Genomic DNA, 72,089 nt, shown 5'->3' with positions numbered 1-72,089 from the left:
GAAAACATTGAATCTCCACACAGATAGTCACCTGAGGCTGGAACCAAATTTGGGCCCTGGCCCTGAGAGGCAGCAGTGCTAATCACTGAGCCACTGTGCTGTTATATGTTACTATATAACTATGGGAAGGGGTGCAGGCATTTGGAGGAGGGTGGGGTCTTGTGTGTAATGTAAAGTATCCCTGCCTCTGAGACAGAAACTCAGGCATAATTGGCTAACAAAGGTGTTTTGATAATGTAGCCAAACAGGCCAAGAATCTACCTGCAAATCTTTCCAACATGGCAATGGCAGCTGACAAGAATAGGAAAGGTTTCTGGTCAGCCAACGATGAAAGAAAGTTGGAGCTTCGACCATCACTATCCATTGCCCAGAATGCAACATGCATGTAAAAGTGTATGTTACCATAGCGAATTAGACTCCCAAGTGATCTGTAACATACACCCCACCATATAACTAGATGAACAATGGCAGAATCTGGGTAGTAACAATAGTATTAATTGTAACCTGAACCTTGTCTTTTGTTTGTGTTTTTCAAGGGCTCCAAAAACAGATTATGTTAACATTGGATAAGATGAAGTTTCATTTGAATTTTAAGCTGTTTTATGCCATAGTAAAATGATAAGTACAATATGAGTTTCAATCTATTCAGTCAGAATACATATTTATGTAATAATTAAAATGAAAGAATGCTCGACACTAACTCAAATTTATTGAATAAAATAGAATAATCCTTCTGCCCTCACTGTGGCCAAGGGAAGAACCATTCTTCCCGGAGTCTCCTGCTTTTAATAGTCTTTTCTTGTCTACCTGTCTTCCTATCAATGCAGTATCTATTTCCACTATATGATGGTAATACAATAGGAATTTGGCTTGTCTAGTATTTTAGAAGCCTAGACTAATGATCTAACCATGGGTTCAAATCCCACTCTGGCCATTTCTAAAGTTTAAATTCAATTAATAATTCTGGAATTGAATGTGTCTAAGTAATGTTGACCATGATGAGATCATCGAGTGCTGTAAAATCCCATCTGGTTCACGAATGTCCTTTAAAGAAAGAAATCTTACACACATCTACACGCAACTCTAGAACGGCAGAAACATACTTAAAAAGTTTAACTGCTCTTTGGCAATGGTCCAGCATGCCATTCAGTTCAAGGACAAATTAAGAATGGCAACAAAGGTTGGCTTTGCTTGCAATGTCAAGCAAGCATTAATAAAAGACTTGCTCAGAGGACTTTGAGGATAAAAAGTGTGATCAGGTTCTTGGAAAGGGATTTAAACTTTAATCATAAAGTTTTGGAACATCTACACTTATTTCCCTCTCCATTTGACAAATCCATAACTTTGGTTAAAATAGAGTATTTGTAAATTCATTAACACTAATGCACACAAGAAGGACTTGCTCTGATGACCACATCAATCCATTTACTCCCAAATCATAGAGCGACTTAATGCATCTTGGTTAGGTATGAGATGTGCATCTTCCAGGAAGAGAGGGTGGCAAAGTGCACCATCATATTAATGTTATATTGCTGAATTTCAATCGTGAGCATTGGTTCTACAATATAAGGTTGTAGAGGTAGTGAATACTAAAGCAGGAATGTAATACCACAGCTAGGACACTGGTTAGGCCACAGCAGGATTTTTATATACAGTTCTAGACACTCACTACACTTCAAGAGGGACAAATTGCACTCGTGATAATACAAAGGACATTTACAAGAATATTGCCAGGGCTTGAAAATTTCAGCAATAAGTAAAGATTGAATGGACTAAGATTGTTTTCCATAGAATGGAGGAAGCTGAGAGATGATTTAATTGAGGAGTACAAAGTAATGAGGGGCCTGGATAGATTGTACAGGGAAACCTGTTTACCCTAACTTATAGTTCAATTACCAAGAGGTACAGATTTGAGGTGATTAGTAGAAGGATTGGAAGGGACATGAGGAAAATCATTTTCACCCAGAGGGTGGTCAGTGCTCGGATTCACTGAATAGTTTGATGGTTGAACTGGAAACACTGAGGTAACCTAAATCTGCAGCTGAAGTGCTGTAACTTGTCAGGCTATAGACCAAGAGCTGGAAAGTCAGATTAGAATGGGGTAGTTGGTCTATTCAAAATTAGAGTGGTGCTGGAAAAGCACCTCCTGATGAAGGGCTCCTGCCCGAAACATCGATTTTCCTGCTCCTCGGATGCTGCCTGACCTGCTGTGCTTTTCAAGTACCACTCTAATTTTGACTCTAATCTTCAGCATCTGCAGTCCTCACTTTCACCTAGTTAGTCTATTTAGTTAGCACAGACACAATGGGTTGAATGTCCTCTTTCCATGCTGTAACCTTCCTATAAATCTATGGTTCTTTGATAAGTGAGGCAGCTGATCATATTTAAACTGTAGTTTGTGGTATTTTCTTCTCATTCAGTGGCTGGAAATGTTCACACAGGTCCGTGCAGGCTGGCAAACAGAAAAGATTATTGCTAGTCTGGACAGGCAGTCTGAGTCAGGCAGCTCTTCAACAACCAGAAACGGTGGCCCAACCTCTGGCAGCAATGTTGATTTTGTGCTGGTAGTTGCTCACCTGCTAAAGGGGTTATTGGCAGTGACTACCATCTTGGCTTCCACAGGGAGAGCAGAGAGGACCAGAATGGACACCGTTAAGGTGCAATATCGGGTTTAGGGTCGAAGAGGCCACTTGAAGGCATTGTTCAAGGTGGTGGGTCTCTGCATGGGAATGAATAGAAATGAGTTGTCAGGGTAAAATGAAATAAAAGGGAACATTGAAGCTCTGGGAGCACCTGGTGACTAGACAGAGTTCAGTGCTTATAGTAATCACCATGAGTTATGTTCCCTGTCATCACTTGTCATTCTGGGGTTGTGCAATGCACACTAAAATGGCTTGGTCAAAGCCCAACCTGGACAGAGTCAGTGTCAGTTTGATGGGTGAAAGCATAGGGCCCAAGTCTGCTGGACGCTGGGACACTGCCTGGGCAAATACATGAAGAAACCTCATGCAAACTCCAACTCCACTTAATTTGTAAACAATTCTTCACACATACACAGTCTGAAAGAGTTGATGCATCAAATGTTAGTCAAAAGCATATTGCACCATGTCATTGGTGCTTGCTAAACTAACCTTGTCATCTTAATAATTCAGGAGTTAGCAGCAATTACTTAAAAAGAGGTGAATACTGCCCAAAAGCTCCCCATAACTTGTCAAACATCCAAGGGTGCTGTGGGAAGAGGGGCACATTGCTATATCATACATCATGTACGTAGGCTGATAGACTCTACTGAATCCAGTGGGAAATGAAATGGTTGATGTGAGCCTGGACTGGGCTGGCATGGAGATGTGGATATTGTCTTTTGGATGTTACATGTTGATCATTGGGCACCTTCATCAAGTTGGTGCACATACCAGAACCAGGGCTATGGTGTAGTAGATGAGAAGACTGCTGAATGTTAAGATCCACAGTTGGAGTGGTCTGGATGGGATGCTGTAGTTTAGTCCAGACTGATGTGTTTCACCATCCTGATATGCTTGCTCTGCATAATTAGCCCTGATGCTGAGAAACTGGTGGAAGGAAAGCAGTCTTCTGAGGAGAAGTGTGTAGATATTGGGGAAGAATAGGTGATCCTTATGGGTGACAGAGCTCAGCTGCATTAGTCCCTACAAGCCAGACAAGATCTGATTAACACGAAATTCTAGTTATTGATAGCTGGGTGCAGGACTGTCATGGTCAAGATGCCAGCATATGATTTGCATTGTGGATGCGAACTGCAGTCTGCATTCAATTCCACTGTGTTCCCTTTGGACTTGTCCAAATGCTTGCCTGCATGTGATGTTCTACTACTGAATGTAGGTGACCACTGGGAATTGTGGAAAGATATCAGAGAGGGTCTTCTAACAGGTTGTATCTGAGAAAAGGTAAACTGTCTGATGTGGAGGAGGGTGACGAGGGTGAGAGAATGGGGGTTGTGTGTGGAAGGGAATGTCAGCCATTTGCTGTTGGTGACATGACATTGAGGTTGCTGTGTATTATACAGCCTAGGGGAAGGGTAGTGGTGATTGCCAATGCTTGTCTTTGGGCACAGCAGCAAAACAAAAATCAGGCCATAGTGACTGATGAAAGGTTTTGATTAAATTCAAGGCATAATATTGTGGAAAAAGAAGAATTTTGTTTTATATGATGCAGACATTTGCATGCTGTTTTTGAAATCCACTATAATGTCTAAGGCCAGGAGACCTCTCAAAGTGTTGTGAGGGGTGTTCATGAAAGAGCATAAGAGGAGATTGGAACTTGGCATAAGTGTAATGCAAGAACAGATAAATCTGATGTAATTGGCAAATGTGTTGCCGACTTGTGGGTTCCCTGTGTACTGCATTGGGAAAGATCAGTCATAATGTTTACAAACCAAAGAGTGGAAAACATTTCCTGTCTTGGCTTTTGCCAGAATCTGTGCTGGCCCAGCCTATTACAGGATGTAGTCGATAGCACAAAGCTTTATCGGAGCTATTTTAATAACATATTATAAGTTCATTTCCTGAGGACGTTTCAGCTGAAAGGATGAGTTGCTGCCTCCATCTGTAATTCTTCATGAATTGTTTGGGCCCGATTGGCTGGATGTTACCCACCACAATATGCTTAGCATTTGTCATTGCAAGAGGTCAACATGTTAGAAGCAATTGGATTAAAAGAAACATTTACAGCTCTACTCTAAAAAGTCATATTGTGAAGGATGATATTGGAATCAATTTTTACTCAGATGTACCTTTATTCACAAAGTGAACCATTATAGGCATGCACCTTCTAACTACCACAATTTCAATAAATTGATTTTATTGTGGCACATGTCTGGGGCAGGTAGAACATGAACCTGGACTGACTGGCCCAGTGAAAGGAACAATACCCCAAAATCCTAAAGTTCTACCAGAATGGTTCCAGGAATGAGGGTCTTCAAATTTAAATTATTTGTAATAAGAGTGTAACAGGGATTCAGACTTCCAGGTCAGAGGTAGAGACACTACCACTGCACTACCTGAGCTCCTAAATATTCTTTATACATGTTCAAATCAGAGAGAGAGAAAGAAACCCACACTGCTAACTGACATGGCAGCGAATCTGTGCAGTTACTGCTTTTGCTGTTGAATTCATGTATCACTGGGACATCGGAGTGTGTCTGGGAAAATTAACAAACAGTGACATTCACAACCTGGAGGAACCTGTTTGGGAGAGGTCACAGCACAGAAACAGATAAGTGGACAGTTTTAAGTGTGACCTTGCAGTAAGTCTGCACTGGTGAGTAGAGTGGGTTCTTTCTGGATTATATGTTTTATTGAGATATGCCTCTTGATTAAACTTAAAAATATAAGCCATAAGTATTAAGTTAGCCCAGAACAGTGTTTTGTTGAGCAATAAGATGGTGCTATTTTCTGGTTCTGCAGATTGGAAGCAAAAATGGCCCCTAGTAGAGTGATATGCTCTTCTTGTCGGATGTGGGAGATTAGGGAGGGTTTACGTGTTACCGAGGATGATATCTGCAATAAATGCTGTTGGTTGCAAATCCTATCAGGTCAAGTGGATCAGTTGGAGTGACAGTTAAAGCAATGAGGAATTTACAAGAGCAAAGGGGTGTAATGGATGGCAGTTATAAAAAGGGAGAAAAGTCATAGATACTTGTATAGAGATGGGTTAACTCCAGGAAAGATAAGAGAGATAAATAGGTACTACAGCAATCTTCTGTGGCTATCTACATTTTAAACAAGTATGCTGTTTTGGAAAATGTATGGGGTGATGGATTCTCAGGGCAATGTAGCACGAACAGCCAAGTTTCTGGTATCGAGACTGTCTCTATTGCAATGAGGGGTGGGTCGGGTTCCAAGAGATCAATTGGGTTCAGGGACACTGTAGTCCAAGGCACAGACAGATGTTTCTGCGGCCAGCAGCGAAAAATCAGAATGGTGTGTTGCCTCTCTGATGTCAGGATCAAGGATGTCTCACAGAAGGTGCAGAATGTTCTCAAGCGGGAGAGGGGCCAGCAGGAGGTCATTGTACACATTGGAACCAATGAGATAGGAAGGGAAAAGCATGACATTCTGAAGGGAGATTACAGAGAGTTAGGCAGGAATTTAAAAAGGGGCCCCTCAAAAGTAGTAATATCTGGATTACTCCCAGTGCTATAAGCTAGTGAGATAAGGAAAAGGAGGATAGAGCAGATGAATACATAGCTGAGGAGCTGGTATATGGGATAAGAATTCACAATTTTGGATGATTGGAATCTCTTCTGGCGTAGAAGTGACCTGTACAAGATGGATGGATTGTACCTGAACTGGAAGGGGACTAATATACTGACAGGGAGATTTGCTAGTATGGTGGGGGGACCCGTGGGTGGGGGGCGGGGTGGTTTGAGACCAAGGGAGAGATCAATCTGAGACTGGTACAGTTGAATAAAGAATCCAGTCAAAGGAAAACTCAGGGCAGGCAGGGACAAAGCAGAGAAAAAAGGTAGGACTGATAAATTAAACTGCATTTATTTCAATGCAAGAGGCCTAACAGGAAAGTTAGATGAACTCAAGGTATGGCTAGGAACATGGGACTGGGATATCATAGCAATTACAGAAAAGTGGTTCAGGGATGGACAGGACTGGCAACTTAATGCTCCAGGATACAAATGCTACAGGAAGAACAGAAATGGAGGCAAGAGGGGAGGGGAGTGGCATTTTTGATAAGGGATAGCATTACAGCTGTACTTAGGGAGGATATTCCCAGGGAAGTTATTTGAGTGGAACTGAGAAATAAGAAAGGGATGATCACCTTATTGGTATTGTATTATAGACCCCCTAATAGTCAGTGGGAAATTGAGTAAAGAACTTCTAAGGAGATCTCAGCTATCTGTAAAAATAACAGGGTAGTTATGGTAGGGGATTTTAACTTTGCAAACATAGACTGGGACTGCCATAGTGTTAAGGGTTTAGATGGAGAGGAGTTTGTTAAGTGTGTACAAGACAATATTCTGATTCAGTATGTGAATGTACCTGCTAGAGAAGGTGCAAAACATGACCTACTCTTGGGAAATAAGGCAGGGCAGGTGACCAGAATTCTATTGGTTTTAAAATAGTGATGGAAAGGTATAGACCAGATCTAAAAGTTGAAGTTCTAAATTAGAGAAAGGCTAATTTTGACGGTATTAGGCAAGAACTTTTGAAAGCCGTTCGGGTGCAGATGTTCACAGGTAAAGGGATGGCTGGAAAATGGGAAGCTTTCAGAAATGAGATAACGAGAGTGCAGAGACAGTCTATTTCTGTTAGGGTTAAAGGAAAGGTTGGTAGGTATAGGGAATGCTGGTTGATTAAAGAAATTGATGGTTTGATTGAGAAAAAGAAGGAAGCATATGTCAGGTATAGACAGGATAGATCGAATGAATCCTTCGAAGAATATAAAGGCAGTGGGAGTATACTTAAGAGGGAAATCAGGAGGACCAAAAGGGGACATGAGATAGCTTTGGCAAATAGGGTTAAGGAGAATCCAAAGGCTTTTTACAAATACATTAAAGACAAAAGGATAACTAGAGATAGAATAGGGCCCCTCAAAGATCAGCAAGGTGGCCTTTGTGGGGAGTGCAGGAGGTGGAGGATACTAAACCAGTATTTTGCATCAGTGTTTGCTGTGGAAAAGGATGTGGAAGATATAGACTGTAGGGAAATAGATGGTGACATCTTGAAAAATGTCCAGATTACAGAGGAGGAAATGCTGGATGTCTTGAAATGCATAAAAGTGGATAAATCCCCAGGACCTGATCAGGTGTAACCTAGAACTCGGTGGGAAGCTAGAAAAGTGATTGCCGGGCCTCTTACTGAGATATTTGTATCATCAATAGTCACAGGCGAGGTGCCAGAAGACTGGAGGTTGGCTAATGTGGCACCACTATTTAAGAAAGGTGTAAGGAAAAGCCAGGGAATTATAGCCTGGTGAGCCTGACCTCAGTGGTGGGCAAGTTGTTGGAGGGAATCCTGAGGGACAGGGTGTACATGTATTTGGAAAGGCAAAGACTGATTAGGGATGGTCAACATGACTTTGTGCATGGGAAATCATGTCTCACAAACTTGATTGAGTTCCTTGAATAAGTAACAAAGAGGATTGATGAGGGCAGAATGGTAGACGTGATCTATATGACTTCAGTAAGACATTCGATAAGGTTCCCCATGGGAGACCGGTTAGCAAGGTTAGATCTCATGGAATACAGGGAGAACTACCCATTTGGATACAGAATTGGCTCAAAGGTAGAAGACAGAGAGTGGTGATGGAGGGTTGTTTTTCAGACTGGAGGCCGGTGACCAGAGGAGTGCCACAAGGATCGGTGCTGGGTCCTCTACTTTTCGTCATTTATATAAATGATTTAGACATGAGCATAAGAGGTATAGTTAGTAGGGTTTGCAGATGACACCAAAATTGGAGGTGTAGTGGACAGCAAAGAAGGTTACCTTGGATTACAAAGGGATCTTGATCAGATGGGCCAGTGGGCTGAGGACTGGCAGATGGAGTTTAATTTAGATAAATGCAAGGTGTTTCATTTTGGGAAAGCAAATCTTAGTAGGACTTATATACTTAATGGTAAGGTCCTAGGGAGTATTGCTGAACAAAGAGACCTTGGAGTGCAGGTTCCTAGCTCTTTGAAAGTAGAATCATAGGTAGATAGGATAGTGAAGAAGGCACTTGGTATTCTTTCCTTTATTGGTCAAAGTACTGAGTACAGGACTCAGGAAGGCAATCTTTCTATCTCCTGTAAACTTATTAATCAGACCACCTACATTCTCCAGAAAAGCATTTATACAAACAAGTGTTCCAGCTTGCAGAACACCATTGGTCACAGGTCTCCAGTCAGAGGAACACCCTTTCACCGCTAATCTCTACCTTCTAGGATCAAGCCAGTGCTGTTTGCACCTTACCAGCTCACCACAGATCCCATGAGACTTCACCTTCCATATCAGCCTCCATATAGTCCATGATGTCCATCTTGTACCCTACCCCCATCAATCATCATTGTCACTTTCCCAAAAACTTAGTCAAGTTTGTGAGACACGACTGAGCCAGCATAAAACCATGTTGCGTTTCGCTAATATGTCCATACTTTTTCTAAATGTGAGTAAATCCTGCCCCTAAGAATCTTCTTCAATAATTTCCTGAGCACTGATGTCAGAATCCCCAGCCTGTAATTTCCTGGATTATCTTGGTTGCTCTGCGTAAACAAAAGGCATAACATTAGTCACAGGAGAGGTCCCAGAGGACTGGAGGGTAGCCAAAGGTTTTGTACAAGGTTCCAGGAATTTCCTACTTCACCTCCCTCAGCATTCTGGGATAGATCCCATCAGGTCCTGGGGTCTTGTCTACCTTAATGATTTATAAAACACCAAACACTTTTTTTTATATATTTACATGTCCTAGGATATTAACATACCTCTTTCTGGACTCATCATCCATCATGTCCTTCTCCTTTATGAATATCTATGCACCCACTTCCTCCAGCTCCATATATATATTTTTTCCTTTGTCCTTCAGTGAACCTATCCTTTCCCTAGCTACCCAATTGCTCCTTATATATTTATAAAATGCCTTGGGTACTTCCTTAATCCTGTTTGTCAAGGACAATTCTTGGCCCCTTTTAGCCCTCCTAACTCCATGTTTAAGTTCTTTACTTTCTTCAAAGGTCTCTGCCTGCCTTCAGTTTCCTGAACATTCCATATGCCTCCTTTACCTTTGTGACTAAGCTGACAATTTCTCATGACATCCATAATTACCGAATCTTGCTAGCTTTATCCTTCACTTCCACAAGAACATTCTGGTCCTGAACTCTAATCAACTGATCTTTAAGAGATTCCTACATGACAGATGCGGATTTACTTTCAAACAGCCTCCTCCAATTTACATTCCCGGGTTCCTGCCTAATATTGTTGTCGTTGGCCCATTCCTAATTTAGTAAGGACTACTTGTATCAATAAGTAAGGTAAAACTTAGGGGATTATGGTCATTTCCCCCCCCCCCCCATTGAAACTTCGATCACCTGGCCATCACTGGTGATAGAATCATCATTCCTCAATACCAGCTCTAGTATGGCCCCTTCCCTAATTGGATTCTTTACATATTGCTTCAAGAAATCCTCCTGGACACACATAATTTTCCCTCTGTCCAAGCCCTCGGCATTAAAGGAGTCCCAGTTAAAATAGATGAAGTTAAAATCACCGACCAGAACAACGTTTTTTACATTTTTGCATAATATGTCCGCATTTCTGTACATCTATCTTCCGCAGGCTCCTGGGAGGCCTGTAGTACAACCCCATCAATGTGATTGCACCCTTCTTATAATGCGTACTAACATCTATGGACAGGTTAATTTGGAAATAACCAAGATCAATCATTTTAACAGAGAATTCAAATGTACTCTGGTTGTGTCATTAACTCTGCACCAAGAGGCCTGGGTTCAAGTCCCACCTGCTCCAGAGGTATGCAATAACATCTCTGAACAGATTGTTCAGGAAGAAAACTTAAAAATTGGCACGTTTGTCCAGGTTCAAAGTCCCACCTGCTCTAGAGGTGTATAATAAAAACTCCCAGTAGGTTGATTAGAAAACTTCTGCTGTCTTGGCTAGAATTTGGTGGTGTTGAGAAGGAATGTCTTAGTATTGAAAATGGGGGACAAATTAATGTAAGATAATTTAAAATATAATGAACGCAATATGAATTTTTAAAAATGTGTCATTTCTTTATCCTTTATCTCTTACACACATGTTCTTTCCAATCACCAAATCAGCTGTGGTATTTTCTTCCAACTATTAACCACCATAACCTACAGAACATGTTTGGTGACTATGGAGTATGCTATCCTCCAATCTCTCTTTAATGAGCATATATGACAGCATTTAGTTGGGCTACTCTAATAAACAAACTGTGATAGAGAAGGGAAAAGCAAAAGATTATAAAGATGAAGCTGCAAGTGGCAAATGGCAGGTCCAATACATGAATGTTGATCAAATGGACTGGGGGAGTTAAGCAGATTACATTATTAAAACCTTCTCTGTTTGGCTTAATGAGCAAGTGTCAAAAAATAGCTAGCTTCACCATTAAAGAAACACATATTAAAGTACCTCGCAAGATTACAATTCACAATAATCTAATGAGATATATAATTCCATTCTCATCTAACTCCAGGATCTCAGAGAACATTCCACAGTGACTTGGTCAAAAATGTTTTTCAAAGTCAAACTTGTTATTAAAGTTAGTTATAGGTTGTGGTGTTGAATTTGACTTTTGTTTGAAATTATCTTCCGATTCAGGCCTTTTTAAAATGCCACTTTTGAAGCCGCAGTGCCAAATGGGTGCCACATGGCTGCTGGGTTGGAAATCAGCCAGCTCCCAAATTGAGTGGACATGTGTATGGCACCCATGGACAGAGCCAATTTGCAGAGATTGAACATTGGAAGGCAGCAGACCACTGAATATCAGGGTTGAGGGTGATCCACAAACTCCCATTCCCAAATGGTTCTATGTCTTTTCACAGCCACTAGTCCGTTAATTAGCTTGCAGACCAATACGAATGAGTTAATAGATGCCACTCTGTTCATCTCTACCTGAAAACTGTTTTGATGAATTTACAGATTTTACAACATTAAGCCCAGAACAAGCAGGCTGCTTGCACTGTTATAGGTTAGAATTACAATTGCATCAGGTAGTAGCTGGTTCAAAAGCCAGTTTCCTGATTTGAACAGCTAGTCACCTTATTTGTCAGGTTAGTAGCAGGCAGCTAGTTATCGAAAATCCTCCAGCACTCACCCAATATGTGTTACAGCGTCACTACCACTAGAGACCAATGCATGGGTTCAACAAGTTCCTTCTTGGGCTTCCTGATGAATGACCCAAACAGAAGGATCGGAATGATGGACAAAGAAAAATGTACAATCCAAGTTATACAAGTATGGAGAGCTATTGGGATCCGTGATAAAACTGATCTAACAGTTTCTGGTACAAGCACTGTGAGCAGAATACTCTCCTCTTCTGTATAATTCTACAATACCAGGGGCAAAGAAATCAGGATTATAATTATCTGATCTTTGTTATGAGTCTAGAGATGAAATAAATAAATATTATTGAGCTCCTCTTTGAAAGGGAAGACAGGGTGGTGTTTAATAATTCTCAAGTCCCATCCTCCCACACAAGAGGAATTCAGGGAGAGGTGGCTCGATTAATCCCTGGGAACAGGAATGCAGCCCCAGAGATAGGGAGTTTGGAATGGTGGTGGGTGATGGATTTCTACATAACATCAGTCTTAATCAAATCAGGGACCTGACACTGTCTAGATATGTTCCTGATTACCTGGTATTTACTTTTTGCCTCCTGGAGAGAAGTGACATTGGGTTTTCCACCACTTCTCCAAAAGCGTGGTATACCCATAAATTTCTACAGTGTGTCAATTGGATTTAAAAGTGTATTTTAATTTCTGTTCCCACACCCTTCCTGAAACACATCCTCAGTAATTTGTCCTTCCTCCCTCTGTACATTATGATTTATTTACCAACCAAATAAGTGATGAGTGATCAGGTTCCATCCCTCTGCAGTCTCAGCCTTGAATATATTCAATGACCTAATATCCAATGCTCATTGTGGAAAATAATTCCAAACACTAATGACCCTCAGTGAGGAGAAATGCCTCATCTTCGTCACAAATAGGAGATTCCTTAAACAGTAGCCCCTAGATTTCCCATAAGGGGAAAAATCCTCTGAGCATCTACATTGTCAAGGCTCAAAATCTATTATACTTCAATTAGATCACCATTTAATCTTTTAAAATCCAAAAGATGTAGGTCTAACCTGGTCAACTTTTCTCCCACGAATGGGCCTTATGAACCTTTTCGGTACTGCTTCCAACTGAAGTATATTTCTCCACAAGTAGTATAGAGTGATAGTACAGCTGCCTTTTCAGCTCCCATTCTGTCAAGCAATAGTGACATGTGGAAAAATGATTTGTATGCAGCAGGTGGTTAGGATCTGGAATCGCTGCTTGAGATTACAGTGAAGGAAAATTCAATTGAGGCTTTCAAAAGAGAACTGAACAATTATCTATGGAGACAATTCGCAGAGCTATGGGGAATGCATCAGGGAAGTCAGGCAGTAGAACTGCCCTTGCAGAGAAGAGAGGGGCTCTGATGAAGGACTCCTGCCCGAAACGTCGATTCTTCTGCTCCTCGGATGCTGGTTGACCTGCTGTGCTTTTCCAGCACCACATACTTGCTACTTTGAATCTCCAGCATCTGCAGTCCTCACTTTCTCCTTGCCCTTGCAGACAACCAGCATAAACATTACACACTGAATGGTCTCTTTTTGTGTTGTGACTTTTGTGCTATTTCTTTTCTACGATTCTAAGAACAATATTATTCAAACCAAACTATACACTGAAGAATGATGACAAAGCATACTGAAGACAATTTACATTTTATTAATAAATGCAGAAGATGGTTTTAATATTGTTGCACTAGCTTAAAAACAAACAAACATTCTTTGAAACTAAAATAAGTATAAAAATACTGTAATATATTCCTCCCCAAATATTCTAACTTGCATCAAAATAGAACAGCATGTAAATTTGAGACAAAGTACATTTTTTCAAACAGAAGAACACACACTGGAGTAGATAAAACTTCTCACTCTTACCACACCAACAGAAAGTTATACGTTAAACTAAGTGAAGTAAATGCTGGGAAGCAGAAATATAAATAACAAATAAACATAAACACAAAATATGCAAAATTCTCTCTTACCTCTGCATAATCCTGTCTCCTCACTGACTCCTAAATACTCTAAAACGTAACTGGGAAAGCCCATCCTTGGCCTGACAAAATCTATACCTTAACACTGTCCCAACCTGACATTGTTCGCACGCTGTGCCCAGCCTGAAATTGTTCTTAGCTTGTCAGTGTATCCCCCTTCCCCCACTTTCGTCCTTGACATATGTCCATTCAGACCAATCTCCAGCTTGAGATGAAATAAGCACGAAGAAACATATTCACAAGCTGAAAGTATCCCAAATGCCTTCTTAACCACCAAGCTTGTTATTTTCAAGGAACTACGGTCTTGCACTCTGAACTGCTGTACTTCCTAGGCTCCTACCGCTCAACACTACTCCATTGCCTTGTTGGTCCTTCCAAAATGCATCACCACACACTTCTCAGGATTGAATTCTATTTACTAGCTGTTCATTCACTGTATATATTTATGGGTGGCACGATGGCTCGGTGGTTAGCACTGCTGCCTCACAGCACCAGAGACCCGGGTTTGATTCCAGCCTTGGGCAACTGTCTGTGTAGAGTTTGCACATTTTCCCCGTGTCTGTGTGGATTTCCTCTGGGTGCTCCAGCTTCCTCTACAATCCAAAGATGTGCAGGTTAGATGAATTGGCCATGCTAAATTGCCAATAGTGTTCAGGGATGTGTAGGTTAGATACAGGAGGTTATGTAGGGGTATGGGTTTGGGTGGGGTTCTCCTCAGAGAGTCAGTGTGGACCTGTTAGACTGAAGGGCCTGTTTCCACACAGTAGAGATTTTAATTCTTCTAATATTAGTAGCAGTCTATCTTTTTAACATCCAGTGCTTCTTAAAGCTAGGCTTATTGCTTAAATGTAGCCTACAGTTCTTAAAGAAAATGAGATGCTTAGGGACTAAAGCAAATACTACTGGCGGTCACGCAAGAATTGAATCTGAACAGGCATACATAGAAGAATGACACAACACATAAACTGTGCTCAAAATGAAAATTAGGAAAGGTGTCCTGTATCCACAGGGCACCAAGAAACCTTCTAGGCACACACTCAAATGACAGTCAGAGAAGGCAGCTCCTGACGTCAATGCTTGGAGGAAGTGCTGCAATAAGCTCAATGACCTCATAAGAGATGGATTCAGAGATCAAGGTGCAGCCAAAACATGGATGTAGTGCAGGAAAAAGTTTAATGATTTCAAACAAGTGGGCAAGGTCTGTGATTATATCTTCAAATGCTCTATCACATCTATCGTTATTGAACTAACCTCAATTCACCACACCATTCACCTAATAATTCAAATGGATCACAGACATTCAGGATGCTTCACTGGACACACACACAGAACAACAAGCTTCACATTCAAGGCCACAGTCTGTACATTCTACTAATTCTTGAACCATGGCAGCAACATCAGCTAAACATATTGGACCACATAGACTGGCATACTTCCTCTTCTCTTCCAGGACACATCCAGAGACAGCAGGACACACTATCACTTCATTTCACACTCAGAACTACAATTACTGACTGTGCACATTATTTAAGGGACAGCTTACAGACAGCGTCTCCATGGGCAGAGTTTCACATTGCCCATCAGCAGTTTATAGCTGGGAATATGGGGCTAGAAATTCCTCTGACGGCTTTTCCATAAGCCTCCTACCTAATTTGGTCCACCTAAAATTTTCCACAGGGATGCGCAAGGTGTGGCTGGCTGACCTTTAGTCCATTTGTGACTCTTAAGCGTTCAAAAAAATGACCTGATATTTCAGGCTGTCAGGAACATTAAGGAACATGGAGATCAGCATCAGCTTGAAACAGGGTGTTGTGCAGAGCTTTGATCCTATCCTTCCCACCAATGGTTGTCACTAAAGTGGATCCAATGATGTTGCAGTGTCTCTGCTTCCACTGCAGCACAAACAGCTTCCACCAAAAGTTTGAGTTCTGCAGTGGAGACTCACACTGAATACTCATACTCATTACCAGGTAACTGCCATGCAACTCAGACTGTCAGCATCATTGCTGCTGTACCATTGTTAAAAGGGGCTTGCAGAGTGTCATAACATTCACCATCCATTTTGATGCATATACAGTGACAACCCCAGTCATATTGTTGCACCTCTTCATTGATGATTGGCAGCCATCCATTGACATCCAGTTTGTGAGATGTGGGAGGAGCAGCCTGGGAACAGATCACACATAAGCAAGGTAAAAGAAGTCTACCCTAAGATTATGATTGTAACCATTCAATTTTAACCACTTTCAAAATGCAGCACTTGATTTTTTAGTATGATACAAAACTAGTCTGAGAATTGTGAGGTCAGACCAAACTTTCAAAATGGAATTCATTCTTTACTTCTTCCAAACTCAGTTCATTCCATTCATCTCTGTCTTGGGATTTTAACCTGGTCATAAGACGATGAAAGATGAAAGTTGTTTCTCTAACAACATTGTGGGTAAAAGCCAAGACCTTAGCTTGACATCGTGTGCTGCTTACTGGGAGTCTGAAGGCTATCCAAGTGTTCAAGAAGATAGTCAAAGAGTGTTGAGCTGACTGCTGTCTGGTTTCTTTCATAAAATGCTAGCACTGCATGAAGAAGCCTTCCAACCACCCATTCTTCAGCTTCAGCTAGCGCCAACAGAGTCGGGAACTGGAAGAGAGAGAGAGAGAGAGAGAGACTACCGTCATCATTTTATTGTAGAATCACTACAATGTAGAATAAGGCTATTTGACCCAACAATTCCACACTGACTCTCTGAAGAACATCCCACCCAGACTCACCCCACTCAGTGCTAACCACAGAGCCACTGTCATACCCCAAATGGACAACTGTTTTTGAATCAGGGTCCAAGACATCAACTGGAATATTGCAAGTGATCACTACTATCATTGCAGCATCATCAAAATATTATAAAAGTTACATTGTGTATATATTTATTTATTTAAATGGGGTTTATTTGTGATTTTATGACCATCGTTCTTATGGTCTTTCAAAACTGCCCATATCCTTGAAATATTTTTGCACACCTGGCAGTGAACTTCTTTTTATTAATTCATGGCATGTGGGTGTCACTGGCAAGGCCAGCATTTATTGCCCATCCTTAATTGTCCTCAATAAGATGGTAATAAGCCCCTTCCTGAACTACTGCACTCCTAGTTGTGTAAGTTCACCCACAGTGCTGTGAGGAAGGTAAACTAGGATTTTGATATAGTGAGACTGTGTCAAAATGGCGATACATTTCCAAGTCAGGATGGTGTGTGGCTTGGCAGGGAACTTGCAAGTGGTGGGATTCCATATATCGGTTTCCCTTGTCCTTCTAAGTAGGGTAAAGGTTTAGGTTTGGAAGAGACTAGTTTTTTGTGCAATCTGCAAAGGGACTGGTTCAGTGTTATGTAGTCACAAGAAACATTGTATCTTTTAATCATATCATAAATAGGGAGTAAATTGGATAACGGATGACATGGTTCATCGTGACAATAGTACATGATCCGTTTTGGCAAGATTTTCTATTTCTGTTTCTGAGTTTGCAATCTTTGCTGTGTTACTATAAAAGAATCACATGAAATTCAGACATATTGCACAACATGGCAGAAGCGTTATTGTTTTTTTTAAACTCATCTACTTAGAATTTTAGAATCATTAGAGATATACAGCACAGAAACTCGTCGACTCGTCCATGCTAACCAAATATCCTAAATTAATCTAGTCACATTTGCCAGCAATTGGCCCATATTGCTCTAAACCATTCCTATTCACATACCCATCCAGATGCCTTTTAAATGTATCAGCCTCCACAGCTTCCTCTGGCAGCTCATTCCATCCTCTGTGTGAAAAGGTTGCCCCTTAGGCCCCTTCTAAACCTTTCCCCTCTCACCTTAACCTATGCCTGCCCCACCCCAGGGGAAAGACCTTGTCTATTTACTTTTTAAGAAATGAACCAGCTTTGAGTTTTACTTCTACATCAGTTCCACAAGGAATCTAACAACTGTGGAAAAATCAGATATTTGAATATCAGTGGGACTCCATCTCAAAGGGAAAGCTTCAGTATATTATTAAAATACAATTAATAGTCGCTGTAAAAGAGAAAACTGAAGATACAGGGAGAAAGGGAGAGTGCAGCAGAAATGTTGTACCTACATTTCTCTGGCAGATCATTCCATATGTGAACCACCCTGTGTGAGAAAGATGCCCCTCAGATCCCTTTTAAATCTTTCTCCTGTCACTTTAAAATTATACCTTCTAGTTTTGAACTCCCCAATCTTAGGGAAAAAAACTTTGCTATTCACCTTATCTATACCCCTCATGATTTTATAAACCTCTATAAGGTCACCCCTCAACCACCTAATCTCCAGTAAAATATGTCCCAGCCTCTTCTTATAACTCAAACTCTCCAGTACCAGTAACATCTTTGGAATCCTCACCAATTCAATAATATCTTTCCTATAACGGAGCGACCAGAACTGTACACAGTGCTCCAAATGTGCCCTCACCAGTGTCCTGTATGGTGTCCCAACTCCTATATTCAAAGGTCTGAGCAATGAAGGCAAGTCCACTAAACACCTTCTTTACCACCCTATCTCCCTATGATGCAACTTTCAATGAACTATGTACCTAAACTCCAGGTCTCTCTGTTCTACAACACTTACCGTGGCCCTACCATTAGCTAAGTTCTGCCCTTGTTCGTCCTACCAAAATGCAACACCTCATATTTATCTAAATTAAACTCCATCTGCCACACCTTTGCTCATTTGCCCAATTGATCAATGGCCCTTTGTAATCTTAGATAACCTTCTTCACGGTCATTAATTTTGGTGTTACCACAAACTTATTAACCATGCCGCTATATTCTCATCCAAACCGTTTTTATAAATAACAAACAAGAGTGGACCCAGCACCAGTCCCAGCAGAATACCTCTGGTCACAGGCCTCGAGTCTGAAAAACAACCCTGCACCACCACCTTCTGTCTCCTACCATCAAGCCAATGTTCTGTCCAACTGGCAGGCTCTCCCTTAATGCCATGTGATCTAACTTTACTAATCAGTCCATCATGTGGAACCTTGTCAAAGGCTTTACTAAAGTCCACATAGACAACTTCTACTGCACTGCCCTCATCTGTCCTTTATGTCCTAAAAATCCCAATCAAGTTTGAGAGACACGATTTCCCATGCACAAGGACATGCTGACTATTCCTAATCTTGTGTCTCTAGATGCATGTAAATTCTGTCTCTTAGAATTGCTCCAACGTACACACTACTGATGTCAGACATACCGGTCAATATTCATACTCAGACTCCTTCTTGCAGCCCTTTTTTTAAATAAAGGCAAACATTAGACACTCTCCAACTGAGAAGGAATAGCTAAAAAATATAACCCAACCTCAAAGAAACGTTGGAATGATAAGAATTAAGCAAATATTTATACTTAAAAATCACAGCTGGTAAATATTAGCTTTGCAACATTAAACTTATCACCCTGTGGGCATGACATCATATCTTTAGAATATTTATTTGTGTTTAGTTAAAATAATCATATGTAACTAATTTACATTGCGTTGTGCTAACTCCTCTAACCGGATACATACCATATCCAAAGAATCCCTCTATTATATTTAGATATCTCAAAAATAATTTGAATTTAACCATCACAACTATAATTTAGCTATGTTTATAAATGCAAACAGATTGCAGATAAATCAACTAAAAAGAGATAGTTGCATGAAGTAAAAATGAAGTTGGAACAAACAAAATGGTATTTGAGGAGACAGCTACTTTGCTTCCTATATGACAGATTGAGTAAATTTTAAATCTGGAATCAGAAAAAGACTTAATTCTCTCCAGACAGAATTTCCAGTCTGGTCAGGCTTCCTGGTTTTGTCCTCTTACGTATTAGCCATGAGTAGGAAGCTTGCAATAAAACAGAAACCGTACCACATCCCCATAGTTATGTGCGAGTATTGCAGAGCCTTCCTTTGGAAAGCAGTGAACCATGCCAACAGTTCCACAGTAAAAACATATATCTCAAAAGTGAAGTTAAAAATGTGATTGACAAAACATTATTTGAAGTAGGAACACACAACTAAGCCTGATCCATGTAAATATTTGTAATAGAAGTCTCTGGATTTTGATCAAAAACAGAACTCATCCCCTGTTCTGTAGTATTGAAGCAAATTATAATTTTAGCTGTTGACCTTGGTTGAAATCAGTACAGTCCAAAGATTGGACCTTCTTGGATCTGTGTAGTTCAGTGTCAAAATACATGATTCATTTATCACAGACCACTCAGGGGAAATACACCTCCTCACAGTTTCTCCACAACTTGTTAAGTTTCAATTTTAAACTGAGGTTCTCCCATTAAGTTTTGAAACATTTCTAAAAGTATGAACAATCTTTAATCTCTTGTTAAACATTAGATAGATGTAACTTTAAGCAAATGTTATTTTGTTGACATCTTCAGAAATTTCCACCAGTAAGAAGGTAAACGTAATGGGGAATATCTATTTGCATTGTAATCAGATTTAGATTAATTCCTTGGGACAGGAAGTGGGCAATTATTTACATGACGTTCTTCCACGTGGTCAATGGAAAACACCAAACAGGCTGTCCAAATTGCAACCCGCAGTGCTGTCTGTACCAAATCTTTTTCAAATAAAATGGTTTCAATCAAAAATGTTATCTTAACATCACCAAATACAATTAATTACATTGCATTACTCTGTAGTTTTATTCATGGTTGTAAAGTGGGCTAATTAGGCAAGGTAGTGTCATAACCAATTTATATTAACTGGGAGCTTACGGGGAAAGAAATCTTAATTCCTAGTGAATGACACTTACCTGTACGAACTCATCACTTGAGGTCCTTATATGAATCTTGGTGATGTTAAGCTGAGTTGCTGCTGCCCACTGCAGCATTGCTTGTACCTGTGCGTCAACAGCAGCAGACTTAGAGTTAAAGTTCACCAACGAGATTTCAATTCCCCTTGGAGCAAATGAAGTAGCATTCCCCATTTCCTCACAACCTTCCTGATCTTCAGCATGGCACTGTGCCATAACAGTGGACTGACTCAGATCCTCCTGTGCTTGTTTTGACGATGTTACATCTGTATATTCAACTACACTTAATCTTTGCGATTTAGTGTTTTCAATTATGGGAACACCTGGTTCTCTTTCCTTCAATAATTCTTCTGTCCTTATTTTCTGTTGGAGTTCTGGACTTTGTTCACCTGGGCTGTTAGAAATAGATTTCCTATACTGTTCAGTGTTTGGAGAACACGTTGGCATCTCACCTCTAACTGTTCCAGTACCAGAACGTCTATATGCATCATTCAAGGAGGACTCAAGTATAGTAGCTGCTAGGTTTTCAACATATTTTTTATGTACCAGTTTGCAGTCTGGATCCTTCAATATGACTTTGGATAATTCTAAGATGGAAGATGTTTCTTTATCTTCAACAATTGCCCCTGAATGAAGGGCTAAAAAATCATTCTCCTTTTGTTCAAATAAGTTCATTTTTGTTTCTGCTTGAGCAAAGCAATTTTGGTTCTTTTCAGTGAGCTCTTCAGTAGTCACATCTGTCTGTGTCTGCTTATATGGGTATGGATTGTAATTGTTATTGTTGTCATTTGTTCCTTCACCAGGGCTTGGTCTGATTCCAATACCAATTCCACATCCTAAACCTTCAGTAACTGGATATTGCTCTTCAGTAAAAGCAAGGTGACTGCGTAGACCCTCATTCTCACTGTTTGCTTCAGATTTAATTGTTTCCACTGACATTTTGATATGGTGATCTTCTGTATTGTCCTTAATGTCAATGCTTCTGGCTGAATCTGTATTCTGCAATTGTTCTGATGAATGCACAGTCTCAGGGTTGTTATAGCTGTCCTTTTGCAATCGATATTGAGTCATAAATACTTGTAGGGCAGATTGTATTATCCCTTTTACCCACTCCTCTGACATGGAATTTATCTGCTTAATGTAATGTGAATGCCGACAATCTTGCTTTCCATCTTCAAATGACATTTCACTTTTTCCATCCATGTTTTGTTCTCCGTGGTCATGTAAATCAATTTGGTTCAGAAAGTTAATAACCACATTGATAATTTTCTGTGCTAACATATCAGCATAGTCCCCTAACAGGCTTTCCATGCTTTCTGGAAAATTGTCTCCGTGTTTATTCTCAATGTGTTCATTTGGATTCTTTTCTGTTTCTGGAATAACTGGAACAGGAGAAAGTGGGTTTGGTTCCTCTGATGTCTGGATATTTGGTTGATATTCATCACTACATGTGACACTATCACAGTGCTGATGTTTGGGTGCTTTAAGATCAATACTTTCACCCATAATACTGCAAATTACTTGTGCAGAAGAAAAAACAATACCTGACATCAAATGACTAAAATAGTCTTGGACAGTTTCTCCATCACTGCGGGAATTCTGTGTTGGTTCATTTTTTGGAGCCAGAGACATCAGTTCCAAACTCTCCTCTTCAGGTTCCTCAGAAATTCCAGTGGTGTCTTTTCCATTGAACTCTTGAGACAAGGATCGGATTAACTTTCTCATAAATTCTGTCTTTTCCTCAGTTTCTCGATCCTCTTCAGACAAACAAAAATTGACGTTTTCCTTTGGGGTTGGTGGAGGTGGTGAAGGAAGGAATTCTTTTGCCAAACCTCCCTTGAGCTTTCTAGTGAAGCTCCTTTGACTGCTGCTCAGTTGTGGCCTCAGTGGTGTAGGTGGAGGTGCATCGGGATAATCCAGTGAACCCTTCTTGGTGAGTCCAAGTTTATCAAACATTTGTTTCTCATAATCATGATCAACAGCTCTTTCTTTGTCTGTCATTGATAAATGCCTTTCTCTGTCTGGAGAACAGCCATCCAAATATTGTTGCAATACTTGGGTTAAAGTTTCAACTTGTTCACCTTGTACCAATGGTCTTACTCCAGTACACAATGAACTGACTTCCTTGCTTGTAAGATGGTTAATTTCATGTGTAAGAATGTCAGATTGTGACATATCTGAAAGCTTGTTATTGTTATGTGATTCAATAGAAGCAGGGTGCGCGTTCACACTTCCTCCTTCAACTTGCTGTAGTTTATTTTGTGTCGTCACCCTTTCTAAGCTTGCTTCTCTGGTGCTGTCAGAAATTACATCATGGGTCAATCTCAATGCATAATTTTCCACAACAGGATGTACTGCAACATTTGCTTCTTCTGAGGAATCTGCTTTTATTGATTTTGAAATGTGGTCAGCAAAGCTCTCTTCCGTTTGATGCGCAACTTCCTGAAGGGACTTCTGAATAACACTGGAAGTCTCCCTGCTTGCCAGATGGGCCAGACCATAATGTAGAGAATCTAGGTCAAGGCTTTCCTCAGATCCTTTTTCTCTACTTGTACTTAAACCATCTTGAGATGATTTGGGAAATTCATCAATACCTGCAAAAGTATCATACAAGTGGGCATGCTGGATATTATCATGTGAAAATACATCTGATGAAAATTGGCCTTCTGTCGGTGTCCAAGCCTCTGGCTGCTCCACTGTAGATCTGTTTCCATCAGGACTATCCTCAATAACTGTGCTGAGTACTTCAGTTGACATAGCCTCTGCAAAATTGGAAAGAAGGTCTAAGAACTGAGATTTATTGGCCCATGGAACATCAGAAGGATATTCCATAACTATGTCTGTTATTGTATTTGGCAACTGGATATCCTCTGAAAGACTAGATACTGAAGAATGTACAGGACTAGAAGGCCTTTGAGAAACTGGCATCTGATAACACAACTGCTCTGATATTGGAAGATGAATACTGGGCAGGTGTGGATTATCAACCTCAGGAAAAGAATTATGACGAGGGCACATATTACCATCAACAGCAGGCACTTCTATTCTCTGAGTATCGGCATCAGGAAAACAAGTCTCATTAGTGGAAATATGCTCTGTACTCTGACTGATGGTATCAGTAAAATTTCCGGTAATTGCATGGATTGCATGCTGGAATCCCAATGCATATTTTCGGAGGCTGCAAAATACAGAACTACTGTTGTAGCTGGGTGAAGGCGACAGGCACATTACTCCTTCTGTTGAATTCTGTTATTCAAAACATAAAGCATCAATCAGTTTAGTCAGCAAAAGCAGAATCAATCCATTTTATATAAATTATTAGTTAACTTTCATTTATATTTGCAGCAGCAACTTTATAGATACTGTTGTCCTTCATCTGCTGCCAGAGTTTTACCAGAAATATGAGGAAACCTGATTTACCTTTATACACTACTTCCAGAGAAGTAAGAGCCACACAACAGGAGCAGCTCCAAAGAAATTCCCAGCCTAAGTTTCTTTCATATGAACATTATCGCTCTTCATCTTAAGCTAAGAATAACAGTGAGACCAGCAGTGCTCTGTTATTATGGATTAAATCAGACAATGACATCCAAAGTCCATATCTGCCGGTAAATGTTGAAATTGTTGCCTGATACATCCTTCTTAGTCACAAAATACACTAGTATCTTGCCATTAAAGTCCATGTAAAGTGGGAAATTGTATTATGGCTGGACAAATTAGGCAGAAAGCATGTCAGAAAATATTAGGACTGTGCATTTGGGAATAAGTAATTGTTTAAACACTATAACTCTCAAATATTGTCAAGCAACCTCTCCCACACTGAAAACTACCTTTTTACATTTTAGAATACAATTACTTCAAATGGTAATTATTAACTTTTACAAAAAATCCACAATGAAAATACAAGTATAACTTTTTATTTCTCTCTCAATTTTATCTTTGTTTCCCTCTGTTGCACATTCTGAACATGATTTTACAGTGAACTAGAACACAGAAAACATTGAACAGTATGGCACAGGAACAGGTCCTTCAGCTCACCATGTCTACACTGACCATGACTACTCTCAACATTTGCTTCCACATGGTCTGTATCCCACTATGACCTGCCTGTTCATGTATCTGTCTAACTGCCTCTTAAATGTCACTGTCATTGCTGCTTCTACCACTTTCCCTAGCAGCACATTCCAATCACCTACCACCTTCTGTGTAAACAACTGCTTTGCAAATTTCATAGAGTCAGAGATGTACAGCATGGAAACAGAACCTTCAGTCCAACTCGGCCCTTCCAACTTTCCCTCTCACCTTAAACCTATGGCCCCTAAATTTGACATTTCCACCGTGGGAAAAAGACTGACTATTCACCCTGTCTGTGTCTCATAATTTTATCTACTTCTTTCAGGTCACCCCTCAGCCTCCGATACTCTAACGAATACAATCAAAGTTTGTCCAAACTCTCCTAATGCACTCCAAGCCGAGCAACATCCTGGTAAACCTATTTTGCACTCTCTCCACAGCTTCCACATCTCTCCTACAGTGTGTGACCAGAACTGCACACAAACACCAAATGTGCCCAACTAAAGCTTAATGCAGCTGCAATATGACTTGCCAATTTTTATACTCAATGTCTTGATCAATGAAGGCACGCATGCCGTGTGCCTTCTTTACCAACTTATTCATTTGTGTTGCCACTTTCAGGGAGTTATGGACTTGTATATCAATGCTCTTAACAGTGCTATCATATACTGTATACTTTAATCTTGCATTTGACCTCCCAAAGTGCAAACATTTACCTGGATTAAACTTCATCTGCCATTTCTCTGCCCAAGTTACCAGCTGATCTATATCCCGTTGTATCCTTTGACAAATTTTAATGTCACTGCGAACTTACTAATTAGATCATCTACATTTTCATTCAAATCATTTGTATACATTACAAACAAAAGAGATCCCAACACGTATCTTTGCTGAACACCATTGGTCGCAAACCTTCAGTTAGGAAAATATCCCTCTATAACTGCCTTCTTTTTAATTAACTCATTCACAGGATATGGGTATCACTGGCAAGGCCAGCATTTTTTGAGCAGAGGGAAATTAAGAATCAGATCACTGTGGGCCTGGAGTCACGCAAAGGCCTGACCAGGTGAGGATGGCAGTTTCCTTGCCCAAAGGGCATAGGGAACCCGATGGGCTTTTCCCGACAATTGACAATGGTTTCATATTCATCACTAGACTCTTAATTCCAGATTTTCTTATTGAATTCAAGCTTCACTATCTGCCATGGTGGGATTTGAAACTAGGTCCCCAGAACAATACCTATGTCTCTAGACTAATAGTCTAGCAATAATACCACTAGGCCATGCATACCTTAATGACCAAGCCAATTCTCTATCAACTTACCAATTCACTGTGGATCCCATACAACTTAATTTTCTGGACCAGCCTATCATGTGGAACCCTGTCAAGTCTTGTAAAATCCACATAGACAACATCCACTACCCTATCCTTATCAATCATCTTTGTTACTTCCTCAAATAAAATTCAAATTGTGAGACGTAAAACTCTGCTGACTACCCAATCCATTCTCTCCCAAATGCAAGTAAATCTCATCCCTAAGAATTTTCTCCAATAATTTTCTGACCACTGATTTAAAGCTCACTGGCCTATAGTTTCCTGGATTGGCTAAGTTGCCTTTCTAAAACAAAAGAAAAACATTAACCATTCTCCAGTCTCTGGGATCTCACCTGTGGCTAAAAAGGATACAAAGATCTTTGTCAAGACCTCAGCAATCTCTTCCCTTACCTCCCTCAGTAACTTAGGATAGGGATTAGGGTCTGGGACTTATCTACCCTAATGTTTTTCAAACAGCCAACACCTCCACCTTCTTAACATCAACATGCCTTATAACATCAATGTAACTCTCCCTAATCTTACCATCATCCATGTCCATCTGCTTGATAAATACCAATGTAAAGTACTCATTAAAGACTTGGCCCACATTTTGTAGCTCCATGCATAAATTCCTTCTTTTGTCGTAGAGTCGACCTATTCTTTCCCTAGCTACCCTCTTGCACCTAATATATGTAAAAAATACCTTGGGATTCTCATTAATCATACGTGCCAAAGACAATTCATGACCCTTTCAGCTCTCTTGATTCCTAGTTTCCTGCTTTCTTTATATTCCTCAAGGTTCTTGCCTGATTTCAGTTTACATGTGCTTCCTTTCTCTTTTTGTCTAAAGTTTCAATATCTCTTGTCATCCAGGGTTCCTGAATCTTGCCATCATTACCTTTCATTCTCACAGGATCGTGCTGGTCCTGAACTCTAATGAATTGGCCTTTAAAATACTCCCACATGTCAGATGTGGATTCTCCCACAAAGAGCTGTCCCTAATCTAATTTCTCCAGTTCCTGCCCGATACTGTTGTAGTTAGCTGTCCCCCATTTAACACTTTCATCCAAGGACCAGTCTTATCCTTACGCACAGCTATCTTAAAGCTTACAGAATTATGATCACTGCTCCCAAAATGCTTCAATCACCTGGTCAGGCTCATTCTGCACGATAAGGTCTACTATGGTCCCTACAATAGTTCCTGCAGGTACCTAATGAATTCTGCCCTAAGCCCCCGGCACTAAGAAAATCCCAGTCAATATTGGGGCAGTTAGTTAAATTCACCCAATAAAACAACGTTGTTATACTGAAATATTCAAAATCTTATCACAGATTTGAATTTCATACTTTTCAAATAAGGATTTGTTAACATGATGGGTTGAAGGGACTTAGCCTAAAAATTAATTTCCCCAATGCTGTACCTTCCTCCCTTATGTTCATAGAATAGAATCATTAAATAGTACAAAACAGGAGGCGGCTATTTTGCCCATTGCTTCTTGCAGAGAGATAGCACAGATGCAATGTGGTTTTGTTTGCATTTCTTGAAGAGGTACATGAATAGGAAAGGTTTAGAGGGAAACGGACCAAATGCAGGCAAGTCGGACTAGTTCAATTTAGGATACCTGGCCCACATGGACGAGTTATGTCGAAGGGCCTGTTTCTGTGCTGTATGACTCTACTTGTTGGTGACTATGTTTTGATGATTAATTCCCCTTTGAACACAATTGAATTTGTCCCACACTACACTCGCAGGTACTGTTTTCCAGATCCTATCCATTCACTGCAGCAAAATATGTCTCTTCATGTCACCAATGGTTCTTTTGCTATTCAGCAGCTGAAGTTTTGAGGAGTTTTCCAGAATTAACTGTAGTCATTTAATGAACTAATCTGACTTTTGAGAACAAGTGACGATAAATGAACTATGCAGTATGAAGTTCTGATACTCCTTCTCAGCTATATGATTTTCTTAATCTATTTAAGGACAAAAGCTTACCTTGCTAAACCAGTTTAACCGGTTTATTTTTCACATTTAAATGAAATAATTGAACAGGATCCAATTTGGAAATGCAGCTTGCACATTTCATCGAATTAGAAATTTATATACATGTTATTGATGAGAAGAAATGTTGGAGTGAAGGAATGAAGGAATTTCCTTCAGCAAACATCAACAATGTTGACAATGATCAAAACCAAAAAAACTGCAGATGCTGTAAATCAGTGACAAGAACAAAAGTTGCTGGAGAAGCTCAACAGGATCTGTGAAGAGAAATCAGGAGTTAACATTTTAGGTCCAGAACTCAGAACTGATAGTAGCTGGGAAAGTGTTGGCGGTTGGACAGACAAAGGAGTGGATAATAAAATAATAATTCTAAGCAGCGACAACAGCATGAAGATTGGCTTCAGTGCAGCATTTTCACAATTGTTGGTGATTTAACAGGGTCGAGAGTATGAAAATTATCTTCTAGCTATTTTCAGCAACGAGTAATAGCAGAATGGTGCAAAAGTTCTAAGAAATTATGAAGCAACGTATGTAAATGTTGTTAATCTCACTCTACTTTTCTGATTTTCCATGCTGTAATCATGATATACACTGTAAATGATACGTATTTAGTGAGTGTCATATTGCTCTTTGCCAGAGGTGCAAGATAAGCTCCATTTAAATTTGCATCCTAATTTCTACAGTGTCCTATTTTCTCTTCCATTTTTCAACAGAATAATAATTTTGGGGATGTGGTGGTGAAATGGTAATGTCACTTGACTAGTAATCTATCGGTCTGGGCTATCGGTCTATGGCTACAGAAGCCAGTGGATTTGAATTGTGTTAATAAGTCTGGAATTAAGCACTAGCCTCAGGAGTTTTGAGTATGAAACTATAGGTGATCATAGCAAAACCCCATCTTGCTCATTAGCACACTTTTGGTAAGATAATCTACTGGATTTACATGGTATAGTCTACATTTGACTCCAAATCCACAGTGATGTGGGTGACTCTTAATGGCCCTCTGAAGTCTAGCAAGTCAGTAGGTTTAAGGGCAGTCAGGGGTGGGTAACAAATGCCAGCCGTGCTGGCATTGCCCTCATCCCATGTTGGATTAAAAAAATAGAATGGAGGATTTCCAATTTGCATTAATAACAAAGAAACTGTTCACCGCAAATATCTCAATTTATGACCGTCTTTAATCATGCTGTAGCTGCAACACCAAGGTCCCTCTATTTAATTATCCTGCTTAATTCCCCATATTATCAACTTTAACAGGTTTGTATAAGTGGCATTTTATGGATAAAGGTAATAAGGTAATCAACATAAAACACAATATTGTATCTTCATTATCGATTTTGTCTTTTCTTCAAAGAATTCTCTTAACATAGGTTAAAGGTGAAATGATTTTTAGAATGCCACTATTACTGTTCCAGTCTCCGTTTTTGTCTATCCTCTCCCATCTTATTTGCAGACACTCTGAAAGGCCATAGAGTTAGATGAAGTAGGGACAAGTATCACACAGGATCTTCCAATGTCTTTATAAAGCCCCATTGTACAAGGAGAATCCAAAAAGATTTGCTCTACATTTAACTTACGCTACAACAAAGATTACATTTCATAAGTACTGCATTGATTATGAATAAACTTAGAAATGTAAGCCTTTTTTGTACTTTATCACTTGACCCTACAATTATTAAATGTTGTGTCTATTGTTATTATTTTATTTGGAACATTCAAACAATACTGGATAATAATTGAGGTAACTTGTCCCCGTATGATTTACACAAAGAAAACATGAGAATTGATTTCCTAAATAAAAAGTGTGCAGGTATCTGGCCAGAAGATGTTTTGAACCATCATGCAGACAGCCATTTGAAAGAAGATGGGGAGGTGGAGGGACCACCATGTATGTCTCACATTGATTGGCATTAAAGTGTCTGGACATGGTCATTCACTGCTGTTATATAGAGATCACACTCCTATCAGAGAGTAATGGTAATGCTGCAGTGCTTTGATAGTTCCAACATTGCCTAGGTCAAGTGTCATTTATGTTAGATAAATTATAACCACTGTCATCAGTAAGCATCTTGGGGTCAAGGGGTTAATTGACTCCGACACCTGAATGCCAAACAGCGCTTGCTTAGTTTTAAAGGATTGAAAATGTGTAAAGATTGCTGGATGGAGCTAGTTCAAACCCTTCAATCTTCTCTTGACTGTCTTCAATTCCTTAATGGTGTGATAGAATTAAAACATTTCTGTGTCAGTCACTTTGAAATTGAGATTTGGAGAGTCTCAGTTGCCACCTTGAATCAGCATTATTAAAGTGCACCTTAACTTTAGTATGAACTCATATTAAAAGCACTTACAATTTGGAAAGTTGCTCCTTTACCTAGTTAAGATATTTCAAGAAGCTTAAGAATCCTAAAAATACATGCAAGGTGGGAGGTCTTCTGATGAGTTTGTTTTGCTAGCTTTATGGTTTACCTGCAAACCATCCATTGATCCCTCAGAATGCTGTTGTATCCCTTTGATTAAAATTATATCATCTTCTTTGAGGTTATGCAGTTGAATGGATTCCATCAGCTCGTGGAGTTCAGGATAAGTTGCGGTCACTTCCTAGATTAGGAAGTATAAAACAAATAAAAAGAACATTAAGAATTAATGTATTTTAACAATTCAGAATTAAAAATTGCAGAAAATAATAATTCAGAGATCACAGTCATTATTAGGGAAAGGTTTTGGAGTGAAAAGCGGGACCAGAAATTTGAATAAGAAAAGTAAAAACACATTCTCTTGTGAAAGTATTCCATTTTACTGTAACATCCCCATTTTATTCTTGAAGAATCCCAAAAGTACTTTCATGACTTCACAGCATCCTAAAATGTTTCTTAACAAGTGAGCTGCTTTTGAAGCTTAGTTACAGGTTTATTGTAGAAAACATGCAGCTAATTTGAGAACAGCAAGCTTCCACAAAGGCTGTGAGTTCAATGATTACATAATCTTTTAATGATATTGGTTGTGAAATAAATATTGACTCTTCTGCACACAGTGTCATAACAGGCCACATAGAACTGCAGATTAACATTATATTGCAATGTTTCAGATGCAAACAGTGTAGTGCTCCTGAACACTGCCCTGAAGTATCAGCCTGGATTATGGACTTAAATTCTGTGGTGGAACTTGAACCCATAGCTAGCACTGAGCCACGTCTGGCACTTTGGTGAACAACAACCCCAGCACAGCTTCTTTCTGCATAATGAACTTTTATTTTCCTACGATCAGTTATAGAGTTACAGGAGGTGGATTTCATTCTCCATTAAATGCTGACATATTGAATGTCAAGAACCAAGGCCTCATGTATCTATTGAAGTATCACACTGGATCAGGCAACTGACAAACTAGGTAGATTGGTACAAGATGATTGTTGATCCTTAACAGCAGATTTGTGCATTTCCGGTTTCAAATGGACATAAGTGTCCCAACTTGGAGGGGTTGGGGTACAACTAAGTGTAATGCAGGGGAAGACAGCCTTTGAAAACAAATTGTCTCTCTTTAGGCAATAGACAGAGGGAAAACAGCATATTCTTTATTTCTGTGTGCCTCGAGCAATAGCCTTGCCTCAATAAGAAGTTTTATAATACAAATAAAGAGGTGGCATACACATGGGTGGAGGCAGGGAATATCATCCCATGAGGCATTTTCTTCCCTCCATTTGGAAACAAAGCATTATGAATTACAAAGGAAATTGCTGGTATGATTATTAATATTTCCATTTCCTTCTGGCCCTGGTCAAAAATTGCTGTCAACAGCACAACTTGCTTGTTGTCGAATTTAATGTTTTATTCTGGCTGCAACTTCAAGTTCTTTGGTTTGAAAAGAACCTTCCCTTAAAATCAATGGAAGGCCAGAGTGGAAAAGCTTACAGTTCTGGCAAAATCACTTCAAATGTGCAAATCTTGCAATATAATTGGGATAGATTTTGCATAATATTCATTTGATCCTAGTCCATCAAGCAGGGCGTGAAAGTGACAAGGGGCACCATTTCCACTTAGTTTTACAGAAAGCTTCAAACTTTCCACTTGCACTAGGTATCCTTTGAAAACATGTGAAATTGATTTTATCTTGTTCTTAGTTAGATTCTGTATCCCAGCATGTAGGAACAAATTATTGCAGATGCTGAATTCTGTACTGAAAACAACAAATGCTGGAGATCACAACAGGTCAGGCAGCATCCGTGGAGAGCGGGCAAGCTAACATTGAGTCCAGAACACTCTTCATCACAGCTGTGATGAAGAATCATCTAGACTCGAAACATGGAAGCTGTCTGACCTGTTGTGATCTCCAGCATTTGTTATTTTCTGTATCCAAACATTTGCATTAGAACAGATAGAACAGTACAGCACAGGAACAGATTGCATCCAATTCTTGTAGCCTGTCAACAAATCCACAAATGCAGTTTTACTAGCAATCTAGGAATAAATGTAAATCTCATGAAATAAGAGTTAAAAGAACAGTATAAAAACAGCCTTTGATCATTCTAAAATCATGTTCAATGCACATCTTAGCCATTTCCAGAGTTTTCACTTTTTTTGAGAACAATGTTACTTAGAGCACCCCCCAGTGGTCACCTGTGGTCTTGCAGCCTCCCAACTACTGCACAGCAACCTGGGTGATGATCAGAAACTGAGAGAAAGTGTGGACTGCAGATGCTAAAGAGTCAGAGTCGAAAAGAGTGGCTCTGGAAAAAGCACACCAGGTCAGACAGCATTCAAGGAGCAAGGGAGTCAACGTTTCGAGCATTGGCTGTTCATCAGGAATGAGGTGGTGGACCAAGGGGGCTGAGAGATAAGTGGGGGGGGGGGGGAAAGAGTGGAAGAGAGCTGCTGGGGGAAGGTAGCTGGGAATGCAAAGGTGGAAGATAAGGAGTTCTTCCTCCAGGTGTTGGGTGGCTAGAGTTTGGAGGTAAGGAGGCCCAGGTCCTGCATGCCCTTGGTGGAGTGGGAGGGGGAGTTGAAATGTTCAGCCACAGGACGGTGGGGTTGTTTAGTTTGGATGTCCCAGAGATGTTCTCTGAAATGTTCCTCAAGTTGGCGTCCTGTCTGCCCAGTGTAGAGGAGACCACTTTGAGAGCAATGGACACAGTAGATAATGTGTGTGAAGTACAGGTAAATCTCTGATGGATGTGGAAGGATCCTTTGAGGCCTTGGACAGAGATGAGGGGAGAGGTGTGGGCACAGGTTTTGCAATTCTTGCGCAGGGGAAGTTGCTGGGAGGGCAGAGTGGGTTGGTGGGGTGTGTGGACCTAACAAGGGAGTTGCGAAAGGAATGCAGATGCAATGGAGGCGGAGGAATTGGGAATAAGGGATAGCAGTTTTACTGGAGGCAGGGTAGGAGGAGGTGTAGTCTGGGTAACTGTGGGTTTTGGTGGGTTTGAAGTAGATAGCCGTTTTGAGTCGGTCACCAGAAATGGAGATGGAGAGGTCCAGAAAGGGGAGGGAGGTGTCCAAGATGGCCCAGGTGAACTTGAGGTCAGGGTGGAAGGAGTCAGTGAAGTTGATGAATTGTTCAACCTCCTCATGGGAGCATGAGGTGACGCCGATACAGTCATTGATGTAACAGAGAAAAAGGTGGGGGATGGTCCCGGTGTAGCTGCAGAAGGTGGACTATTCCACATACCTGACCAACAGGCAGGCATAGCTGGGGCCCATGCAGGTATCTACGGCTACCCCTTTGGTCCGGATGAAGTGGAAGGATTCGAAGGAGAAACTATTGAAGGTGAGGACAGTTCAGCCAATTGAATGAGTGTGTCAGTGGAAGGGTACTGGTTGGGTTGACGGAAAAGGAAGAAAGGGAGGGCTTGGAGGCTTTCGTCATGGCAGATGGATGTGTACAGGGACTGGATGTCCATGGTGAAGATGAGGCATTGGGAGCTGGGGAAATGAAATGCAAGGAGGGGGAGAAGGGTGTGGTGGTGTCCCGAAAGTATGTGAGAAGATCCTGGATCAAGGGGCACAGGACGGTGTCAAGGTATGCAGAGATAAGTTCGGTGGGGCAGGAGCAGACTGACAATGGGTCGACCGGGGCAATCAGGTTTGTAATTTTGGGTAGGAGGTAGAACCAGGCAGCGTGCGATTCCTGAACTATGAGGTTAGAGGCTGTTGGTGGGAGATCCCGAGGTGATGAAGTTGTGGATGGTCTGGGAGATGATGGTTTGGTGATGGGAGGGGAGCTCATGGTCGAGGGGGCAGTAGGAGAAGGTGTCCACGATTTGGCGCCTGGGTTCAGCAGAATAGAGGTTGGTGTGCCAAGCTACCACTGCACCCCCACCTTGTCTGCTGGTTTGATGGCAAGGTTGGGGTTGGAGCAGAGGGAGTGGAGGGCTGCGGGTTGTGAGGGTGAGAGATTGGACAGGTTGAGGTGGTCAATGTCACGCTGACAGTTGGAGATGTAGAGATCGAGGGCAGGTAACAGACCAGCATGGGGTGTCCAGGTGGATGGAATGTGTTGGAGGCAGAAGAAGAGGTCTTCAGAGGGTGAGTGAGAGTCCTGATGGAAAAAGTAAGCATGGAGACAGAGGCAGTGGAAGAAAAGTTCAGTTTTGCAACGTGTGTTGAATCCGTTGATCCGGGAGCATAGGGAGATGAAGTGAGGCCTTTACTGAGGATATATATTCACTGTACACAAGTATGATGCAATGATCAATCTCCATCAAGACAGAATCCAACTATCACCCCCTTCACATTCAATAGCATTGCTGTCGCTGAAGTCCCCCATTATCAATATCCTGGGATTACCACTGACCTGAAATTGGACCAATCTTTATGAAAAAGCAGCCACCAGAGCATATCAGAGTTGAGTAACTCCTCTCCTCAATCCCCAGAAGCCTGTCCACCATCAATAAGACTCAAATCGGGAGTGTGATGGAATATTCTCCACATACCTGGAGGAGTGCAGTTCCAAAATCACTGCAGAAGCTCAATATTATCCAAGCCAAAGCAACTTGCTTGGTTGCCCCTGATGCACCACCTTCAACATTTACTCCCTTCATCAACGCAATGACAGCAGTGTCTGTCAATTCACACTGAAGTAATTCACCACTGCTCCTTTGACAGGACTTTCCAAACCTGCGACCTCTACCAACTAAAACATCAAGAGAGACAAATGCTTGGGAACACCATCAGCTTAAGCTCTACTCTAAGCTACATGGCAGCCTGACTTGCAATTATATCATGCTTCCTTCACTGTCTGGGTCTAAATCATGGAGCCACCTTTCCAACAGCACTATAGGTTCCTGCATTTCAAGGACAGCAGAAATTCAAAAAGTCTGCTCATCACCACATTCTGACTTGCAATTATGAAAATGCCTGGCCCAGCCAGGGACACTCACATCCCATCAACAACAAAAAAAATGAATCAATAGAAATTGCCGCCACTCCAACTTTATTTATCTTTATGTTAAATACACATTGAAATTTCTCAGGGATTGGAATGCTAAAAAAAAACACTGCAATTATTTCTGTCAGAATCAATCAATCCATCTTAAAAGAACAAAATAAAATGGATTCCTAAACTTGCCATTAGGGAAATTGAAAATGGTTAAGATCAACAATTTTGCCCTTCATCTGATCTTCATATTTTTCTAATTAATAATGTTTCCACTGGTAAGAGAGACTAAGACCCAAGAGCACAGCCTCAGAGTGAAGGAACAACTCTTCAGGAAGGAACTGAGAGGAGGAGGAATTTCTTCAGCTAGAAAGTGGTGAATCTGTGCAACTTATTCCCACAGAAGGCTGTGGTGGGCAACCATTAGGCATATTTAAGACAGAGATAGCTAAGTTCTTTATTAGTAAAGGGATCAAGGAGTACAGGGAGAAGGTAGGAGAATGAGAAACATATCAGCCAGGGAAGATTGGCAGAGCACACTCAAATGGGTCAAATGCCCTAATTCTGCTCCAATATCTTATGGTCAGAGATGTTATTACATACCTCTGGCTCATGTGGGACTTCCCCCCCCCCCAGCACCACTAATCCAGAATCTGAGACTTGAACCCAGGCCAGAGGTGGGGACATGACCACTGCACTACAAGAGCCCCACATGTGATCTTTATAGTTAAGGACTGAGTGGCTCTAACCATGTCTCATTCATCAACTCCCCTGCCCAACCCCTTTCAAGAACGATTCCAACAGAATACCTGCAATCTCACCTTCCAATTGATCTAATTGAATGTTACAATTCCATAGCAACTGGCAAATTTCTAGAACCGTCACCACACAAAAACTGGGGATAATGACAAGCCATTTGACAACAGAGAATATCATAGCCAAGCTATGCAAAGTCAGCAGAGGAGACCCATTCTCTCCTTCTTACACCTTCATGTTACATGTTACCTCACCACCACTAGCAACCTCTTTGTTTTTGGCTCTGAGCCCAGCTGTAGTGATTATAATGAGGTCAGCCAGGTGGACATCATAGAATGAGCTCCCTGACTGGGGCTGTTCATCTGGTCCAATCAGGAAGCCTTGGCTGACAGACATAAACAGGAGTGAGGGCAGCATGGTGGCTCAGTGGTTAATACTGCTGCCTCACAGCGCCAGGCCCCTAGGTTCAATCTCTGTCTCCGGCGACTGCCTGTGTGGAGTTTGCACATTCTCCCTGTGTCTGCATGGGTTTCCTCCGGATGCTCCAGTTTCCTCCCATGGTCCAGGGATGTGCAGGTCGAGTGGGTTGGCCATGATGAATTGCTCATAGTGTTAGGTGCATTAGTCAAGGGTAAATATAGGGTGGGGGAATGGGTCGGTGTGAACTTGTTGGGCCAAATGGCCTGTTTCCATACTGTAGGGAATCTAATCCAATCTGATAGAAAATAAAATGAGTGAGGGTGGCAAGGTGGCTCACTGATTAGCACTGCTGCCTCACAGTCAGGTATCTGGGTTCGATTCCAGCCTCGGGCAACTGTCTGTGTGGAGTTTGCACATTCTCCCTGTGTCTGTGAGGATTTCTTCCCACAATACAAACATGTGCAGGTTAGGTGAATTGGCCAAACTAAATTACCAATATTGTTCAGGGATGTGTAAGTGAGGTGTATTAGTCAGGGAAAATGTAGAGCAATGAAAAATCAGGAGTGTTCATTCTAAGATTTGGCTCCAAGGAAGCCAGATCAGTGTCAAGGATTCTCCATGTGGAGTTATTTCACCACCGTTACTATCTATTCCCTCTGTGTAGAGCATAATAATGACAATTTTCCAACCCCCTTCAGTTCTGAAGAACTCATATCAAACCTGAAATTTTAACTCTTTCTCTCTCTACAGTTGCTGCCAGATCTGTTGGGTTTCTCCAGCTCTGTCTGTTTTCCTTTTAGATTTCCAGAATCTGGAATACTTTGCTTTTGTGTATTCCAAGTGAGACCGTGCCACGACTAGTCATATTCAAATCACTCAACATTTACACATACATACCAAACTCTAACAATGGCCAAAAATACTTAAACCTAACTTCTCTTTGATTGTAATGCTTGCTAAGTCAGAAGTGGGCTGTAAGGACAACAAGCATTGATTAAAATGGATTTGTTTGTAGAGGAAAATACCCTGTTATACAATTTCAATGTTGTTGTCTGATTCTGTACTAATTCATTTATATTTTTAACGCTTCTGATAGTGTACATCTTAAAAAGATATCTACAATTTAATGTTAAAAAAAACCTTTAATTACTACTTACATTAAATTCAAAATTCATACAAACTGTAAAGTAGCTAGGTAATAATGCAAGCAAAAACTGACTAATAAAACACACTGAATAAAACACACATGCCATTCACTGAAGATCATTTGCTGTTATTTCACAATTAGATTTGTCTCCATTCTTTCTCACTCAGTAGTGTGCTCAGTTCACTGATGCATCATCATGTTTTCCCTGTCACCTAGATCTTCCTCTGATGATGCAGCATATTTACAGGGTGGCACAGTGACACAATGGTTAGCACTGCTGCCTCACAGTGCCAGAGACCTAGGTTCAATCCCTGCCTTGGGCAACTGTCTGTGTGTGTTTCCTCCAGGTGCTCGGGTTTCCTCTCAGTCCAAAGATGTGCAGCTTAAGTGAATTGGCCATACTAAATTGCCCGTAGTGTTAGGTGAAGGGGTAAATGTAAGGGAATGGGTCTGGGTGGGTTGCTCTTTGGAGGGTCGGTGTGGACTTGTTGGGCCAAAGGGCCTGTTTCCACACTGTAAGTAATCTAAATTTCCACAGCCTCTGCCTATTTGGGAAGCATTTTTAATACAAAGACATGAGGTTTCACTTACCTCTTTAAGCGGTATTGCAATTCCTTGCTCATTCCTTTCAATCACTACCTGACAAAGCTTCTTGGTGCTATGCAACCAGTTAATTGGATCTGACATCTGTGGGGAAAAAAACATGAACAGGAATATATCAGACGTGCAGACAAACAACCTGGTTTCTTACACCCTATGGCATTTTAAAAATATACCAATGTGCTTTATGGGAAGGGAGGCTTGAATAGTTATCTGAGCAGTTTCCAAACCTGGAACTTGGGATGAAATATGAATTCTTGTTATTGTAGTTAATGGCTAAATTGGCATATTGGGTCATCAATTAGAGTATAGGTCACCAGGAGTTAGCAAACCCATGAATTGACAGGTGGCGGTCTCAATTATCTACTAACCTGCTGCTTGGTTGATTAAACAGCCAATTAAATGAACTTATTTGCTGGTGGACAAACCATATAATCCACCAAGAAGGGAGATCCAGATTCAACTTTCACCTGCTCCAGTGACGTGTAATAATAAACACTGAACAGATTGATTAGAAAATATGTCCATCAATCAAAGAATCTTGTGATGGAAACTGATTGATGACTTGTACACCTGTTGTTTTTCACGGTGTCTCCCCCCCCCCCCCCCCCCACCCCACACACACACACACAATGGGTGCTGGGGGTACAAAATTTAAAAGATCTTGTGGTGTGGTGAAATTGTATAGCAGGGTATTTTCCTCTACAACCAAATCCATTTTAATCAATGCTTGTTGTCCTTAATGCCCACTTCTGATTTAGCAAGCATTACAATCAAAGAGAAGTTAGGTTTAAGTATTTTTGGCCATTGTTGGAGTTTGGTATGTATGTGTAAATGTTCAGTGATTTGAATATGACTTGTCGTGGCACGGTCTCACTTGGAATACACAAAAGCAAAGTATTGCAGATGCTGGAAATCTGATCAAGATCTCATTGTAATCGGAGGTAACCTTTGCTGTCCACTAATCCTCCAGTTTTGGTGTCATCAGCAAACATTAAGGACAAAAGAGTAACTCGGGAGAGAATAGGGCCCCTCAAAGATCAGCAAGGCCGCAGGAGATGGGACAGATACTAAACAAGTATTTTGCATCAGTATTTACTATGGAAAAGGACATGGAAGATGTAGAATGTAGGGAAATAGATGGCGACATCTTGAAAAATATCTATATTAAAGAGGAGGAAGTGCGGGATGCCTTGAAACACATGAAAGTTGTTAAATCCCCAGGACCTGATTAGGTGGGAAACTAGGGAAGTGATTGCTGGACCTCTTACTGAGATATTTGTATCATCGATAGTCACAGGTGAGGTGCCGGAAGACTGGAGGTTGGCTATCATGGTGCCACTGTTTTAAAAAGGTAGTAAGGACAAGCCAGGGAACTATAGACCAGTGAGCCTGACGTCGGTGGTGGGCAAGTTGTTGGAGGGAATCCTGAGGGACAGGATGTACATGTATTTAGAAAGGCAAGGACTGATTAGGGATAGTCAACTTGGCTTTATGCATGGGAAATCATGTCTCACAAACTTGATTGAGTTACTGTTGTTGAGTTTGGGGAAAAGGTGCAGGTAAGACAGTATAGAATCAAATTGTCATCGAAGTACAAAGACGCTTTGGGTCATTTTGGTGAGATTTGGCCCAATAAGAATCAATTGTTTGTGGTTTGATTTGCAGAGAAAAATCTTTAAATATTGTGTGCAATTCTGGTCTCTCAGTTGGGAAGTCATGTTGCGGCTATACAGGACATTGGTTAGGCCACTTTTGGAATATTGCGTGCAAATCTGGTCTCTCTCCAATCAGAAGGATGTTGTCAAACTTGAAAGGGTTAAGAAAAGATTTACAAGGATGTTACCAGGGTTGGAGTGTTTGAGCTATAGGGAGAGGCTGAATAGGCTGGGGTTGTTTTCCATGGAGTGTTGGAGTATGAGGGGTGACCTTATAGAGGTTTATAAAATCCTGTGAGACAGAGATAGGCTAAATAGATAAGGTCTTTTCCGTGGAGTAGGGGAGTTCAGAACTGGAGGGCGTAGGTTTAGGGTGAGCGGAGAAAGATTTAAATGGGACCGAAGGGGCAACTTTTTCACGCAGAGGGTGGTGCGTATATGGAATGAGTTGCCAGAGGAAGTGGTGGAGGCTGGTACAATTGCAACATTTATAAGACATCTGGATGGATATTTGGGTAGGAAGGGATTAGGGGGATATGAGCCAAATGCTGGCAAATGCGATGAGATTAGTTTAGGATATCTGGTCAGAATGGACGAGTTGGACTGAAGGTTCTGTTTCTGTGCTGTACGTCTCTATGACTCTAAGTAAAACATATTCTTCTGTTTCATCAGTTTAAACGGAGAATCAGGTGTATCCTGTTAATGGCTAATATTCCAACATACCATACATGGCCTTGATTTGGGTGTACAGAGCAATGTTTTACATCCAAGCAGAAAATACAAAAATGTTTTTCAAAAATGAAGGAAAGAAAATGTAAATGGGGAGCTTTAAATGTGCACCAGTGGAAACAGAAACACTTTGTTAAGAAAGTTTATCAGAAATTCTCCTGATCACTACACAATTTCCTGTCTGCAGAAGCGTTGTGGAGTGCAGTTGCAGTATCAAAGAGTTACATTTCCTGTTATGGGCCACTGTGTATAACTGTGTATCTAATTCAGATCATTATCTCACTAGTGCAACCAGCAACTGTTGCTCTGTCACTTACTGCCCTTTTCATGGCCTTTGATTTGTAGAACATTCCAGCAATCCAACAACTTCAATTTTCACTTGAGCTTGTGGGTAAGGAAAAAGCACAAAGTTTGTTACCAGGCCCACTTTTAAAATGAAGTTGATATTTGTTAACTATTTCTGTTCATATATGGCAGATATAGATATATACCTTGTGCTTACCAACATGTGATTTTCTGCCCATTCGAATGAATGGAAATCACAAGCAAACTAGACATGGGGAACCCTAACCATAGTTCTTCTCTGTTTTCTTTCTTTTTCTTGCTTGAAGGTGTCGCCTCATGCTTCAATGTGGTTTCTAGGATACCAGCTGTCCTCTACTTGTGAGCCAAGCTGTTTTTCTCCAGGAGAAAGTGAGGACTGCAGGTACTGGAAATCACAGTCAAAGAGTGTGATGCTGGAAAAGCACAGCCAGTCAGGCAGTATCCGAAAGCAGGAGAGTTGATGTTTTGAACATAAACCCTTCATCAGGAATGATCCTGATGAACAGCTTATGTTTGAAACGTTGATTCTCCTACTTCTTGGATGCTGCCTGATCGGCTGTGCTTTTCCAACACCACAATCTTTGACTGTGATCTCCACGAGTAGTTTCTGCCAGTAGCAGATCAACTCTAGGATATTAGGGAGGCTGATCGATTCACAACACAATTCTCTTAACATCTGATTTTTGCTGGCCTTTACAGCAAGATCCCCCACATTGTGATCAGGATCAGAAAGCCTGTCTAATTAGTTTCTCTCCCCCTTAGCCAAGGAACCTTACCCTTTACTGACAACATATTGGAGACTGTACCTGCAACCAACCTGGGCCTTGCAGCTCAATACTAGACTATTGAGCCATTAGGAGTTGTCAAAAATACGTAAAAAGCAACAACTTCACAAGAAAAGCATTTGACAATTCTTCTGGCTACAAAGAGAATGCAGCCAAATGAGCCAGCAACAAAATGTCATATGCAATGTAAGAATACATATTCCAGCATTTTTTTACTGTTGGAAGTGAGGGCCTAGTGGTATTATTGTTGGACTATTAATCCAAAGACCCAGGTAATGTCCTAGGGATCCAAATTCAATGAATGCTGGCCAAGCCAGTGACACCTTCATCTAGTGAATAGATTTTTTAAAAATACAATAGATTTTCACAACAAAAAAAGATTTTTTTAATAAACTTGAAGCACATGGTGTTTTAAATGTTTAATAATTGTGGCTAACAAAAATCTCTTATTTTTCATGCAAATCGCAGCTGAGACTTGAATCTAGAAATCCCTGCCCTAATCCCAACATTTACCTTACTCACAGGGGTGTGGGGAAATGGGAAAGATTCTAATTTGTGCTTCTGTGGTTCACTGAGACTGAACCTGTAACTTGCAGCTGAGGGTTCTTGTCATACAGTAGTAGTGACTCTACCTCTGAGCCAGGAATCTGGGTTTAAGCTCCACCCACCCAAAGGTCATAGAGTCATTGAGTCATAGAGATGTACAGCATGGAAACAGACCTTTTGGTCCAACTTGTCCATGCTGACCAAATATCCCAACCCAATCTAGTCCCACCTGCCAGCACCCAGCCCATATCCCTCTAAACCCTTCCTATCTATATACCCATCCAGATGCCTTTTAAATGTTGCAATTGTACCAGCCTCCACCACTTCCTCTGGCAGCCCATTTCACACACACACCACCCTCTGCATGAAAAAGTTGCTCCTTAGGTTTTTTTTGTATCTTTCCCCTCTCACCCTAAACCTATGCCCTCTAGCTCTTGTCTCCCCCAGAGAAGTGTGTAATATCATCCCTAAACATGTTGTTTAGGGGGAAGCAAGTACAAGCTGATCTGATTAACACAAGTAGATGTCTAAAACACAACTTGTGCACTTTAGTGCTTCTGTTCAGGTGCTGAGTTTTTCCTGTGATTTCACTTTTTGTTTCTAAACCTGCTGACATTGTTTGGAGAAGTAGGGTATTCTTTTAGATATGGTCCTGAAACAAGCTTGGAATTGTTTAAAAAAAAGTTCATAAAATGCCAAAACAAATAATTCCAAAAAGCTTGACAATCAAAACAAGAGACAACAGGAACTGTCAAAAGCATTTGAAACTCCTGCCTTTTAAATATTTGAAGAAAATTGTAGTGCTGAAAAAAGTGCTTGCTCTTTCATTCAGTTGATTGACATATATCTGAGGGAAATCATTACCATAAGACATAAGAGCAGAAATTACGCCATTTAGCCCGTCGAGTCTGCTGTACCATTCAATCATGGCTGATACATTTCTCATCCCCATTCTTCTCCTTTCTCCCCTTAATCCCTGATCCCCATGATACTCAAGAACCTATCTATCTCAGTTTTAAATATACACAGTGACCTGGCCTCCACAGCCTTCTGTGAGAATGAATTCCATACATTCATCACTCTCTGGCTGAAGAGACATCTCCTTATCTCCAATCTAAAAGGTCTTCCCTTTACTCTAAGACTGTGCCCTGAGGTCCTAGTCTCTCCTACCAATGGAAACATCTTTCCAACATCTACTCTGGCTCGGGCATTCAGTATTTTGTATGTTTCAGGTAGATCTCTCCTCATCCTTCTAAACTCCATTGAGTATTTGTTCCTCGCACATTAAGCTTTTTATTCCCGAGACCTTTCTTGTGAACCTCCTCTGAACACGCTCCAGAGTCAGTATATCCTCCCTGAGATATGAGACCCAACACTGCACACAATACTCCAAATGTGTTCTGACCAGAGCCTTACAGAACTTCAGAAATGCATCCCTGCTTTTATATTCAGGTCCTTTCAAAATAAATGCCAATAATTGCATTTGTCTTCTTAACTACTGACTCAACCTGCAAGTTTATCTTGAGAGAATCCTGGAACTCAACCTGCAAGTTTATCTTGAGAGAATCCTGGACTAGAACTCCCACGTCTCTTTGTACTTCAGATTTCTGAATTTTCTCCCCATTTAGAAAATAGTCCATGCCTCTATTCTTCCTTCCAAGGTGCTTGACCTCATACTTTTCCTCGTTGAACTCCATCCACCTCTTCTTTGCCCACTCTCCTAATCTGTCCAAATCCTTCCGCAGCCTCCCTGCCTCCTCAATACTACCTGTCCCTCTTCCTATCTTTGTATCATATGCACATTAGCCAGAATGCCCCCAGTTACATGATTAGTTCAAGTTGACTGATTTCATGACTTCTGTTAAGTAGTTAATAGTTTGATTCACAACTCCAGGTGATTAAATCTCATTGAAGTGGGACTATGAATGCTAATGTTTGTTTTATAAAGGATGAGAAGATGCCAAATGTTTTGATTTAGCAGTTTGGATTAGAAACTAGCTTTCTGAAAGAAGGCAGTGGTGGTTGATGGAACATATTCAGCCTGGAGTCTGGTTACTAGTGGTGTGCCACAAGGATCTATTTTGGGACCACTGCTGTTTGTCATTTTTATAAATTACTTAGACACAGGCATAGAGGGATGGGTTAGTAAGTTTGCAGATGACACTAAAGTCAAAGGAATGGTGGACAGTGTGGAAGAATGTTACAGGATGCAGGGGGACTTGGATAAATTACAGAATTGGGCTGAGAGGTGGCAAATGGAGTTCAATGCAGCTAAATGTGAGGTGATTCACTTTGGGAAGAATAACAGAAAGGAAGAGTCAATGGAAAGATTCTTGGTAGTGTGGATGTGCAAAGGGATCTTGGAGTCCATGTACGTCGATCCCTGAAAGTTGCCACCCAGGTTGATAGTGCTGTTAAGAAGGCATACAGTGTGTTAGGTTTCATTGGTAGAGGGATTGAGTTCCGGAGATGCAGTGTCATGCTGCAACTATACAAAACGCTAATGCGGCCACACTTGGAATATTTTATACAGTTCTGGTCTCCCCATTACAGGAAGGACATGGAAGCATTGGAAAACGTGCAGAGGAGATTTACCAGGATATTGCCTGGTGTGGAGGGAAGCTCTTATGAGGAAAGGCTGAAAGACTTGGATCTGTTCTCATTGGAAAGAAGGCGGCTAAGGGTGGATTTGATAGAGAGATACATGATCAGAGGATTAGATAGGGTAGACAGCGAAAGTCATTTTCCTAGAATGATGACATCAACTTGTTTGAGAGGCCTAAGTACAACTGAGGGGTGATAGATTTAAGACAGATGTCAGAGGCAGTTCTTTACTCAGAGTGGTAAGAGTGTGGAATGCCCTGCCTGCCAAAGTAATTAACTTAGCCACATTAGGGATATTTAAACAATCCTTGAATAAACACATGGATGATGATGGGGTAGTGTAGGGGAATTAACTTAGAATATTTCACAGGTCAGCGCAACATCAAGGGCTCTGCGCTGTATTGTTCTATGTAGTGAAAGGGTTTAACAATCAGTATTTCTTCTGAAGTAGCGAATTCATCAATAGACACTTAAAAACATTAATCAATCTCAGCATACATCCTGATGTCTGTCCATGATGGATGTTGAATTGTGCTGGTGGAACCTTGTTGAATTTCTGCAGTGCATCTTTGCACCATTTCAAAACACTTAACACAATTGATGACTCATTCAATAACTTTACTGATGATCAAGAGTAGACTGATGAAGCAGTAATTGGCCAGGCTGGATTTATCTTGCTTTTTGTCGACAGAATAGTTTGGCAATTTTCTCCATTGTCAGGTGGATGCCAGTGAGAATTAAGAGATATCCTCATTAGGGATATGGATATTTGTGGAGGCTCCTCCAATGAATTGCTGACTTTATACAATACCATGCGGCAGGGCTGCAAAGCATAGATTTGGTTGTACAATCACTTAGCTCTGTCTAGAATTTGCTTGTTATGCTGTTTGGCACACAAGTAATCTTGGGTTGTAGCTTCATGAGGCCAACACCTCACCTTTAGGCATGCCTGGTATTGCTCCTGGTATGCCCTTCTCCATTGTTCTTTGAATCAAGGTTGATATTAATAGCAGAGTAGGGGATGTACTGAACCATGAGATTGCAGAATATGGTGAGGAAAGGGATAGGTGATACTGAGAAAGAGATTTCCTTGCTAATTTTTAAATTGTTGCCATAAGACTTCATGGGGTCTGCAATCAATGTTGAAGGAAACTTCCTCCTGACTGTATCATCACAAGATGGTGAGCAGCAGTGAGGAATGCTGACACAAGATGGCAAATAGTGAGAGTATTTCATCCAGCTACTTCATGCCACATGGTGATGTTTAAAGATTTCTTCAAATGCATCTGTAAGAATCCTATTCATACAGACAGACAGTCAGTAGTAGAAAAATCTGAAAATTCAAGAGTCCTACAGGAGAAATTTCATTGAAAGATTCAACAAGCCAAAATCTTCAGCAAATGGTAAAAGTTCTTGAAAGAGACACGCTGCAGTAGATGAGTATTCGAAACTCCCTGGAACTGAAGTATTAGTCACTGCAGACAGTTACAGATAACATCAAGTACTAGTGTCCTGTAGGACCATCAGGAGTCAGGGTCTAGTCAGAGAGCAAGCAGACATTGGAAACTGAGAGTAAAGTTTAAATCCCTGATGGACCAGGGCAAACGTTTGAAAACGGTGCAGAATTACAGCCTGAAAAAGCCACGCGTAAAGTCAATTAAAGCTGAGGCCGAGCATCACCACCATTGTAAGCAATCGCCATGAATCATACCTACACTAAGAGAAACACAAGGATGACAATTGCAACTCAACCTCAGATCACAGACCCGTAGACATTGCATCTTTGAAGCCTGAGCTTAAAAGGTCTAATGGAAGAAGAAAAGGCAAGAACCTATTACTAAAACAACAGACAGCAGAAATCATTTAGGAAAAGCCATAAAGAAATATGAATCATTTACTTTCCCCACAAATAGCTGGCTTCATCTAGAGAAGCCATGGAAAAGAGGGGAATCCATTTCAGCTGCTTAAAGTGAAAATCTTCTATTTTAGCCACAGAAATTGTGAGAATACTCTCAGAACAAATACAATTATTAATATATCAAGATTTAACAGAAGACTGCAGCACCTAGGGAATCCTTAGATGAGCTCTATAGATTGGTGGGAAAGTGTAGTTGTGGCGATTTAATGTTAGAGCTCATAAAGGACAGAATTGTTGAAGTGTGTGTCGGGTTTATTGCTGTCAAAAGAAAGTTGATTCTAGGAAAAGCCACTGAGTGAATGAGGCTCAAGTCCAGAAGCAGCACAGACCAATCTCAAGGGAAGAAGATTAACCTTATGACAAAAGATTTGCAGAATGCATTCTGTTCTTACAGTACTAAACACAAAAGACACAGTGGAGAAACCAAAAAAAGCAAGTACGACTGACATTAGACATTAAATTACCTTGCACTGTGAAGTAAGGAAACTTCACAGACACAGGAAGTGCCTACCTACCTATTAAAAAGAAGTGTTCTACTTCTAAAACAATGTAATTTTCAGAAAATATGCTGAAATAGGACATAATCACAGAAAAGCAGAAGTCATCAGCCACCCACACAAAGAGGTTAATGAGTAGAATAACTTACAATAGAAGAAAAGCGTAAAGTCCTCTTAACAGGAGTAGGAGATCCAATCCTAACCTGTTGTCAAGAGAATATTTATGTCAATAGGCATATCATTGATTTCAAGTTTTATACAGGTGTGAATATCGCTATATTATCAGATAATGAACCATGGTTAAAAACATGCTGCATGCCAACAGCAGTGCAACAATCTAGTCCAGGAGGCATAGCATTTAAAATTAGAATGCAAGCGGCTTTAGGTATATATTTATATACAATCAGGGACTCTCACTCCTTAATGTGAATGCATATTTTGAATTTAACCTTCATAAAGTCACAAAAGAAGTCAAACTGTTTAAAGATAAGAAAGAGCTGGTCTAGAAACAGCCAGTCAGGAAACAGACAAGGTGCATTGGGTAAGAGCAGCCTGATGTGGAACAACTAGCCAAAGGACAACCACCAGATTTCATAGGGCTGCCAAGTTTACAGTCCACCATGAATCAAGATGGAATTACTTGAAATTAGCTATGTTTGCATCAATTTGTCATGTTTTGAAAAGCTGCAACTACACTGATTTGGCTCATTCGCTTTCCACAGCTGTCAACATTGAGGAGAGGTTAGACTGAAAGGATCAACAGAGTGTGTATGCAAACACTACCAACCATAAAGCCATTGAGCAGTGTATCTTATTTGAGCTCACTGACACATCTCCAATTGAGGTAATTCAAAGTGCAATATAGGATGTTGTATAGTTATGAAAGATTGAAATCTGATGTCAGAAGCAGAGGTGATATAGAAGATGCAAGTTTGAACAGAGAAGTTAATTTCCTTATCTTCCCAGGATTAATCTTAATTAGCAATGATAGAGATGATGCCATACAAGAAGCAATTCTCAAAACAGCAAAACTGTGGAAGTAAACGTGACAGTTTCCCCAATACTTCAATCACTGACGCCAAATGAAAACATCCAACTAATCAACAAGTTAATCTAAAGAGTTTAGATAGATTTACCTGCAGATTCAGAATAAATATTTGCTGACACAGATTGAAGATTGATACATACAACCTCATGAAAGCCACCAATTGGAAAGGGCAAAGCACATCCAGAGATTCAGGATACAGCCAAGAAGAAATTATTTAGTTCAAGATACTGTAAAAAAGAAATTGCCTGTTTCAACAAGACAGCCATACTCCACAAAGGAAATAAATGAGTTTAGCGATCCTCTAGTCAAAAAAGAAACAGTCAATAGGTCAATGGTCTTCAACCGAAACACCTATTCATCTTCCAAGCCTAAAGAGAATATATTCAATGAACCTCCAGGCACCTGAATTTATACAGTCAAAGGCATGGGGGAGGGGAGGAGATAGATTGGTGGTAAAAGTAATTATGTATAATATGTTTGCTAATGATGAAAGTAAATGCTTCAGTGGCGGTTGATGTTGCATATGAGTACAAGGGGCTAAAAGGTTTAATAATAATGCCTTAGGCACCACACACTTTGAAGAGGTCATATTGATCTAATGGGAAAACTGTTTTGGATCTCAAAAGGTATAATACTGAACATGCAGATTCTCCTCATTGTCTCTGTAACAATGTTTGACATACCAGTGTATCTTGTAACTAGTTTCTAAATGCTATAGACTATACTTTGTGTAAGAAAAGAGCTTCTTGTTGGTATACCAAGAACCAAGTGAGCCTTGTAGATCACCAAGAAGGAGATGGTGTCATAAATGGTGCAGACAGATTCACACACTGGTGGTCAGCAGTGAGGGCCATAATATAACACAAAAATGTACTTTCCAGTGAGGGCCATAATATAACAATCAAGAGTGGGAACCAAGACTCATTAAGGAAAGGCCACTGTTTAAGGCCCTCCAATCATGTTAAATCAAAGGGCTAGAAATTGTAAATATCTTTCAAGCTGCACATGTTTGATGTGAAATGACTATTGTAGATATAACCAATAACTCATTGTCAACCACCTCAAAATTCTTCACTGTATATTGGAAGAAATTGATTTGTTTTGAATTTTACGTAATGTTAACATTATTATGAAATTTAATTGTATACATCCTGTGAATAAAGTGTACATTTGGAAAAGATTACAAGTGAGATCCCTGTGGGCGGCACGGTGGCACAGTGGTTAGCACTGCTGCCTCACAGCGCCAGAGACCCGGGTTCAATTCCCGTCTCAGGCGACTGACTGTGTGGAGTTTGCACGTTCTCCGCGTGTGTGCGTGGGTTTCCTCCGGGTGCTCCGGTTTCCTCCCACAGTCCAAAGATGTGCAGGTCAGGTGAATTGGCCATGCTAAATTGTCCATAGTGTTAGGTAAGGGGTAAATGTAGGGGTATGGGTGGGTTACGCTTCGGCGGGGCGGTGTGGACTTGTTGGGCCGAAGGGCCTGTTTCCATACTGTAAGTAATCTAATCTAATCTGTGTGGCTTTATTTTTCTTTGCTAATTCGGGAAAACTGAGAAATGGAATTGCCTGTATTGTTGCCTTGAGAAATATTAACTCACTCAGTAAATGCCAGTAATACACAGCAGATCAGAAAGCAATATATGGAAAGAAACCATCAAATCATTATCCTGAAACACTAGGCAATGTTCTTAGTGGGTTGAGAGTGTGTTGCTGGAAAAGAACAGCAGGTCAGGCAGCATCCGAGGAGCAGGAAAATCGACATTTTCCAACAACACACTCTCAACTCTCATCTCCAGCATCTGCAGACCACACTGTCTCCGAGAATGTGCTTAGTGCCATAGTGACAAGTTTGGAGGCAGGAAAAATAGAATTGAATAGATTAGAATATCTTTTATTGTTAAAAATAGAAGATAACTCACTGGAATGATTTCCCAACAAATTCCTGTCATTGGTGAAGTTACCCAGAGGCAACTTAGAAAATAGGTCATAAAATGCTACATAGAAGCAAACAATATAAGGTCCCAATTAGAGCCCATTTTGCAGCAATGAGTCACAGGCCTGCATCAAGTTCAGAGGCTGCTAGCTCTGTAGAGGCACCCTCCCTGAACCAAGCTGGGGACTGAGGTGAACGGAAGGGGCAGATTTGGAAGTTCAATGCCCGAGAGTGCAGTTTGCCTTGAAAAACCCTCAGCTGTGGCTCAAAGTATTTCAAGTAGGTGACTCCCATCCAACCTGAGGGGTTTAGTAGCTTGGCTCCTCTGAAGCCTTCAATTACATTGCATGGAGCAGCTCCATTTTGAGGTTGTCTCACATATTCCAGCCTACCTTTGCAGCACTGCCAAGTCTCTACAGCTATCAGTCCTTTGGATTGGCTGAAAGCCTCGGGAGATCACCCAAGTATGGTAAGTGTGGTGTGACCAATTGGGATGTTCACTCAGAAGATCACTTGGCTAATCTCCCTCCTGGCAAGTGCATTCTTGCAAGCACCAGAATCCTGAAGGAAGATTCCACAGGGAAAAAAAAAATGATCTTCAAACATTGATCTTCTCTTCTCCCCATGGATGTCTGACCTGCTGAATACTTCCAGTATTTGTTTTTACTTCACATTTCCAGCATTCACAGTAGTTTGCTTTTGTTTTAGAGAAATCACATAGTTGCTGACTACATCTCTAAAGGTTCAGAAAGGAATTACAAGGATGTTGCCAGGACTGGACGGTTTGAGTTAAAAGGAGAGGCTGAGAGGGATGGGATTTTTTTCACAGGTGTGTAGAAGATTGAGTGGTGACCTTATAAAGGTTTATAAAATGATGAGAGTCATGGTAAGGTGAATGGCCAATGTAAGTTTTCAAGGGTAAGGGAGTCTAAAACTAGAGGGCATAGGTTTAGGTTGAGAGGGGAAAGATTTTAAAAAAAGAGACTTAAGGGCAACCTTTCCAAGCAGAGGGCGGTGCATATGTGGAATGAATTGCCAGAGGAAGTGGTAGGGGTAGAGGTGGGCACAATTACAATATTTAAAAGACATTTGGAAAGGTAAATGAATAGGAAAGACTTAGAGGAATTTGGGCCAAATACAGGCAAATGGAACTAGTCCAGTTTAGGATACCTAGTCAGCATGGATGAGTTGAACCAAAGGGTCTGTTTCCGTACTGTATGACTCTATGACTGGCATTTGATTATAGGTAATAGATTTTTGATTTAACTTTAGCAGAAATGAAATTGAAGTCCAGTTCTTTGAAAAGCTGTAGTCCTCAATTTTATATCACATGGGGTTTTATTATGTATACCTCGTGACAAGAGAAAGCACCAACAATTTAGAACACCACATCAATGTACTATGCAGTGAGAAAATTAGATATAGTGCACCAGCCTGCACTATTACTTTTCACATGTACTGCACCAGTAATAAGCACTATAAGATACTCCATAACTCTGCACCATTAGAAAAAAAAAATTGTGGTGACTTTATCTCACCATTCTGATGAAGCAAATTTTTTTAAAATGTGTAAAGTTATTGTTCAGCTTTCAGATCACGTCTGAACTCGCATACTATAATTAGTAAAATGATACACAAGTGCTGTTCAGGGAGCAATGTGGGGTCCGGGTCCATCTAATGATAAGTGAGTGGAATCTTCCACATCCTGTAATGCAACGTGGGCGGCACAGTGGCACAGTGGTTAGCACTGCTGCATCACAGCACCAGAGACCCGGGTCCAATTCCCGCCTCAGGCGACTGACTGTGTGGAGTTTGCACGTTCTCCCCGTGTCTGCGTGGGTTTCCTCCAGGTGCTCCGGTTTCCTCCCACAATCCAAAGACGTGCAGGTCAGGTGAATTAGTCATGCTAAATTGCCCGTAGTGTTAGGTAAGGAGTAAATGTAGGGGTATGGGTGGGTTGCGCTTCGGCAGGTCGGTGTGGACTTGTTGGGCCGAAGGGCCTGTTTCCACACTGTAATGTAATGTAATCTAAAAAAACTGTGAAACAGGAGCAAGGTAGCAATATGGAAGCCCCACATCTGAAAGTTTAGCCTTAACCACAGATCACACTGAAGCCTTCAACTACAGTCTTGCTCACACAGCATTCAGCACGTTGTTTCCAGTGAATTATCTCCATCTCCTGCCCCATCCTGTTGAACTAATTTGCCATAACACTGTAAGCAGGAAACTAGAGAAAGAAATTGAGACACTGAGTTTTTCTCAGTGTATTGATCTGTAAATAAAAAATCAAGACCTAGCTGAGACTTCCACATGAACCCAGGGATTGGATTCAGTTTAATGTGTGCAATCTAAAGGGTGATTCTGGTTCACTTGCGTGTTGAACCAGATTCTACTGAAGAAACACTTACAGAACCTGGATGTGTCAGGATATTGTAAAATGGCCCATAAAGGGATTGCGATTTTATCCATCCTACGATTTTAAATTCAATTAGATTAGGGAAACTAAAACAATGGATTGGTTTATATGTAATGTTATAATCAAAAATCACCCCATTCGCCTTGAATTTAAGTTCAGACTCATGCCTTCTGACACTATCCCAGGTAAAATGTGAGCTACATTACAAATATAGAGAAAGGTAGAGTTTAGGAGTATCCAGTAGGCTGCAGTGAAGAATACACAGACTGTTCTAGGAAAAATCAATAGATTGACATTCTGAAAAGATAAGCTGAAAAATAAGTAATTATTTTTCCATGTCGATGTGATCCATTTACTCTCCACTGAAGCCTTTCAAGTTTAACAGAATCCTCAGAAAATGATGCTGTCTGCAGTCCATCGGATATTTTAAAATTGTTTTGAAGAGTAAACTCCAAGAATTTGTGTACAGCACGGTGGCACAGTGGTTAGCACTGCTGCCTCTCAGCACCAGAGACCCGGGTTCAATTCCTGCCTCAGGCGACTGTGTGTGTGGAGTTTGCACATTCTCCCCGTGTCTGTGTGGGTTTGCTCCAGTTTCCTCCCACAATCCAAAAAATGTGCAGGTTAGGTGAATTGGCCATGCTAAATTGCCTGTAGTGTTAGGTGAAGGGGAATGGGTCTGTGTGAGTTGCGCTTCAGTGGGTCGGTGTGGACTTGTTGGGCCGAAGGGCCTGCTTCCACACTAAGTAATCTAACTCACCTTATTCTGGGTACTACACAGCACTAGTAACTATGTAATATTATGTGAATACAATGTTTACCACTTTAAATGATATGATTGACACTAATAAAAAGTAAGCAAATTAACATATAAATACTGCATATCTGTACCTTTAATCGCAATCTATATGAACAGGTAGAATGGGTTGACACTAAGGATGATTGAGGCCAAAATGTAATTCAGATAAGAAACCAATATACACTTGAAATGTTTAACTGGAAAAACGTATTTGAATAATGTAGGCTGAAACTGTGAAGGATCTGATCTGATCATTTTCAACTCCACATTCCTTCCTTATCTCTATAATCCTTGATTGCCTTACTGATTAAAAATCTGCCTGTTCAGGCACTCCCTGGTTGCGAACAGGTTCTATTCTGGTGTTGGAACACAATGCAGGACTATTTAAAATAGCAATTCATAAGTACGGAAAATGTTATTATATCAATTGTTTAGAGTTATATGCCTGTATGGGATTGCATTCATAAGTGTGAGCTTTTGTAAATTGGGCATTCATAAATTGGGAACGTTGTGTCAGCTTGGAATATACTTAACGTTCCACTTTCTATAGCCACAGATTCACTATCTTCAGAGAAGAAGTTATCCCTAATCTCTGTTTTAAATGGGTGAACCCTTAATCTGAGATTATGTCCTCTGGTCTGAACTCTCCCACAGGGGAAACAACCTTTTTGCATCTCCCCTATCAAGTTCCTTAAATATTCGATACATTTCAAGGAAATCAACTTTTATTCTTCTAGACACTAATGAATATAGGCATAACCCAATCAGTCTCTCCTCATCAAAATATCTAGAATCAATTTAGTGAACCTTTTCTGGACTGCCTCCAATGACAGCATGTCTTTCCTCAGATGAGAATTCACAGTATTCCAGCTGCAGTCTGATTATTGCCTAGTATAGTTTTCACAAGACCTCCCTATTTTTACTCCATTCTTTCTGAAATACTGAACATTCCACTTGTCTTCTTTATTATCTTCAGAACATGGATGTTAGCTTTTGTGATTCATGTACTGGAAGCCTTACATCCTCCTGTGCTGCACCTTTCTGAAGTCTGTCTCCTTTTAAATAATACTCAGCCCTTCTATTCTTCCGGCAAAGCGAATTGCCTTACATTTTCACACATTATATTCCATTTGCGAAGTTGTTGCCTACCCACTTAACTAGTCATTAACATATATTGTAAATAATTATAGCCCCAGCACCTATTCCTGTGACACTCCACTAGCTACAGATTATGATCTTGAAAAGTCTCTCTTTATCCTAACTCTGTCTTCTGTTAGTTAGCCAGATCTCTAGCAATGTTAATGTACTACCCTACCACTTTTATCATATTTAGTAGTCTTGTATGCAGTAGTTTATTGAATGTCTTTTGGAAGTCCAAATACATTTCATATACTGCTTCCCCTTTATCTATCTTGCTTTTTGCCTCTTCCAAAAATTCTAATAAATTTGTCAAGCATGATTTCCACTTAATGAAGCCATGTTAACTCAGCTTGACTATAGTGTGTATTTCTAAATACTCTGCTGGTGTATCCTTTGGAAAAGGCTCTAACATTAAAGATGTTAAACTAACCTGTCTATAGTTACCTATTTTCCATTACATTCCCCTTTTAAATAAAACTATTGCATTGAAAGTTTTGCAATCTTTGACCCCTGACATGACTTCTCCACCTCCTGATGCTGCCTGGCTTGCTGTGTTCTTTCAGCCTCCTGCCTGTCTACCTTGCCATAACAATGCCATGGATATGGGACTCAGTTGTGGAGGTATTGAGGTAATAGGCTACTGTACAACAGACTAGAAATAGAAAAAAAGCAGAAGAAGGTGAGTATCATATATTGAATACAAAAATTAGTTTAGGATTGAACAAAATGCCAAGTATCACAACTTTGTAGTCATAATACAATACATTTTGTAAAGAAAGCTAATCTGACTTTTTACAATGGACACAGAATCTAACAAGGTGGATTGCAGACATTACATGACTGCTCTTATTGGTTCACTACTACCAAAAACAAGCAGGCAAATTGATGTTGAAAAGTATGGTGCAGGAAAGGCACAGCTGGTCAGGCAGCATCCGAGTGGCAGGAGAATCGATGTTTCGAGCATAAGCTCTTCATCAAGAATGGGGTGGGGGGTGAGGAGGGAAAAGGGGGCTGAGAGATAAATGGGAGGAGTGTGGACCTGGGGGGGGAAAGTAGCTGGAAAGGTGATATGTAGAAGGAGGTGGGGGGTGATGGCGATAGGTCGGAAAGGAGGGTGGAGCAGATAGGTGGGAAGGAAGATGGACAGGTAGGACAGTTCAAGAGGGCAGTGCCAAGTTGGAAGGTTAGGTTTGGGATATGGTGGGTAAATAAAGAAACTGGTGAAATCTACATTGATCCTGTGTGGTTGAAGGGTCCCAAGGTAGAAGATGAGGCATTCGTCCTCCAGGCATTGGGTGGCGAGAGTTTGGTGGTGGAGGAGGCCCGGGATTTGCATGTCCTTGGTGGAGTGGGAGGGGGAATTAAAGTGTTTGGCCACAGGGCAGTGAGACTGTTTAATGCATGAACTAACTCACTTTAACTCTCCCTCCCACTCTGCCAAGGACATGAAAGTCTTGAGACTCCTCCAGGCATCAGATGGTAAGGGTTTTGCAGTGGAGGTGCCTCTCCACCTTGGGACCCTCCAACCACATGGGATCAATGTAGATTTCACCAGTTTCTTCATTTCCCCTCCCTCCACTTTACCCCAGATCTAACCTTCCAACTCAGTACTGCTCTTTGAACGGTCTTATCCGTCCATCTTCCTTCCCACCTATCTGCACCACTCTCCTTTCCGACCTATCACCATCACCCCCCACCTCCATCGCCTTTCCAACTACCTTCCTCCCAGCCCCACACCCCCCATTTATCTCTCAGCCCCCTTGGGCCACCCCGCACCCCCAATTCATGATGAAGAGCTCATGCCCAAACATTGACTCTCCTGCTCCTCGGATGCTGCCTGACCTGCTGTGATTTTCCAGCACCCCACTTTTCAGTCTGATCTCTAGCATCTACAGTCCTCACTTTCTCCTTGGCAGATTGATGTGTCAACTTAGCATCAATCACAAAGGGAGACACTTAGAAATTGATTAACTGTTTGATAAAAAAATACAAGCAAATTTAAGGATGTGAGAATTCAAAGCATCTGAGAGAACAGGAGTCTGGTAAGACACTGCATGGAATTCCAACGAATTGACTTTGCTTTGAAGATTTAAAAGTGTTTTTGACAATTCAAAGTTACATAATAGCTATTTGCTTTGGTCATGATAAAGCAGCTGTGAGACTCCAATCTGGGCAGAACTTCAAGAGAAACACCAGAGAGGGAAAAAGACTTTTTTTAACAGGGAGACAGAAAAGGTACACTGACTAAAGAACTCTACTGAACCAGACTATCAAAGGACACAACTAGAGTGTGATAAAAGCTAAAGAAAGGAGCCTTCGCTCCCACCCAGAACCCTTCTGCTCAGTCAAACTTAGATTCATAGAGCCATCAAGATGTACAGCATGGAAATAGATCCTTCAGTCCAACTCATCCACGCCAACCAGATATCCCAACCCAATCTAGTCCCACCAGCCAGCACCCGGCCTATATCCCTCCAAGCCCTTCCTATTCATATACCCATCCAGATGCCTTTTAACTGTTGCAATTGTACTAGCCTCCACCACTTCCTTTGGAAGCCCATTACACACACACACACATCTCTCTGCATGAAAACATTGCCCCTTGGGTCTCTTTTATATCTTTCCCTTTTCAACATAAACCTATGCCCTCTAGTTTTGGACTCTCCAACCCAGGGAAAAGACCTTCTCTATTTCCCCCATCCATGCCTCTCATGATTTTATAAACGTCTATAAAGGTCACCCTTCAGCCTCTGATGCTGCAGGGAAAACAGCCCCAGCCTGTTCAGTCTCTCTATAGCTCAAATTGGGAGAAGCCACCAACTATTTGACCACAGAAACATTGTAGCTGCTGAATTCTTACTTTAAGTTTTACTTTCAAGTTAATGCTATATTTAATTTTGTTAGTTAAAAATAGCGTACCCTTCTCCTTAATTGTCACTGCATTTCCACTGACCTATACCTTAACCGAATTTCCCAGTTGACTTTAGTCAGCTCTGCGTTCATCCCCTCAATTTCCCATATTTAAGTTTAAAACACATCCCTTAGATCACTCTTTGCATTGTCAAGCTCAATTAAAAATTCAGTCATTATTGCCTTTTATTGTATTTTGACCTATCACCATTCTTCACAGAATTATACCTAGAGCATCTTTTCTATGAGGTCACTAATTTAATTTGGTCTCATTACACATTACAGATCGAGAATAACCTTTTCTCTGGTTGGGTCAAGAATGTGCTGCTCTAAGAAACTGTCCTGAAAACACTCCATAAACCCATTTACTAAGCAGATTTGTCAAAACTGAATGTGGATTAAAATCATCCATGATTATTGCCATAACTTTCTCAAAAGCCCACATCTTTGCTTAATATATGAATAGGAATTTAATTACTGAAAGTCTTTGCCATAACAACATCAATTTGCACCTTCAAGGAAAAAAAATTAAAAATGAACTTAATAGATTATCTTTTTAAGCATTATAAAACAAGATTCAAGCTGGGCTCTATCACTGAGAGAAGTAGTTGGATCCTATGGATTTGATTTCAAATGATATTTTACTACTGACTGAGATGTTAAGAAAGTCAAAGGACTCTAGATACAGGGGTTATCCAGCTTTAGACCAAAGGACTGAATCCTTGTGATGTCGCCAGTGAGAGGATATCTTCTGATTAAGTGTTCATTTCTACTATAACTCCAACATGGTGTGCAGCAGGAACCATGTGGCCTGATATTAAAGTTCTATTGTAAAATGACTCTGAACTGACTTCTTTTCTTGCACTCAGTCTTTGACTCGTATCATCACTTGTGGTCTTCTTTCCTCTTTCTCATTCACTTCATTTTCTCTCCCTCCATCTTTAGTTTCTCTCATATTAAGTTATTGGGGAAAATTTGAATTCAATAAATACCTGGAATTAGGAGTCTAATGGTTTCATGGTCACTATTTGTCGAGGGTCAGAAAAATCCATTTGGTTCACCGATGCCCTTTAGGAAAGGAAACTGCCATCCTTGCCCATTCTGGCCTACATGTGACTGTGAATACACAGCAATAAAGTTGACACTTAACTGTCCTTGGGCATTTAAGGATGAGTAATAAATTTGGCTAGGCATTGAATCATGATCAGGTATCTTGAATTTAAGAACCTAGACATATGGCCCATGACACAAGACATTATAATTGACACAAAATAAAACGATAGAAGAGAAGAAATGAGGAATTAATTAAAAAGGTAGTGATTAGGAGTTTTGAACTGCTAAATGTAATAGGCGAACAAAAAGATCGGGCTGTAGAAGAAATCATGTTTAAGAACAGCAGGTAAACAGGTAACTTGGTTCATCAGGTGTCATCATGCAGTATATTAAAACAATTTCCAGACACTGCTTCAATAAGTCTTTATGATAGCAATATTGGCATTCTATTAATCCCGGCCTGTTTGTCGGGTATGTGGACTAGTCCACTTTCCGCAGTTACACCGGCATCACCCCCACTTGTTCCTCCGCTACATCAATGACTGCATTGGTGCCACATCATGCTCCCATGAGGTGGTTGAACAGTTCATCAACTTTGCCAACACCTTCCACCCCAACCTCAAATTTACCTGGACCATCTTGGACACCTCTCTCTCCTTCCTGGACCTCTCCATCACCGTCTTCGGTGACTAACTAACCACAGACATCTACTACAACCACACAACTACCTAGACTACAAGTCCTCCCACCCTACCTCTTGTAAAAATGCCATTCCTTATTCCCAGTTCTTCTGCCTCCACCGCATCTGTTCCCAGGATGACTAATTCCACCTCAAAGTCCCAGATGGCCTCCTTCTTCCAAGATTGCAACTTCCCTTCCAATGTGTTTTACGATGCCCTCCAGCACATCTCCTCCACTTCATGCATCACTGCCCTTGAACCCCACCCCTTCCAATGCAACAAGGACAGGAACCCCATGGCCCTCACCTTCCACCCCACCAACCTCCACATGCAACGTATCATCCTCCGCCACTTCCACCACCTCCAAATGGACCCCACCACGAAAGGCATATTTCCCTCCCTCTGAATGTCCTAGCGAGGCCCAAGACCTGCATGTCCTTGATTGAATGGGAGGGGAAGTTGAAGTGTTCAGCCATGGGGCAGTGGGGCTGGTTGATGCAGGTGTCCCAGAGATGTTCTCTGAAACAATCAGCAAGAAGGCGTCCTGTCTCCCCGATGTAGAGGAGACATCGGGTGCAATGGATGCAGTAGATGACATTGGTAGAGGTACAGGTAAAGTTCTGACGGATGTAGAAGGATCCCTTGGGAGGTGAGGGGAGTGGGGTGGACGCAGGTTTTGCACTTTCTGCAGTGGCAAGGATAGGTGCCAGGAGTGTGGTGTGGGCTGGTGGGGGTGTGGACCTGACAAGGGAGTTGCAGAGGGAATGGTCTCTCTGGAACATTAATAGAGGTGGGAGGGAAATATGCCTTTCGTGGTGGGGTCCATTTGGAGGTGGTGGAAGTGGCGGAGGATGATACGTTGCATGTGGAGGTTGGTGGGGTGGAAGGTGAGGGCCATGGGGTTCCTGTCCTTGTTGCATTGGAAGGGGTGGGGTTCAAGGGCAGTGATGCATGAAGTGGAGGAGATGTGCTGGAGGGCATCGTAAAACACATTGGAAGGGAAGTTGCAATCTTGGAAGAAGGAGGCCATCTGGGACTTTGAGGTGGAATTAGTCATCCTGGGAACAGATGCGGTGGAGGCAGAAGAACTGGGAATAAGGAATGGCATTTTTACAAGAGGTAGGGTGGGAGGACTTGTAGTCTAGGTAGTTGTGTGGTTGTACTTACCTTCATTCACCTATCACTTTCTCAGCAACCTTCCCCTCATCCCCACCCCCTCCCATTTATCTCTCAGCCCCTGGCCTATAAGCTTCATACCTGATGAAGGGCTTATGCCTGACATGTCGATTCTCAAGACTTGGATGCTGCCTGACCTGCTGTGCTTTCCCAGCAAACACTCTCAACTCTGATCTCCAGAGTCCCCTCTATGTGAAGAAATTGTTTCAATTCTTTCCTTCAACTCTTTTTGAACATCTTGCAGTCCCTTTGTTTTATTGATTAATGGAAACAATTTACAATTATCTTCACCACGTCTCTTCATAATCTGCAAGTCCTATCCCAGTCTAGTTAAAATTCTTTAACACCTCCAGTCTTTTAGAACATCTGTAACTCTTCATTTATAATAATACATAAATGTACGAAACTGCTTTTATCCATTCCTTTATGCTCTTTGTATAATAGCATGTCCAAAGTTATGCGTTAAAGTTCCAACTGCAGCTTCACTAAAGTACAGTGCAAGTTTAAAATGATAAAACGTAAGAGCAGAAGTAAGCCATTCAACATAAATGTGCTCCACCATTCAATAAGATCATGGCTGATATGATAATCTCCAACCCTACTTTTCTCCATAACTTTTAATTCCTTTACAGATTAAAATTCTGTAAATATTTGCCTTGAATATACTTAATGACTTAGCCTTGACAGCCCTCTGTAGTAAAGAATTACACAGATCCACAACCCTCTGAGAAGAAATTCATCTTTATCTGTGCACCCTTATTCTGAGATTATGCCCTCTGGTCCTAGACTCTTCAACAAGGGGAAACAACCTTTACACATCTACCCTCTGAATGTCCCAGGGATCTTGCATATTTCAAAAAGGTTCTCTCTCATTCTTCTAAATTCCAATGAGAACAGGTACAGTCTACTCACCTCTTCTCATAAGACAGTCCCTCCTGGTGACCTGGTATCAGCCTAGTGAACCTTTCCTGGATTGCCTACAATGCCAATAGATCTATCCTTAGAGAAGGGCTAGAATGTTTTTTTTAATTCACTCATGAAAATGTGGGAATTATTGGTTCGGCCAGCATCTATTGTCTATCCATAATTTCCATTCCTTTATTTTAAAAGGGAAGGAAAAACAAAGGTGTTACTTTGGCAGTTTTCTAATCCTCTGGGATTCCTGGAAGAGTATTACCAGTATACCCATCATCTCTGTAGCTGTGCCCTTTAGTATCCTAGGATGCATCCCATCAAGTCAACGGGACGTAGCAGCCTTTAGCCCAATTAGCTTCCCAAGTACTTTTTCATCTAGTGATAGGTATTGTATTTATTTCCTCTCCATTTGTCCCTTAATTATTTCGTAATTTTGGATTGCTACTAGCACCTTCTCCTGTAAAACCTCTGCAAAGTATTTATTCAACTCCCCATTATTATTTCCCCAGCCACATTCTTTTAGGTGCCTATGTTCAGTTTGCCTTCTCTCATCCTTTTTACATATTTAATGGAGCTCTTGCTGTGCATCTTTCTGTTGCAAGTTTACACTCAAAGTTTATTTCCTCCCTTTTTTTTGGTTTTAAATTTTTCCAGTCCTCTGGTTTACCACTAATCTTTGCCATGTACTATGTTTTGTCTTTCAATTTGATGCTATCCTTAATTTTCCAAGTTAAGATTATTTTATGTTTTTGTATAATATAAAACCGAATACAAATCTGAAGATTTCATTTAGCTTTTTTTATTATCTAATACATGTTTATAATGTCAACTATGGTCCAGTTGGTCACAAACTTGCCTCTGAATAACAATATTTCCAATTTATTCCCAGCTAGAGCCAAAATTCCAGTGCACTGCTGAGGGAATGCTACTCTGGTAGAAGGGCCATCTTTCAAAACCAAGGTCCCAACTGTTTACACAGGGAGATATCAATGATCCCAAAGTAATATTTTGAAAAAAAAGCTGGGTGTATATTCCCGATTTTCAAAGCTACCTTTATCCCTTAATCAAAATTGTGAAAGCAAAGAATATCTGGTCATTGTCAAACTGCTTTTTGTGTAAGTTTGTTGAGTGAAAATTGATTGCCTATAACAAAAGTACTCATTGTCTGTAAAGCAATCAGATAGCTGGCAGTCCTGAAAAGCACAATATAAATGCAAGTCTTTCTTTTTAAGCTCTACTTGAGTCACTTTTTTTTAAAACATCCTAAATACCTGCATGACAAACTATGTGACACATTGCAATTTTTCATGATTCTTATATGATGTAATACCTTTTATTTTAAATTTCAGCAAATTTTGGTATTGCTCTCGCAATTCCTAAATTCATAACCACCAAATTTAAATATAAAAACAGAGCAATCTTGTGGCCTACACTCAATCTCTTTCCAGTCTCAGAAACTCCCTTTTACCTAAGCCGTTTGCTTTCTGCTCTGATCTATTTGCCTATACACATTTCAATTCATACAAATGCCATGTAATATTTGTTTTATTCACAAATCTCTCACATTGTAAATCCAAATGTTTAATATGTGTGGAAAAAATTTAGTACTAAGCAATAGGTCTTATCCTAACAGCAAAATGATATGGGAAAAATGCTGTTCGTATTAACTAGTTCTTTTGTTTCATACTGCCTGTGCATCACTCTGTTGTTCTGTTAATATTTTAAGCTAAGTATAAAAATTATCACATTAAAACTGCAGAATGTGCTTGTAATGTTGATATTCCTATACATATGTAGCAATGTACTTCACTCAAGTAATGGTTCATTTTTAGTCACAGGGTTATTGTCTGCACTTATAGATTGATATCAGTATGATTTTTGGTGGGAGACAATAGCTGGGTATGGGAGCAGAAACCAGGTACTGAGAACAACTACATTTTGCATACAACTTTTATTTCTTAGGCTTTTGTCAAAAACTGCATCAGATATGGTTAAACAAGTATCTAGCACACTTGCCTTCATTACTTACTTCTTTGAATATAGGAGTTGGGAAGTTATATTGAGCTTGTAGGAAGGATATTACTAAACTGGAGAGAGTCAGAAGAGAGTTACCAGGATGTTGCCAGGTATGGAAGGTTTGAGTAATATATCCAATTTGGATTGGCTGGGACTTTTATCATTGGAGCTCATAGAAGTTTATAAAATGTTGAGGGGTATAGATAGAGTTAATGGTAGTTATTTTTCCCTAGGATGGGGGATTTCAAGACTCTGGGGCACATTTCTAAGGTGAGAGGGAAGAGATTTAAAAAAGACATGGAGGGTGCTTCATGCGTGGAATGAATTTCCTGAGGAAGTGGTGAATGTGGATACAATTGCAATGTTTAAAAGACATTTGGATAAGTACATGAATAGGAAAGGTTTGGAGGATATTGGTCAGGAGCAGGCTGATGGGACTAGCTTAGTTAGGCATAGACTAACTGGACCAAAAGATCTGTTTTTGTGCTGTAAGACTCTACGAACAGGGTCGGGGTGGGACAGGGAGTGGAGTCATGATTTTGATTCGGAGAATTTAAATCCTGCTGATGAAACTTTGTCAAAACCTACATATTTTCATAATAAATGTTTTCACATTACATGTTACAAAATTTGGCTCCAAATTTACCAGACTGTCTCAAGAACTAACTCACTTTATATTTACTATTCTAACGGCTTGATCTGGATAATGGAGGAAGTGAGCATAAGAAGTTAATTACATAGCCAGTGGAATTGGAATTCATTTCATACAGCTGGGGAAAAAAACACAGTAATGGCAACCAGGACAACTGTCATTGATTGTTGTAAAACAAAACCCCTGGTTCACTCATGCCTTTAAAATAAAGAAATCTGCCATCCTTATTTGGCTTGGAAGTAATGTTCTATATGTGGCTCCAGACCTGCAGCAGGACACTAGATTCAAGGAAAATTTAAGTTTGGGCAACAACTTTTACTGCAATTTAATGCTGCATTCCTTTGCAATCCTTGCTTAAAAATCATAACTCTTTATTAATGGTCTTAATTAAAGTTATGCTTAACATAGTAATTACCAATATCATCAAGCAGCATTGTTATTTATAGAACAGGGTAAAATGCGTTCTGATGTCTTAAGTCTAAGATGTTTAAATGTAGTCACGCATATGCTCTCTTGGACGCTCTGAATGAAATTACAAACCCACGCTTCACTTTTTATAGAAATATCAGCTGGAGATTTTTATTTTAAACGCAACTGGAGGATTTCTTGTCTCATGATCTTACTGAAAGTTAAAGACGTTGTGCCACCACAGCCTATTGATTGAGCAATTACCAACGACATGATCACCAAGAAAACTGTAACTTATATTCTTTTTCAAAGTTTAAAAAGAGTTTAAAAAATCTTTTACAATACAAGCTATGTCGAATAGGCAAAATAAATAGCATATTTCAATTTATCAAACACCTCAGTCGAGAAAGCATTTGTACAGATTAATTATGACTCGAAGTTTCCACTCAGTTAAACGTCATGGGGGCAATAGAAGTTTCATGTAAGTGCGGACTATCATTAACCAGGGTAACACTGAGTGTAAGGAGGCATACTCGCAATTGTGCAAATATACCTTTGGGGTTCCTAATTTGAGGTTTTTTGCCTGCATCCCGCTCAATGACCCATCAGCAATGCAATATTTCAACATCTTCTATGTTCCTTGTTTAAATGATGCATTGTGCCAATTGTTTGGATCTTGCGGTCAGATTACACCATGCTGTTAACTCTTTCGTATACAAGTGTTACTTTTAAATCCAAGTTATGTGACATCAGTACATCATTTAACATAATCAAGTTCGATCAATGCAAACTGGCTTGTGTCTTAGATGAAAATCAGCAGAAAAATGCAAATGCTAATAAAAAAGACTGAATTACAGCTTTTCATTTTTAAACCAATGTCCTTCATATATCACTCGACAATTTCCAATTTTAAACACTGAAAACTGTTTTGCTTTGAAGCTAGAGATTTGGACTTTTAATAGTACGAGTTTATTTAAAAATATTTTCTTTCTCAAGAACATTGGCTGGATACATTTGTAAGAGCAAGTTGAAGCATTGGGGAACAATAACGGTGGTTGCCATTATAAGTAACCGTGTTCAGAAAGTAGGTTTTAACATTTTCCTGAATACTGAGCAGCGCATTTCTTCTTAATCGCCTCATTTAGATTTCAAAAATATACGGTGTAACATATACATTAGTCCCCAATTATTGCTGTCTAGTTGATGGCTTTATATCAAAGGGAGCTTTTAACAGATAGCATTGGCTTTAATATGTTTTCAGTTTCTGAACCAGCTATACATTTCTACTGATGACATAATCCTATTTTGGAATTATCTCTAAATTGACCGTGCACTTTAAGCAAACCTTTAAAGTTTTTTTTTAGTAGAATTAATCAATCATTCTCAGCAATGAAACACCCTTGAGTATACTGAAGGAAAACACTTCATTGAAATGTTTCCAAGAACACAAAAGAAAACGAATTTTCAAGCCAGTTTTTGCTATTAAAAGTGGCAGATGTGACAGCCTGACTCACGCCCTAAAAAAGTTAACGCACCTTCCGCCTTGAAACAAAGTTACTTTTAACACCTGCTATTCTGAGAGAAGAAATACTCCTAATGCATGATAGAATGTTCTTAAATAATTGTTAAACTTAGCATATTTGCTATTGAACATCTAAAGGATGCATAAATAAGTAATTTAACGAAATTAATTTGAAAACTAAGACATGTTATAGTAAATATATAATTAATGATTGTCATAATTGTACATTTGTTACATGTCCTTAGGGTAAAGTGTCTCAGCAAAACTGTGCGTTCGGAACCACCTAAAACAGAAATAAGACAGACAAGTGCTGCTTACCTCCATGAATTGGTCACTGTGTGTTTATATATGATTCCAGACACTGAATAAATTTCTTGAAGAATTTAAATTGCTTGACGTTACTTTGCAACTCGACTGAGTCTCCAGTGTTTTATCAGTATTGATTGACAACCAGTTCCTGGGTTTATCCACCTCTTGAGAACTGGTCATTTCGATTGGTGCTATAAGGGCAATGTTCGCCAATTGGAGCAGGGCTGGGATGGGCCCGCTATTGTTGGCAGCTCTCCGCCTTCGAATTAACATCTGCATGTACCAAAACGGAACTGGTCGGTTTCATTTGAGTGGTAATGTTAGACGTGTTTAGCTTCTGAATACTTCAGAGATGAGTGCTGTATCATCTGCCTTCAAAGTGATAATGCGCTTCCTGTCTGCACTTAATAACTTGCTTTTGCATACTCCATTAGTATAGCGCCTTCTCTTGTGACAAGGAATGCGTGGAAACAATAATATTGCTCATAATAGATTATGATAAATTGTAAAAGAAAAAGGGTTTCAATCTGTCTGACAGTAACTGGCTTAGCACAGCACCTGTTGGAAGTTGGGAATTCTTGGAATTGCTTAGATTTGGGAATATATGCCTAAATTGATAGCATGTTCACCTATGAGTATCTAGGTTCAAGACCTACTCAAGAAAATCAAAGATGATCTTTCAGTGTAGTACAGACAGACTGTAACTAAATGGGCTGTCTTTTGGGTGAGACATTAAACCGTCTCCACCTTTTTGCCAGTGAGGCTGCAAAATCTCAAACTGCAATATTTTGAAGAGAACAGGGTCATTTTTGGGTTCATGGCCAATATTTATCTCTCAATCAATGCCAGAAAATCAGATGATCTGGTCATTAACACATTGCTGATTGTGGGAGTTTACTGTACTGTTTGCACATTGGTGGCTGTGTTGCCGACATTACCACAGTGACTGTAGTTAAAGTGCTTTATTTGCTGCGAAGCACTTGGAAGCATCTGATTGTTGTGAATAACAAATGCGAGTCTTTCATTTTTAAACCCCCACATTTCTATTGATTCTACAATTTCAAGTTTTTTTTATATTCAAAGTTTCTGATGTGCAAATTAAATAACTATAGTGTTTGGTGACAAGAATCTATGAATGTTTCAAGTTCTACTGAAATCTAAAGAAACAGTCTGCTTCATAGAACTAACTACTGTGTTAATTGAAATGTTCTCTCCAAATCCAAATCACAGAAAATGCACAAGACAGAAGGAAGTCATTTAGTCTATCGTATAAATGCTGTTTGACAAACAAATACCCAGTCTTATCCATGGCCTTGCAGGTCAAAGTTCTTCAAAATGACAATTAAATACTTTTACACATTTTTACAGCTTTGTTTTCTGCCACCATCTCAGGACGTGATTGTCAAGTCCCTATGTTTTAGGACCCCACTAGACAGTGATGCCACGTCACACATTACGAAAGAACTGTAAGTGTGCACTGACAGAGTAAGTATAACTGCCTGGTAAGGAAGGTTGCTTGGTTCTCCTTTTTTTAACTATACCACCCCCTCATGGTTGGTCACAATAAATATATGTATTTCTTTTTTAGCACGTGGTTATCACACTTCAATTAAACTTTGTTGACAAGATCAAAAGTAAAGGAGAACCAATTCCAAAGTTGTCTTGAACAAATGAGAGTGGAGTTTTATTGCTCCAGAAAAATAAACACAAACAATAAACTTTTAAAAAGGAGAGGAGGGTGTCTAAACAGACAGGATTGTACAGGTAGTTGCAGTAAAACTGTTTTAAAGAATCCTTGAATTGTGTGTGAAATCTGAGTCCAATAGTTTAGTTTAGTTCTGTTTCCTCAGCATTGGCAAAACCCACATTTATTTTTCAATGAATAAATGTTTCCTAAGTTACCTTTCCACTGTACTGGTTTCTGACACTGAGCGAGAGTGCAGGAGAAGAGCTTTCAGTATTCTCCATATTGTTTTCTTTTTCCTTTGATACTCAAAGGTGGCTTTTAATATGCACTTCCTTTGCAGATTCTAAGCATCAGACAGTACAGAAGAGGCCTTTCAGCCCATTGGGCCTGTACCACCAAAAGAATACTACAATCTACACTAGTCCCCTTGCAAGCACAAGGTCCATAGCCTTGAATGTTACAACATTTCAAGTGCTCATCCAAGTACCTTTGAAGGTTGTGAGGTCACCTGCTTCAACTACTCCCATGACCCTAACTGTGAAAAAAACTTCCTCAAATGCCCTCTAAACCTTCTACCCTTCACTTTAAAATTATGCCCCTTTGTTATTGACTCCAGCTAAGGGGAACAGCTTTTTTTTTTTGTTCACTCTGCCTATGCCCCACATAACCTTAAACCCCTCTCAGGTTCTCCCCCACTCACACCTCAGCCTTCTCTGCTCCAAAGAAAACAACCCAAGTTTATCCAGCCTCCCTTCATCACTGAAATGCTTCAACCAAGGCAACATCCCAAATACCTTCTGAACTACCCTACTAATCTGGCCTGCATCGTATGGATCCTTCTGTTTCTCGGAGCTTAATTGTCTCACCATTCATGAGTACTCCATTGCCTTCTTACTTCTTTCAAAATGTATTACTTTACATCTATTAGGGTTAAATTCCATCTGCTGTTGATCTGCCCACCTGACCAATCCGTTTCTATCCTCCTGTACCCTAGCACCTTCCTCCTCACTATCATCACCTGGCATGTCATTGTGTCATCTACAAAGTTGCTTATCACCCCCCCCCCCCCCACACACACACATTATAATCTACATTGTTTATGAATATTATAATCAATAAGGACCCAATATTGATCCCTGTGATATGACACAGCACACCATGCTCTAGTCACACAAATAGAGTGGGGCAGTGTAACAATAACAAAATCAAAAAGGTGGGAAAATAAGGGAAGGAACTAAATCAAAACAGTATTGCAGGGGGAGATAATATAATCCAGCACCTCCAATACCCACTTCTCTCTAACAGCTGTGAGATTAGTGATAGACACGACATGCTTCCTCTCTAGGACATCCAGGCACAGATGTAACTACAGAAGAAGAAAAAGATCCCTTGGAGCCCTGGCAATGTGGTCTTCTGCTGCCAGCTCATTTACTAACATACCTGTGAATGTATTAGCTAGAGTGCAGGTCAGGAGTACGTTCTAGTGAGCACATTACTGAGTGTCCACAACTGGTCAAGAAAGAAATATTCCAGGTTGCTGGCACAAAGAGGACTGCCAGAGTCTTGTACCTGAACAGTTCCAGTCAGGAGAGTGTCCCTCAGAGTTGGCCATTAAAGACTTCATCCAGGTGCACAAGTAGACATGTGAGCAGCAGGCAGGTTTGTTGGATGCATTGACCAAACTGACTCAAGCATTGAAGAGTCTATTTGAACCGTGCTGCCCCTGGCATGTGAGTATCTGGCTGTCTCCATGAACAGATTGGCAGCTGCCATGGAAATTCAGGTCCAGCACCTTCTGTGCCTGCTGGATATGCACACAGGTCTGCACATCATTGGCATAGTACTCAGCACAAAGGAGATGAGAGGGGGCGAGGGACCTTGACTTCTGTTCATATGCTCTACAGGCACGCTAGAAAGATTTTTTATAGACCCCCCCAATAGTCAGTGGGAAATTGAGAAACAAATTTGTAAAGACATCTCAGTTATCTGTAAGAATAATAGAGTGGTAATGGTAGGGGATTTTAAATTTCCGAACATAGACTGGGACTGCCAGAGAGTTAAAGGTTAAGATGGAGAGGAATTTGTTAAGAGTGTACAAAAAATTTGCTGATTCAATATGAGGATGTACCTACTAGAAAAGCTGCAAAACTTGACCTACTCTTGGGAAATAAAGCAGGGTAAGCGACTGAGGTGTCAGTGGGGGAGCACTTTGGGGCCAGTGACCATAATTCTATTAGTTTTAAAATAGTGGTGGAAAAGGATAGACCAGATCTAAAAGTTAAAGTTCTAAATTGGAGGAACACCAATTTTGATGGGATTAAGTAAGAACTTTCAAACGTTGTTTGGGGGTGGATATTCACAGGTAAAGGGATGGTTGGAAAATGGGAAGCCTTCAAAAATGTGATAACAAGAGTCCAGGAACAGTATGTTCCTGTTTGGGTGAAAGGAAAGGTTGGTGGTGTATGGAATGCTAGATACCTAGAGAAATTTGAGGTTTTGGTAAAGAAAAAGAAGGAAGCATATGTCAGGTTTAGACAGCAGAGATTGAGTGAATCCTTAGAAGAGTATAAAGGCAGTATGAGTATATATAAGAGGGAAATCAGGACATCAAAATGGGGACGTGAGATAGCTTTGGCAATAGGGTTAAGGAGTATCCAAAGGGATTTCATAAATACATTCAGGGCAAAAGTAGGGATAGAATAGAGCCCCTCAAACATCAACAAGACAGCCTATGTATGGAACCAGAGATGGGGGAAATACTAAACGAGTACTCTGCATCAGTGTTTACTGTGGAGAAGAACATGGAAGATACAGAATGTAGTGAAGTAGATTGACATCTTGAAAAATGTCCATATTACAGTGGAGTAAGTGCTGGATGTCTTAAAATGTGTAAAGGTGGATAAATCCCCAGGACTTGATCAGATATGCCCTAGAACTCTGTGGGAAGTAGGGAAGTGATTGCTGGGCAGCTTGTTGAGACATTTGGATCATCAATTGTCACAGGTGAGGTGCCAGAAGACTGGAGGTTGGCTAAAATGGTACCACTATTTAAGAAAGGTAGTTAGGAAAAGCCAGAGAGCTATAGACCGGTAAGCCTTACATCAGTGGAGGGCAAGTTGTTGGAGAGAATCTTGAAGGACATGGTTTACATTCATTTGGAATGGTGAAGGACTGATTATGGATAGTCAACATAGCTTCGTGCGTGGAAAATCATGCCTCACTAACTTGACTGAGTTTTTTGACAAAGTAATGAAGAGGTATGATAAGGGCAGAGTGGTAGATGTAATCTACATGGACTTCAGTAAGGTGTTTGATAAGGTTCCTCAGAGGAGAATAGTTAGCAAGGTTAGATCTTATGGAATACAGGGAGAACTAGCCATTTGGATATAGGACTGCCTTGAAGGGAGAAGACAGAGGGTGGTGGCAGACAGTTGCCTTTCAGACTGGAGCCTGAGACCAGTGGAGTGCCTCAAGGATCGGTGCTGGGTCCACTGCTTTTCATCATTTATGTAAATGATTTGCATGCGAATATAGGAGATATAGTTAGGAAGTTTTCAGATGACAGCAAAATTGGAGGTGTAGTGGACAGCAAAGAAGGTTACCTCAGAGTACAACGAGACCTTGATCAGATGGGCCAATGGGCTGAGGAGTGAGTCATAGAGATGTACAGCATGGAAACAGACCCTTCAGTCCAACCCGTCCATGCCGACCAGATATCCCAACCCAATCTAGTCCCACCTGCCAGCACCTGGCCCATATCCCTCCAAACCCTTCCTATTCATATACCCATCCAGATCCTTTTAAATGTTGCAATTGTACCAGCCTCCACCACATCCTCTGGCAGCTCATCCATACATGTACCACCCTCTTGTGTGAAAACGTTGCCCCTTAGGTCTCTTGTATATCTTTTCCCACTCACCCTAAACTGATGCTCTCTAGTTCTGGACTTCCCCACCCCAGAGAAAATACCTTGGTCTATTTATCCTAACCATGTCCCTCATAATCTTGTAAACCTCTATAAGGTCACCCCTCAGCCTCCCACGCTCCAAGGAAAAAAACCC

The 72,089-nt window shown here is 40.6% G+C and overlaps 1 protein-coding gene across 2 annotated transcripts; it reads right to left on the bottom strand.

Moving 5' to 3' along the window:
* Positions 1-14,506: 14,506 nt before the first annotated feature.
* On the bottom strand, positions 14,507-66,471 carry si:dkey-171c9.3. 2 transcript variants are annotated; one of them, XM_043704684.1, is made up of 5 exons: positions 66,351-66,471; positions 38,295-38,390; positions 30,482-30,613; positions 20,629-23,874; positions 14,507-16,446 (listed from the first exon to the last, which is right to left on the bottom strand). In XM_043704684.1, exons 1-5 carry the CDS (start codon positions 66,354-66,356, stop codon positions 16,267-16,269), a joined length of 3,660 nt encoding a protein of 1,219 aa, XP_043560619.1. In that variant the 5' UTR covers positions 66,357-66,471; the 3' UTR covers positions 14,507-16,266. The 2 variants fall into 2 exon arrangements, with proteins under 2 accessions (XP_043560619.1, XP_043560620.1); XM_043704685.1 differs by lacking the exons at positions 30,482-30,613; positions 38,295-38,390; positions 66,351-66,471 and adding an exon at positions 28,010-28,160.
* Positions 66,472-72,089: the final 5,618 nt, after the last annotated feature.

The sequence above is a fragment of the Chiloscyllium plagiosum genome, chromosome 15, assembly GCF_004010195.1.
Source record: "Chiloscyllium plagiosum isolate BGI_BamShark_2017 chromosome 15, ASM401019v2, whole genome shotgun sequence".
In the NCBI taxonomy this organism is placed as follows: Eukaryota; Metazoa; Chordata; class Chondrichthyes; order Orectolobiformes; family Hemiscylliidae; genus Chiloscyllium; species Chiloscyllium plagiosum.
The sequence above is the reverse complement of the archived record's forward strand: the minus strand, read 5'-3'. Positions and strand labels throughout refer to the sequence as shown.

What these genes read in the sequence shown, in the direction of transcription:
- si:dkey-171c9.3 (XM_043704684.1), bottom strand. An exon ending in GATCAATGGATGGTTTGCAG is followed by an intron (nt 23,875 to 30,481) that starts GTAAACCATAAA and finishes TTTGAATAACAG; the next exon opens with AATTCAACAGAAGGAGTAAT. An exon ending in CAAGTGATGAGTTCGTACAG is followed by an intron (nt 16,447 to 20,628) that starts GTAAGTGTCATT and finishes TCTCTCTTCCAG; the next exon opens with TTCCCGACTCTGTTGGCGCT.